Genomic DNA, 72089 nt, shown 5'->3' on the forward strand with positions numbered 1-72089 from the left:
ATGGTTGACCATCTAAGGCAGAGGTGCTCTCTGCACCTTTGAACTACCTTTGAACCATGGTCTGTGTGACTGCACAGATATCTGCAGTTTCCAAGATTAGGAATGCTTGCAATGAGGGCAAAGTCATGTCTACAGCTCTAGCATTTAGCAGGATGGGCTTCAATGTGTGCTGCACTGACAACCTTATGTTGATAGCGATAACTTCACCAATGTTAATAATGTCACTACGGGGCTGGTGAGAACCACTGCCAGAAGCATGAAGACCTATGAAGACAGATGGAGCACATCTCTCACGGAGCATCATGGTCTATTTACCACATCACTCCCAACTCACAGGTACAGGAACCCCTGCAATTTCACAGGAGGAATGTGGACATGTTAAGGGCAATCATTCCCTGATTATATTGCAGCATCTGTCTGTGTGACAACATAATGCTGTGTAAGGCTATGGACATACCTGCCTGGGACACATAACTTGTGTGCACACTCATGTCACACTGCATATAGTCCAGGGACATACATGTCAGGTCAGGTCAGGCACACTAGCATGCACTGTGACAGACCCATGACAGTACCTGATGGTGAGAGACAACAGTGTGTATGCAATATGGTGGAGTCTGTCACCTGACGCAAAAGTAACTATGACCATCCACATACACAACTAGGTCAAAGGCACACCAGTGTGTCTCCACTGGAGTCCCCTATGTGCAACATGTTTGTCATGGGTTGACACCTGTGTGGCTGTGGTAGTTTTGCAGTGTCTGCCACTACTATTCAGGTGAGTGACAATTGCAGGGACTGTTAGGATTGCCAATGAGGGGTTAGCAGGCCCTTAACATGGTACAGCCATCTCAAACACACACACACACACACACACACACACACACACACACACACACACTCTGCTGCATGGGGACATGCATTGAAAAAGACATTCACACAGAGTTGACACTTTTCAGATTAGAACACCAACCTATCTTGTTATGTACAATACAGATTGACATGACTATTGCATGCATCACAGTGCCTTTGTGCTGGAAAATGCATAACTATGCTTCTAGGGTGGATGACATCTGTAGAGGCCCTGAGTAGGTTGGCAATGGGGGAGTTAACAGGGTGGAACAGGCACAGAAAACTGTATAACCATCGCATACACACAGGCAAGACAGACACAGGGGATATGTATACAGAAACACATACACTCACACAGTTGGCAATAGTCAGATTAGAACACCTCCCTATGCATGCACCAAAGAGATTATATGCTAGGGAAATAACTCACAACCAACCTCATACAGCAATTAATTGTGGGAATGCCTTCATGAATGGTGGGATAACCCCCCCAAAATAGGGGTGCTTCTGGCATATTGCTCTTACAAACCCAGAAAAGTGATAGGGTAATAGGTTTTGCATCAGCGTGATGTTTCAGAAGGGTACGATGTCTGCAGCTGACATCTCTGTCATGACTTGTGATATCAACTCTCATAGATTTGCCAATGATTTGATAGAAAACCCCATTGTTATGAGACAGAGATCACATATATGTTGCAAACATCTGGACTTTCTGCATACATCTGTACAGATGGGTGGTATGGCCTGTAGATTTTAAAATGGTGCATCTATGGTGGATGACATCAACAGGCCCTTTAAAGTAATACCATGGGGAGGGGGGTCAGCAGGCCTTAAAATGGTATAACCAACACACTCGACAGCCACAGGTGGATTCACTGTATTGAGATTCAAACCCCTACCTACCTAGTTGCATGTACTATAGTGCTACATACTTATCGCATGCACCATGAAGCTTATATACCTAGAAAGTGCCCAATAGTGGATTTAAGGTGGATGACTTGAATAGGCCCTGTAAAGTAATGCAATGAGGGCATCACCAGGGTGGAACAGGCCTCAAAATAGTAACATGCACACACACACACACACACACACACACACACACACACACACACACACACACACACACACACACACACACACACACACACGTTAGCACTGAGAGTAGAACCCCTACTTATCTACTACAGTGCTACTTTGTTACTGCATGCACCAAGGTGATTATATACCTGCAGACTGTCCAACAGTGCTTCTAAGGAGAATGACATCAGCAAGGCTTGTAAAAGTAGAGCAATGGGAAGTTTACTGGGTTAAAAAGGCCTCATAATGCTTTAACCTAGAAACACACATACTTATGGTGTTGAGATTAGAACCCCTACTTATCTATTTGTATGTATTACAGTTCTATGTACTTATCACATGCACCATGGAGATTATACAGCTGAAGCATGTCTAAAGGTGCTTCTAAGGTGAATGACATCAGCAGGCCTTGTAAAGTTGAGCAATGGGAGGTTTACTGGGTGGAAAGGCTTGAAAATTCTTTAACCTAGAAACACACACACACAGGCAGGTGATAACCCCTACCTCACTACTATTACATAATGGAGCTCACCTTCATAGTGGCACAATTGGTGTGCAAATGTCTGCATCAGGAACATCACGCTATGCCTTTCAGGGTCTCTCTCTCTCTCTCTCTTCCTATCTCTATCTCTCTCTCTGTCTCTCTCTCACACCTCTTGTCTCTGCCAGTCTATAATTGATATATTTGTATATGTTACTTATATGTACATATATATATATATATATATATATATATATATATATATATATATATATGTGTGTGTGTGTGTGTGTGTGTGTGTCTCTATATCATACACAACAGATGCAGCTATATCACATATGTGTCACCTGCAGATAGCTGATGGTAATCATGTCTGATGGGGGTAGGGAGAGAAAGTTAAGGTGTACATAGCAGTCTGTATGCAAAGACATATATGGACAACAAAGTTGTATAGTCAGATGTGGGTTTAGACATGGCCTGACATGGTCTATAATTCTCTAAGTGTAGGAGCATGCCCAATATGAGCTTCAATTGTAAGAATTGGACTCCATTCCAGAGCTAGCTGTACTCAGTTCCAGGATGTTGTGTGCTACAGCCAATTGGCTGCTGAACCTGTGTAAACAGTCCAGCACCTCAGTTGTATACTGGCTGGGGCTCTCCTGGCTGTGTGCTATCCTTATTAACTGAGTCATATCATGGGGTGGGTACAGAGTACATTGGACTGAGCAGAGTTTTCCATAATATGTGTAGTATATTCTATATAGCACTGTGATTTCCTGGTATGTCAGTGGCAGAGCAGTATACAGTAATGTGATGAACCACTGACAGACATTTGTTTACTGACTCCATACACTGCAGGGAACTTATGTTACTGCACAAAATGTTCTGGTGTGAACATTCTCTGTTTGTCTGTCCAGTAGTTCCCCTTCCCTTTATATGTGTCTCTTTGTCCTTCTGTAGTCCAGTCACAGGCTTTGTCCACAGTTGCTGCTGTTATGTATTTGCAGTTATGGTGTGAGTGGGGTAGAAGTCATAACATCACACATAAGGTTATGGATGTCACACCTCTGACTATACCTGTTTAACAGGTTGTCCATAACTGCACCCCTACATCTGCTGTAGTCCTCAGACGGTTTGTGTTGCAATGTTATCATAAGGCTATATGTTGGCCATAGCTGTCAAACCCTTACAGACTGACATCTGCACACACCCATATCTAACAGTCAGACACAGGCCCAGACATGGGGACAGGGTGTTAATATTGCTCTTCCAAATGTAGACAGTTGGTAGAACAGTTTTGTATTAGCTTGCATTTGCTTATGGGTATGACATCTGCTTCTCAACTGTATGTCACTGATGTTTTCACATCAACCTTTATTGTTTTGCACACAGTTTGCAGGCAAATGCAATGTTATGACAAGCAGAACAAATATATGTGGCATACTTGTGAACATTCTGTGACACCCTGTCATTCCAGGGATACAGATGGTGTCCACTGACTTGTTGTCAGTACTGACACAGTAATGTGGCAGCCATTTATAACTTGGCACTACAATGACTTGTCACAACCTGCTGTTCTACTAGGCACTGTGTAGGTTACTCCAAGCTGTGTACTGTCCATATGTGTGGCCCCCTGTCTCTCCATTGTCCAGCTTTCCTGCAGTAAGAAATATTGACTTCTGGACAGTGTGTATAACTCCTACCATAGGTGTAGCTGACATGAAAAATAGCTGGCACAGCTCATCTTGAACCATGGACCTTGTCATTCACAGTACTGTACTTAGATCACTAAGCCACAACAGCCAACAGTACATGCTCTTTAAGTTCTGACAGTATTAGTCACGCACATAGTACATTGACCCCTACATATTGTGGACATGGAACCAGTTAGCAAGTTGATTGAGACAGACATGAGAATGTGTGATCTGCTGCTATTACCCTACAAACATAATGTTACTGCATTTCTATGGGAGCACAGGTGTTGGTGGGAGGGGGCATACCTCTCAATTGTACAAATTTCCACAGACTCTCCAGATGTTTGCTTCATATTTTGGGTCTATTTAGCATAGTATTGTGGTTGTCTATGGAAATATTGACATATCATTAAAGGCCAAAGTTAGTAAGTAATGATAGAAATTTGAGTTTCAGACTTTTTACCCTTCCAAAACTTAATGCAGCTGCATGACCTGTTCTAATATTGCTGTCTAAGTTTGTAAGAGTAATATTTCATAACTGTCCCTATTTGTGGGGCTTTGTCACACATTTCTTTATGGCTTTGTAGAGATGACTTGCTGTGACAGGCTGAGAGGTGGGTATGGGAATCCAACATTAATATCCATGCATGTGACCTATGACCCTGCAGTTTCTTAATCCCCCCACATATACTGCAGTAAGTTTTGGCACCTTGGGGACTACTGCATATTCTGGGGCAGCCAGTATTTGGTGGACATTTCCTATTGTCCCACATAGCTGTCAGTTGTCTGCTGCTATCCCAGTAGCCCACCCCATTCCCTTGCATACACGCAGCAATGCCATAGATATGCTACCACAGTCTACTATTCCATCCATTTGTTGTTAAGAATATGATTTACCTTGTGCCTGCTGCAGTTGTCAGGACAGTGCTTCAGGGCTGACTTTGTGGAATGCATGCAGTACACTGCCTATAAATGGTAAGATACAGGTAGTGTGGTGTCTGTGGCATCCTGTTTACTCTGTGTGCGAGTCAGAATGAGGTGTCAGTCCCTGGGTCCCTAGGTTGTCAGTGTATGTGCTATGTGCTGCCTTTTTGCCAAGGCCAGGGTGTACTGGACATGCCTACGTCTGCCTACAGGGACAGGCTCAGGGGGGGTTCCTCCTCCAAGTCCCCTTGTGCCTTTGGCGACCTTGGCAATGGTAGGGGGCTGTGTGTCCTTCCCTGTGATTTTCTTGCCACAGCTGTTTCTGCAGGAATATATTGTGTAGCATGGCAGATACAATAATAATGTGTGCACATGTGGCTGGAGAGTACTGCAGGGCTCCACCAGATATGTCAAGGCAGCGGAAGAGTGACTTGAGCAGCTCAAACACATACTCTATGATGTTCTTAGTTTGTGCATGTGCCTCATTATGACATTCTTCAGTGGGTGTGTGTGCATTTCTGATGGGTGTCATCATCCATGGTTCCAGTGCACAGTCAGCATCCCCTACTAGATGGCTGTATGGGATGTCCCCCCCTGACAAATGCCTGGTACAGCTGTGCTGCATGCCAGATGTGGGAGTCATGATAACTGCCAGGGCTGCCAGCACACACACTAATGATAATGCCCTGGGCATTGCACATGACCTGGCAGTTGATGGAGAGATACCCCTTGCGGTTGATATAGATTCTACCCTCCTGACTGGGTGGTGCTTTGATATGCACATGAGTGCAGTCTATGGCACCCAGTACTTCTGGGTAGTGTGCTACACTGTGGAAAAGACACATATTGATGGTCCTCTCCTCAGGGGTATTGGGGAAATAAATGTGCTCACTGGCATGTGTTAGCATGACATCCAGGGACTGATGGAGTATCCTGGATGCGGATGCCTGTGAGACCCACATGATGTCCCCATTAGGTCTTTGGAAAGTACTCATAGCTAGTATTCTTAAGGCTATACATACCTTTGTTTTCACTAGGATGGGTTCCCCTCTGTTGGCTCTGGGTCTGAGATGAGGGTGGCAGAGCTCAGTGAGTTGTTGTAGTATGTCCCTGTCCATCCTGTAGCACTCTACTATCTACAGGTCATGTAGCCCCTGAAAGGTTACCCTGGGTCTGAACACTTTTCTCCTCCTCAGTCTAAGCCAGTTGTCAGCAGCATCATCTTCACTGACCTCAGCCTGTAGCACTTAGATATGTAGCAAAGCAGCAGCAGCCCCAATCATTTTGTCAGTTGAAATTCCCAAGTGTGTACTCCAATGGTGCAGAGTATGTTGAAAAAATCAGATTGAAGTGTGTCTGCATACTTTATACTGGTGTATTTCAGATGCAGCCTGTGTAATTGGCTGACTATGATACATTCCACCTGCCAGCTACATTACTGAGTGGGTTGGAATGAGCCAGTGTAAGCAGCACGGGTTTATTAGTCATTTATAGCTGAATGGCTTTTCTAAGCTATTTCTTTGCATGTTTTGCTTTTTTTTTTCAATTTCCTCCACTTCTAAGCCTCATACAGTGCAAACTCATGGCTCCAGTGTAAACTTTGCTCAGCAGATTTGACCCTCCCCCTGTACATGAGCATGCTTAGCTTTTCTTTAACAGCTAAGCACAGCTTAGCAGCCTCACCCTCCCCCCGACTTAGCTGTGCTTAGCTGAGCACAACAGGAGATCCTGAGCACCAATGTGCTTAAACAAATTGTGAAACACCCCCTTTTCATGTCAGCTCTCTTCTGCCTACACTGCATGGTTCTAGCCCTTACACGGTTAGTACCTGCAGACACGGTGGCCCATTCTACTATTCAATAAACTTAGCTCATTTGCATACACCTAATTGCATATACCATAGATACTGCAGTACACCAGAGCCTATGTCCTTAGTAACCACTATAGCCTGCCATTGTATGACTCTGTATGCTGGCCACTATAATGGGAAACGTCAATATAGCTTTAAATATCATATTTTACAATTAACATTTATTTTTGCAAGCTAGCATGTTTGCGTGTCACTAAGAGCCGCTTAAACGCAACATATAAGATAAAAAAAAAGGTTTAATTTTTCATTAATTGCATCAGTTTTAAATGTCAATAGCCATAGTTTTGGCCATTTGAATGCCTAATGCACCTAATACATGCTTCTATTTGAATTGTCATGGCCCCTGTTTTATTTTTACATTCCAGTACACGGTTAGTAACTGCATACATTTTTCCTGCAGACACGGCACTTACATGGATGCCTTTCTGCTTCCTGGATCGCAAAATCACCTCGGTCGCATGGTTTTCACCAGCAGATTAGGTTATTTGCATTCTGCAATCACTTCTGTGTCTGCACAGTGCTGGGAGGCTAATGCACGCCTCCAGCCTTGATTCCTGGATCGCTCGGCAGACATGTTCTGTGCCCGAGCATTAACATTATTCTTACACAGAGAATAGCTCCATGTAGGCTTTACTGAATTACCCCCTGTATGTTTTGGTACTATAATGAGCTGGCAGACTTTAAAAAAAACATTACAGTGTACTCTGTCAGAAATATTGAGTGAGCACATGGGTGTAACTAAGGAAATATTTTTTTAGCTTTAAATCATGTATGAGCACTGTTACCAGTTTCACAGTATTAAATAAAAGTGTACTGCTTGTACTTCAGAGGTTGTTCCTGCCTTTGGCAAAAGTTTCTTTTTTTTCAGTATGCAATGTTCCATGTAATCAGTTATCTCCATGTCTGTGTTTTCAATGCTTCTTCTGTCAATTGGGATGACTTTCTCCACATATTCCTGATTAAAAGTTTTAATAAACTATCCAGTCATCTAGACTGGTTTTATTGGTTGCTTGACAGGTAAGGGTAGCCTATTCTTAAAATAAAGTATTGGATTAGGTATCTGCCATGCCATCTTGTCCTGGTGATGTTTTATTGTAGGTTTAGGCCTCTAGATGAGTGTGTGTTTTACCAATTTGTTCTGTTTAGGTGAAGGAGTTCAAAGAGTGTTGACTTACTTATAGCTTGGAAAGAATAGCACAAATCACCCCTCAGGATTCTGTAAGACACTGATTAGAGTGATAGAGGTTTAGTATATCAGTGTAACTAAGGGAGACATGTGATCTTTTTTGTAGATGAAATCCTGAGATCAGTCAAATTAGTTTAGGTTCTTCATGAGGTACATGCAGAAGGGTGCATTATTTTCAATGATGGGCCAATTAAGGGATGAGTAACATGGGATAATAATTTCTTTAGACCTTGTCAAAATGGCAGTAAGGATGAACTGTGCAAGGTATAAAATCTTTGGTCAAAGGAGAGTCTTTTATCAATATATGAATATGCACAAGTCCATAATGATTATGTCAAATTTAAGCGGAATGTTATCTATAGGGTAAGCAGTAGTGATGCTAGACTTATCAAAGGAAACTATGTTGCATTTCATGTTGTTAAGGGGAAATCCATGATTAATAAACCAAGTATATGTTTTGTCCAGCTCTTGGTAGAGAATTTGAGTATCAGAATGGGTTTGATAACTACCCCCAGTTTACTGTCATCAGTAAACTTGGCTAGCCAAAGTCCCTTGATATCAACTTTTATGTTTCAGGAATATATATCAAAGAGGAGTGGACCCAGAACAATGCCTTGTGGGACACCACAAGTAACATTTTTCCTCTATAGAGCAAATACAACAACCTTAATCATATGGGTTCTGCCAGACAGCCAGTTACCACCAGCAACTTACGTATGGGTTAATGTTGAGTTGAAAGAGTTGTCAATAATCCCAGCATGAAGGACAGTGACAAAGGTCTTGGCAAAGTCTGTATAAGAATTGCAGGCTGTATGTCTTTTATCCATGGCCACAGTAGCCATTTCAAATAACTTAACCAGCCAGAGCTGGCACAATCTGCTTTTTACAAAGCTAAACCTATGTGCATCCAAGGATACTTTCATTGGCTGAAAAGGAGCTAAATCTAGTTAATGAGTGGTAGATACTAAGAAATAAAATTTGTTATTTAGCTGCATTCTTATTTAGCAGCTGTGCTGTGAGACAACTACTGGACTGCACTGAATTTTCCCACCCACTGATCCAATTCATGCTCTGCTTTTAAAACTGGTGGCTTTTCAGCCACTTGCCCTTACTGTAAATTTGACTCTGATGGCTACTCTCAATCTCATGTTATATCATCTGCTTTTCTGTACTGGGCACTGAAATATGTAACCTTGAGTTAGGCTTTGTTTCATGTTATCCCACTCACATAGGGCACACTGCAATATTCCAAGTATTAACCCATTTTTCATTCTTGCTTTTAATGTCTATAACATCTGGGCCTAGATTTTTAATCACTGGAGAGACTAGGAATTGCTTTTCATTAATCAGCTTGGGAATAGTGCTTCTATCTTGCTTCTGGTGAGAGAAGATACATACAGACATTATTTCCTAACCATACTAGAAATTGCCAGTCACTGAAAGGCCTGAAAACGTCTTCTTAAGAGCTACCTTGAAATTAGTGCTACTTCTTATCTTCTGTTTAGAAAAGATGCAGAGGACATTGATTCCTGCTGGTTATTGATTGGGCATTGTGTATGATACTTCACTGCATGATTTAGTTGCAGTTTTGGTGAGAAGTTTCTCAGGGCTGTTGTGCAGCTTGGCTGTCCGTTGCATCCATCAGATGTACATTCTATCAAGGGTATACAAATACTCTTTATTTTGGATAGAAAATCCCACAAGTCTTTAAGTATGTGACTGGTGGAAGTTAGTATGTGTTTCAGGGCATGGTCAATTTAGACTACCAGTGACTAAGTTTTGGAAACATGGGCAGCTACAATCAGCCTGTAAGGAGGGTTGCTAATAGCCTTATGAACCTTTGGTATGCCAAAAACGGCTGGTGTCAATGTTTTAGAAATGCACAACTTGTAAAGGTCAGCAGTAATAACACCTTGCATCAATGAAGCTTCTAAAAAGAAATCAGTTTTATTGTATGCAATATTGATTTCATTGATGGAGACCGGATAGTCCTGCAACACATTGGACATCTGGCAAATGTAATCAGTTTTATCTACTAACACAATAGCCCTCCTTTTTCAGGAGCCATCACTCTCAGGTTGGGTTCTCATTTTAAACTAAATAGTGCATCCCTTTCTTCTTTAGTCAAATTAAAGTGTTGTCATGCATGAGAACCACATAGGGCATACAAATCTTTCTCACAGGACCTTTGGTTTTCATTGGAGTTGCTACTCATTTGTTGGATTCACTTCATTACACTGTGAGCCTTTTGTGTTGGTTATTAGCTCCTTGGCTGCATGTTCACATGCTATTTTTAGCTGGCAATCATAAACTTCCCAGAGGACAACAAGATCCTCCAAGAGGATCTTTCCCAAACTAATAGCTTGTTTATAATCATAGACTAAAACAGAATGCTAAAAATGTATAATAGTATCATTTCTTAAGTAAGAATTCACTTGTAATTATGTTACATTGACAACATACCCCTGAAAATTGATTCACTAGTTAGGGACTTTGATCACCATGTATCCACTATTGCAAGAAAATGTTTTTCCATAATTATTAAGGGTATGGTTTCTAGGTCCATGGATGTGATCATTCCACTGTACTCCACACTCATCAGGCTGATCAGTGGATATAATGCCCCTTCAGCATGCATTTGTACAAACATTAGATACAACTCAAATACCCACAATGCTTTATTACAAGAAAATCAAAGACCTAAATCATAAAAAAAAACTATTCATAGCATCTTAAAGGCTTTTCCATCTTCTTGGTGTTATATGTACTACAGTGGGGGTGATCTCTGCCTCATGTCCAGAGTCTCAGCAGATACTATCCTGCCAGATCTACTGCACATTTGTAAATCCAGTGCAGGCTTTAACATCTTCTCAAGAGATAACTTTTGCAACATAAATACAGCACGTTTTAGGGATAGACATATATCACAGAGAACACCACCTCTTTGGAATATTTTTTTCTCTCAACATAAAGCAAAGTACTTCTTTTACACTATTCAAACTTAATCTGGATGAATAGATGGGTAACTACAAATATATCACTAGTTTAGCACCGTTGTCTGTCATGGATAGGGGCAACATATAAATGTTCTGCTTGGTCCCTGAGTATTTGTATTTTAAAATATAAGGGCTAAAATCTTCATGGGAATGCATGGCTAGGCTTCAAAAGATCTTCACAGATCAATAGCTTACTAAGTACATATGAATCAACATAAGGGCACCTACCTCATTGTTTATTTCTTCAGCTATAACACATTCCAAAGCCTTGCAAATAATATTAGTGAGACTCATAGATCTGTAATTCCCAGGGTCAGTAGAGGGACCACCTTTATTCAGCAGCACCAAAACTGCCCTTCTCCATTCCTCAAGGACATAACCAGTGGAGATATTCATGTTAAAGAGCAGACAGAGACATTTTGCTAAGTGGGACTTCTCAGCAGGCATCCAAGCATATTGTTAGGCCCCATGGAAGTAGTGTTTTAAATTTTAGAAATTCCCAAAAGGAGGGGGGGTGAGGGGAATGGAGGGAAGAGATGGGAGGGAGGGTGGGTGGGTGTAATGCCACTGAGGTCAAATAAGAGGTAATGTCAGTACAGAACTATAGACTACTTTTTATATTCCTGATACAGCTGAAGTTGCAGTCTTAAGTTCATAGTTGGCGTTACATTTCCTAATGGTAAGTTTGAGAGACTTACTTACCAGTTTAAAATCCCTCCTACAATGATGATGAAGTAGACATCTTTTAATGATAGCCAAGAGCTTTTCTTTTTATTATAGATTTGTTGATGAAGTAGTTCTGTCATGCAAATTTAGTTCTAATCTTGCCATTATGATTACATCAGAGTGGTACAGATGTCTCAATGCATCTCTCCAAAAGGGAGTGAAATGCATAGCTGCAAGCAACAGCCTCAGTTACAAAATGTGTTGAGGAGCTGTACCATTTGTAATTGTCAATAAGATCAGTAAATAGTAAATAATACATCTTGGAGTAATCGCTGATCTTATCGAGGCCATGGAACAGGCTTTCATAGAGAAGATCACAGCAAGATGGTCAGATTTTACTGAGAAAGGTATAACAAGTGAGCTGGTGTAAGCTGGTGTAAGTGGTAGAACTGTTTGCAAGGACAAGATTAATACCTCCAGGTAGGGGACAGTTTGGTCAAGTGCAATGGCCAGAAATCTCTTTGCATACTTGTTGTAATAAATGTCTTTCTTTTTTGTGTGGGGAGTTGCAGTCACCCATATAAAAGGCATTTGGTTAGACTGCTAACTTTTCTAACTGGCAATACTTATAAAAGCTTTACTATCATATTTAATATACATATAAATTTATGATAGAATAGTCAGGAGAGAAGGACTATATGATTGGCTTTATCCAGCTACACAGGAGTTATTCTACCAGCCCTACCTAGAGCATCTGCGCCACCCATACCCATATGCAAGGTAAAATTGGGAGAGGCCTAAGAGACAAATCTTCATCTAGCGAGCTGAATAGATCCCAGAAGAGTTAATTTAGAAATGGTGAAACAGAACCAGAGGTAGCCTGGGGCAGGGATACACTGCAGAGGGATTCACAATTAATGCATTGCAATGCTGACAAAACTGGTGAATTACAGGGAATCTGCATTACTGGAGCAGGAGACCTAGAATTTGTATGAAGAGCATTTTGAACGAAGCTTGGAGAACTGAAACTTGGAATGTATTGCTACCAGATGCAAACTATAAGAGTATAAGAGTAACTTTTTTATCAGTAAGATATTTGTGTTATATGAAAAAGAAGTACATATTCTGCCAATGTTCTTTATGTTCAATAAATACTTTTGTTTTGTACTTTAAAGACTGTGTTTTTATTGTTGTATAATTAAAAAGACTGGGCAAATTAACAGAGAGGGGCCATCATTCCCAGAAAAATGTTGCAATATATGTATGTAGGTGTGTGTGTGTGTGTGTGTGTGTGTGTGTGTGTGTGTGTGTGTGTGTGTGTGTGTGTGTGTGTGTGTGTGTATATATATATATATATATATATATATATATATATATATATATATATATGTAATATGGATCTATGTCAGACAATTGAATTTTCAGAAAATCGAAATTCATACAGCCAAGACCATATGATCGAGTTTCTGAAAACTCAGACATCAAGAAAAAAAAAACATGAGCATCTACTTTTTTTTTACATTTATGCAGATGGGCAAGTCCCCTCCACCCCCCACAACCTCTGCAACTTATATATACCAATTCTGAAGTCGCACTACAGTGAAGAAAAGGGTAAAGTTCCCAGTCCTCACTGTTCCTTGATCTCCATTCAATAGCTTTGAGTTTTCAAAAACTCAGTCATATGAATTTTGAGTTTCTGAATGCAGATGGGCAAGTCCCTTCCACCCCCCACAACCTCTGCAACTTATATATACCAATTCTGAAGTCGCACTACAGTGAAGAAAAGGGTAAAGTTCCCAGTCCTCACTGTTCCTTGATCTCCATTCGATAGCTTTGAGTTTTCAAAAACTCAATCATATGAATTTTGAGTTTCTGAAGACTCGATCAATTGAGAAGGGATTCATATATATATATATATATATATATATATATATATATATATATATATATATATATATATATATATATAGCGTTTATATTATATTATCATACGATGTAAATAGCAAATGCTATTTCATCATACCGATAATATCGAAACAACAAAATATCGAACAAACGGAACAGCAAATATTTCCCAGGGAAAAAATTCACTGCTCCGTAAAAAAATAAACTTAAACACAAATTTAAGTGGGTGGCTGTGTCCCCCACACCCCCCTACTTAAATATACCAAGTCCAAGATCGCACCATAGTGGAGGAAATGGCAAAGTCTCAAAGACGGACCACCAAATTTTTTTCCTGGGGAAAAATTCAATGTTCTGTGACTTCGCTATTTTGCCATTTCGACAGCATCAGATCGACTAAATAGCATTCGATTTTAAATATTGCTCGTACAGACATAGAAAGTTGACAGAATGATAGGTTTTGCATTAGCATGAATTTTCTGAAGGATGTGGAGTCTTAAACTCAATAGTTTGTCATTAATTAATGACTTCAATCCTCAGCTATTTGCCAGAAAAGTACAGATTTTAGGAGGAACACACCAAAAATATGAGGCAAACATCTGGACATTCTGCAAAAATCTGTACAGTTGAGAGGTATGAGTCTGCCTTCCAAAACACTTGCTTGGTGCTCTTCTATTACACACTGTGCACTCGGTTAATGACTGTTACTCACTCTTTATGTTTGGCCAGCAGTTTGTGAAATGCACTGAGTATCTTCAATACGCTCAACATCTCTGAAACCAATTGCTAAATGCAATATTTTTCCACAAGTGTTGACGTCTTGTTTGCTCATGTTATAATCTCTGACAACATGCTGGAATACAGCCTATTATTTTTCTGATGTGATGGCTTTTCCTATTCTATAAGGATATAGAAATGGCATCTGGCATAGCATCTTCAATATTTTATTAGTATTTTATAACAAAGCGTACTCTGTGGGGTAATTTGATATACAGTCTTTACTGAGATGTGATTGATTTCAGAAATGAAAAAAGCCAGATTCAGATAAGATAATTATAGTAATTATATTTTATTGCATGACTGAACAGTGATGCATTAAAAAAAAAAAAAAACACTAATCCGCTGTCCTGGTGTAAACAGTCGAATGTGTAGGTTCTTCTGGAATGGGTTACCTTACATTGTGAATGGTGATCAGTAAGTCAGCCAAAGCACTAGATCCAGTTTTATGCTGCCATGTCATGTTGAACTTTGAGCAACTGAAAACATGTAGAGCATTAAATTCAACATTGCAGGGATGTATAACATTGAATCTAACAGGCATATGCATGATTTAATAAATAAAGTTGCCAGATGTTCTGATTTGTGTGACCATTTTCCATGATTCTTCAAAAGGCATCTAGCTTTCTAATGAAAAGGACCAGCTGCGTAATAAAATGTCCTTGCTTCATATGTCATAAACAGTTTGTCTTCTGAACTCCATGTTATACTTGTATACAAATAAATGAATATACTATTAAGCTGTATAAAGTACACTAACAAGTGTCAGTAGAATATTGTATTGAAAGTACTACACAAATTCTATCTGCATTACATAATTGCTTACATTGCCAGCACAGGATTAGATAGAATTGGGACAGTACACTTCAGGGCCGACAGTGTTTAAGTAGCAAGTCTTCATTAGTATTAATGGGAAATGTATAGTCACTGCATTGCACTGTTTGAAGATTGTAATGATACAGTAGACAATTGTAAACGTCTTCATTAATGTGCAGGTGATAACTAGAAGCCATCCTTCTCTATGATGGAAGATCTGTTTGAAGTTCTATTCATTTGCATCTTGCCCTTAGAGATGCAATATAGGACTGATGGACACAGGGTCTTGACTATGTGATCACTCAAGATTCCAAAGAATAAATAAAGCTAGCAAGCACACATCATAGTAAATGTAGCATTTGCCTGACTACAAGACAACAGGTCTTTAGGCAGGGTCTATATCAGAACATCGAAGTTTCAAAACTTTGAATGTTCTAATATCGACTCCTATTCAGCGAAAGCTGAAAATATCGAAGCAACATAAAACCAAATTTTTTTCTAGGGAAAGAATTTGGTTGTCCATTTCTGTTGCTTCGGTATTTTCAGCACTGTGATGGAAAGTTACAGGTCAGGTTCAGGTAAGTGTGCGATTGAGTGTGGGTTAGGTTAATTTGGGTTAGGGTGCGGGATATGTATGTGTGCGATTGTGTGGATGTGAGGGTTAGGGTGGGTTAGGTGAGTTAGGGTTAGGGTACGGGTTAGGTATGTGTGCGATTGTGTGGACGTGAGGGTTAGGGCGGGTTAGGTGAGTTAGGGTTAGGGTGCGGGTCAGGTAAGTTTGCGATTGTGTGGATGTGAGGGTTAGGATGGGGTAGGTGAGTTAGGGTTAGGGCGCGGGTGAGGTGAGTGTGCGATAGTGACAGACCTTAGGGTTAGGTTTGGGTTAAGGTAAGTGGATAGTTAGTGGTGTGTGTATAGTTTAGTGTAGGGTTAGGTGTAAGATTTTAGGTGTATGCGTGTGGATTGCTGTTTGTTTGGTGTGCTTGTGTTGTGTATATGTGTTTTGGAACAGAAATTTTTTTCCATAGGAAAAAATTCGCTGTTCTCTATGTTCGATGTTTTCAGCTTTCGCTGCATAGGGGTCGATATTAGAACATTCAACGTTTTGAAACTTCAATGTTCTAATATAGACCCTTTAGGCAAATTAAAGAATAATAGAGTATCAAGAAACAATACCCCTATATCAGCCTGGCGCCACAAGAAACAATACCCATTTGTCAGCCCATTTTAAAAAGAAACAATACCCTTATGTCATCCCAGCCCCATGATGCAGAGGATGGAGCCCTTACTGAGACCCAGGTAATTGGAGATCAAATAGCAGCTTACCTCTGGATTAGCAAAGACAGGGAAGGTTTGGAATGAAGGGGCATTGCCAGCTTGTCTCTTTCAGGGGTATGGAAGGGAACTGTGATTTCTCCAGTGACAATGAAGGTAAACTACTTCCCATGCTTGAAGCAAGGGAGGGAGCAGAGCTTCTTATTGGCAACATCCCTTGCAGAAGTGAGGAATGACCAATATAATCAACCCATTGAATACTCCCTTCTTGTCAGTATGCTGATTATCCATTGGGAATTTTGAGGCATAAAGCAAAAATCCTCAGATCACTCCTGATGCTTTTTGAATTATGGCCCTACTTGGGTGTCTGTCACCTCAGTGATGGGAACAAATGGGCTTATTGACCCAGACGGGACTGATAATTGACAGACAGCAGAGTCAAACAGTTAAAAAAATAAACATCCGTATGTCATAGGTTGTCTTATGGTAAAATCCAGCATGAAATCGGATGTGAACAAAGAGCAGCAAGGCCATTGTTACATTTAGAAAGCTCAGAAGAATCCTTTTCTGACAATACTTCAGTCTTAAGCAGTTGGTTTTATCTCTTTAACAAATGAGACAATGGACCCTTCAGTAATATATTTATTCCAAGCCACTGTTATCTCTGTTTGATTTACAAAATTTACGATGCGTTTCTTTCATTTATGTTTCAAACTGTCCGCTGATGTTTCATGCAGATTTTCAGAGTTGACAGCACTATGTTTTCAATTTCTAAACTCACTTTTGAAAGAAATCTGAAGAAGGCTGTGGTGATGAATTGTGTTGAACAAAGAGAGACATAGCCAGCAAACGAAACATTATAGGTCCTGTATGACTGCTTCATTCTTTCTGGGGGCTGCTTGACATAGATAGTTCTGCCTGGTATTCTCTCTTTATTATCCTTGCAGGAGACCAATCAGTTGTGCTGAGGGTGAGACCTATCTTATCTTATGAGTGTTTTCAGAGGATATACATAAATGTATAAATGATAGCTTGCCCTTGTAAAGTGATAACTGTTTCTAGATATTCATAAAAAAGTTTGTCTGCAGTTAGTTTTCCTCTGCTACTCCCTGCTGTAGTTTTAGATGAATGCCTATAAGGTTGGTATCAGTGCATCCAAACCTGGTGATTAGAAAAAAGGGTCTCTTCTGCTTTCTATACAGTCAGCTACAACTTATTTTTTTTGTCAGTCCTTTCAACACACCCGGGATATTTAAGGCTCATTACTAAATTATGCAGTGCCTTATTTTAAGTTTCACATGTGATATCCCTGCACAACTACACATAATAATGGGATCACTTTACTCTCATGTCAGAACACAGTGATATAAGCATGTGTCATCTACATACAAAGTAGTAGTGAAGTGGTGTAGCAATGATTTCATTATGAGGTCAGGGGAGATAATAGTGAAAACACCTCACAGTAGCCAGTGCAATGAATAGAGCTTAATTTAGGGTGCATAAGGCAAGTCACAGAAACATTGCCAATAGCAAGAAAGTTGTGGAACATGGAAATATATGGGAATAGATTACTCAGGAATAACAACAGGTCAGTGATCAGAGGATAGCTAGAATGGGGCAAAGGGCATAGCCACCCTGGACACAAAATGTTACGGGGTTCAATTGGTAGATGTCATTTGGTCTTTTACGCATAAGTGGCATTCAGATTTGAATTTCGGTGTTGCATTTTGCAGTCAGGACTGAAGTACATTAGTCATCTACAGGGAGTTGGGGTAGTGGGCACATGAGCATGCTTTGGGGGATCTGAGGGAACAGTGCAGTAAAGAGGATGCTATACGGTTAGAGGAATAGATATAGAAAGGAATACCAGAAGTGATGTCCATGTTAAAGGAGAATGGTCTTGCTGGAAATCATCGTGTAAGTGCGGTGTTCTGATGATACTGAATTCATGCAGATGAACCAAGAGTGGTGGCAATGTGGGGAGGAAAATGCTGATCAGATGTACATGAGATGAACATGAAGGGAGGTTGATAAACATGAAGGGAGGTTGAGCCATTGTTTAACGGGCAAAAGAGGTATGCAAGAAACTTCTAGGGAAGAGATTACCAGGCCAATATGAATTGTGTCTTTTTGGAGTAATTAAGAAGGGGTAGGTTGGACATGACACACTAGAAATCCATATTCTAGCTGTGGGAGAGAAATGGATGGTAGCAAAGACTTGGAAGGTGGATGGTCTGTAAGTTTACACTGAAATGAGAACAATGATCTGGATGCAAAAATTATGGAAGGGACAGGCAATTGTTAAGAAGGAGATATATGGTTTGGTGCCAAAGCCTGGAAGCCAAAGGAAATGATGAAATGCCTGAAATCAGAGTTGTAGATTATGAATGGTACATTGAATACAAGAGGAGGGTAAAGACCCAATATCTAACCCAAAGCAAACTGTGTAAGGGGAGATAGTTTGGGTAAGGAATAATGCTGTAAAACTATGATGGCTATTTTGGTATGTATGACTGAATGAGAGGATAAATGTAAAGAATATTTGTTGTAATGACATTGTAAATGGTGCACATTTGTGGTATAAATACTATGATATTACATTACATGTCACAGAGGGGAAAAAGGTGACTGTTATATGTGAACATGTTTATGGGATATAACTTTGTTGAAAAGGTTTTTTATATATACAATACCCATTCCCCCAACTCCCTGTAGATTATTCTGATCCTTCCTTTTTTTACTTGGTGCTATTTCTTACTTAAAGCTAACATGCCTCATTATTTCCCTGTTTCACACCCTGTACCTTTAAAAAGTTAGGGACCTGAAGGTAATCTGAATGATCGAACAAGCTATGTAAATATGTTATGGCTCGATATCCAAGGTCATGGACATATATTTTTTAAGAAGCAGTAAAAAGGGCATAATAGGACATGGTCAATTTGGCTGTATAGTTCTATTGGGCTTGTAATTAGTACAACAAATAGAGACAATAACTGGTAGAAAGGAGGGGTTGGGTGGTACAGCAGTCTCAGAAATAAATGAGGCATTACAAAACAAAAAAAAGGTCCATACTAAAAAGTGAAAGGGGTGAACACAAGGAACAAAAGCATTTGTTTATAAAGAAAAAATTCTCAATTTCAACAATTGGCTAAGTTGCTGGTGTCATTCAAAGGGGATCCAGTGTCTGTCCACCTGGGATGACATGTTCGACAAGCCACCCTGCTTCGCTAGAGACGGCTTGCACCTGTCACTCTTAGGCTTTCAAATACTGGCCAAGGCTCTTGCCACTCCCATAGTGCCTTTTTTAGGCAAGGCTCAAAAGACAAACCCACCACCATAAATAGCAGAAGTAACAAAAAACTGAGGATAATGCTACTCAATGCCAGAAGTCTAAACCTCAGAATGCACGCACTCCTCAGTATGGAGAAAATCGATATATGTGCAGTAACAGAAACCTGGTTTAAGGCTCCAGAGAGCACCCCAGCACTACCAGGCTACATCTCATACCATACATGTCGGCCACAGAACCCAAACTGAAATACAAAAGGTGGGGGTGTATCCGTATTCATCAAGGATACCCACACCTCCAGGTTAGTGGCACAGCACAATGCTTCAGAGATCATCTACGTGCAACTAACAATGGGCAAAACTGCAATTCAATTTGTAGTTTGCTACAGATCACCCACCTTGTCCCAAGACCCCCATTCCACATTTCTGGAAACACTGGGAAACATAAAGGTCCTACCAAACACCCTAATATTGGGTGATTTCAATTACCCAAACATTAACTGGGAGAACTACTCAAGTACTACCTTCCTTGCCCAACTTTTCCTAGAATTTATAAACTCAAATGCCCTGGTTCAACTGGTCATCACTCCCACCAGAGGTGACAACATATTGGACCTGGTCATGACCAACATGGGCGACTGGTGTTCCACACCAGAGGTCAACACCTCACTGGTTAGATCTGACCATAAACAAATCACTTTTGATATCCATATTCTGACCCCACCCCTGGACAAGAAAACCACCGTGAGAAACTTTTCAAAAGCAAACTTCACGTTACTTAAGACCGAGGTGGAAAGTTTCAAAGCCCCCATGCTGAAGGATAACACTGTCCAAGCTGCAGAATCCTTCACTAATGCATTCTACGGGCAGCTACAAGAATGCATGGATCATGCCATCCCAAGCAAAACCAAGACTCACTCCTCCAATAAAGGAATCCACTCTGCTGGACGCCTGCCATAACTAGTACAGAAAAGAGTAAAATCCCAAGAAGGGAAGACATCCCTGATCAGTATCAGCAAGAAACTGCGATCCCTCATAAAATCATCCAAGGCGAGCTTTGAAAGAAAAATTGCCAAGGACTCCAAAGATAACCACAAGGCATTTTTTAGCTATGTCAAGAATCTAAGTGGCAATGCTCAGATCTGCTCGGAGTTAGCACAGAATGGCACAAAATACACTGAACTGACCGATATCGCCAACATCCTGGCAGACAGATTCAGTGCAAACTTTACCCCCCTCTCACCCCCAAAAGGGCCCATAACCATACCAGAAAAATGTAGAGTCCCTGAAATCACAGACACTCAGGTTAAAACAGCCCTCTCCAAAGCCAAAAACACAGCATCAATGGGACTAAATGGGACTAAATGGTGTCCCAGGCTGTGCCCTACATGAGCTCAAAGATGAACTAACCCCTCACCTGAACACACTGTTCAAACTCAGCCTCTCCACAGGCTACATACCCATAAAGTGGCGCACAGCAATGGTTATTCCGCTCCACAAAGGTAGATTCACAACAGACCCCGGGAACTATCTATAAGCCTGACTAGCTCGGTCTGCAAGGCTATGGAGCACATCATCATGGAACTCATTAACAAAGACATTGGGAACCTCCAAACACTGGACCCTACCCAGTTTGGCTTTGTTAAGGGCAGATCATGCCTACTAAACCTGGTGGACTTCTTTGAGATAGTTACCGAGGCTATAGAAGAGGGAAAGGTGGTACACACAGCCTACATAGACCTCGCTAAGGCCTTCGACACCATTCCCCATTCTGGTATTATAGACAAGCTCACCAGCCTGAACATAAATCCCTATGTCACAAGATGGGTTGCCAACTGGCTCATGGACAGAACCCACATGGTGAGAGTTGTGGGAGCTAGGTCTGACACTAAACCGGTTACAAGTGGCATTCCCCAGGCTCAGTCCTAGGACCTCTCCTGTTCGGCATATTCTTCTCAGAGGTACAGACAAGCATAGGAGGACTATGGCTGACCAAGTTCACAGACGACTGCAAACTAGGGGCTATAATTGCTTCTCTGGCTGACACAGACATCCTCCAAAAGGGTTTCACTGAGACGGATACCTGGTGTCAAAATCATGGCCTCAAGCTAAATGCCAAAAAGTGCATAGTCATCCCCTTTGGAAAAAACAAAGTACCCACAAACTACCACATAGGTGGTAGTCCCCTAAATACAGAAGATGTAATAAGGGATCTGGGGACCCAAGTAGATAGTAATCTCACCTTTGATAATCACATTGCCAAAGTGGTTAGAAAATCCTTCTACGTCGCCCACCTAATCACAAAAGGGTTCACATCCAGATCAAAAGAGGTCATTGTGCCCCTCTACTCATCACTCATCAGACCCATCATAGAGTACAATGCCCTATTTGGGATGTACCTTACAAGACACCTGCAACAGCTGGAAAGACCACAGAAGTACCTCACCAAGAGGATCACTGACCTCAAACAGATGCCCTATGCAGCTCGACTGGAGAAACTCCAGTTGTACTTGGTTGCATACCGCCTGCTCAGAGGTGAACTCTGCCTGACATACAAGGCCATGTCCAACCCAGAACTGATGGACATGCTCCACCTAAAGAAAACCTTATCCCCTCGAGCCACACACTCTAGGGATCTAAACTTCACCACAACAATAAATAGGATGTGCTGGAGGGATAGATTCCTGTTCCAGAGACTTCCAATGCTTTGGAACAAGATCCCAATCTACATTAGGAAGAGTTCCTCACTAACACTCTTCCAAAGAAACCTTGACGAGTGGATGGGAAACAGAAAGTTTACCTCGGAGATCACTTCAGTGGCTCTGCTGGACAGATGCACAGGGAACTAATCTAAGGGGGCCGCAAAAGCCAACACATACTGGCTAGGCTTATAAATGCCTTCAGGCAGATCACCTAGTACCAACCTATGAACCTATGAACCTATTTAGTTATAGCAGAAAGGAAGAAAGGATACATAAGTTTCACTGGCTGAGCAAAGATGATACAGGGGGGAACAAAAGTATTGAATAAATACTTCTCCTAAATATGCAGCCTCAAAGTTAGTAAGGTGAAATTGTCGGAAGGGTGGTATGGTAGAATTTGAACAGTAAGGGACAGACTCCAAGACTGAATGGGAGGACAGAGGGAACCTACTGCCCCATAGAAGGATAATTCAGAGATCATATGACTCTTCCAGGGCACTCAGGAATTTTGTAAGTGAGCTGGTGGATCACCAGATGAAAATCTCCAATAGATCACTGACCTCCATAGATGTTCCCAAGGACTGGAAATGACAAGAGTGGAGTGGTACCCTTGTACATGTAGTCATATAGGAAAAAGCCAGGGAAAAAGAGCTCTGTAAGACTAGAAGCAGTAACATGCAAAGTCAGAAACTTCCTATTCATTTATGCATTTATTATTTTTTTGGGTTGCCAACTGGCTCAAGGACAGAACCCACTTGGTGAGAGTTGTGGGAGCTAGGTCCATCTCTAAACCGGTTACAAGTGGCGTTCCCCAGGAATCAGTCCTAGGACCCCTCCTCGTCGGCATATACTTCTCAGAGGTACAGGCAAGCACAGGAGGACTATGGCTGATCATTGTTTGTCTTTGTTGACCAGAAAAGTCTGACTGCACAAAGCCCATTTTCAGCAGACACATGTGGAGAAAGCTCCAGCAGATACATTTCAGATACTCATGGCAAAACAATATTTTTTTACAAAGATACATTACAGAGATAGATCTTAAGATAGCTGTATAAAAATGGGTAATTATTCTGCAGTGACACAATATAAAGATAAACAGGTATTTCTTCTGTAATAACATTATACATGATATTAAATTCCAAGTACAAAACACTTAGTATGCAAACACTTCATGTGACAAACAGACATTAGATATGACTGACAAGATATGGGTAAGGAGGGTTACAGTATAGTATGATAGCAATAAAAATTAAGGCATTGTACAATCGATATGTCACAGATACCCGGGGTAAGAATACTAGGGTACATACTGACATAGAGCTTGTTTATAAAAGAGTGTCAGAATTTGAAGAAAATGGATAAGTTAAGAAAGACAGTGAAATGTAAAGTGGGGATTAACATAGGAAGGTTATTGAGTTGAATGGGCAGAAAGTTTATTATGTAGAAGAGAGAGAGGTTATAAAGGTATAAGGGTATATGATGACAAAGGAAAATGGAGTTACCCAGGTGAGGCGCATATGCACAATTATGTGTGGTTTAAATGTTGTTTTCATAAACGCTTAACTGTGGAAAGTTTCATCGTCGGGTTTAAATATGCTGGGATGATGTTCCAAAGTTTATATATACAGTATCTCCTAATGACTTAACAGATTTTGTTATAAATACTAAGAGTTCCCAGGCTGAAGGAAGGTCTCTGTCTGGAAAGTAGTACAGCAGGGTATCTTTTAGTGCTGTACATTTTCCAGGTGCATGTGTAAGACTGTGTGCCTTAATAAGTTGTATTTTAATTAGTTGTGCAGCTCAAACCAGTTTAGTTGTTACAGGGTTCTGCAATGATGAGCCCTACATGTGAGGTTGGCAGCAAACTTGTCTACTTTATTGTAACAGGTGGAGAGTTTAGCTTTAAATGTAGTATTTAGGTTTGTAAAAATAGCTGAGGCATATAGTAGTAGTGGAAGAAGGTAAGTAGTTAGATGCTAGTGTTTGTCATGCATAGTGTTGTCAGCCAGACTTTGGTTCCAGAGGAGGAGTCTTTGTTTTGTGTATTTTTTAATGGTTTGCAGATTTGAAGTTGTCAATTAGAACACCCAGAAGTTTTGTTTGGATTACAGTTTCAGTTTTTGTTGCTTGATTAAGGTATTTTTAAAGATTGTGTTGCATTTCACTTCAGTATTGTTTGGGAGTGAAGAGCTTAAAAAATTAAGATTTTAAAGTATGTTTAAGGATTTTTAAGATTTTAAAATTTAAAAGTAGATTTGAATTTAACATAAACCAGTCTTATGACTAGATGATGGGGTAACTGACAGTTGAATGCTGACAGATATAGCCTACCTGAACTTCACAGCCTCTAAATTGGCTCTGTAAAGACAGGTTCTAGCAAATCTGCAGGAAGAGGAGGAAGGACTGAGCATGCCTGAATGAACAGTGATGGATGTTATGAGAGGGCTTATGTTAGTAACAAGGAAAGTGAAAAATTAAGTACCAATGGACATCTTTCTGGGCCAAATACTTTTCAGTGTGTTCATATCATATCAAACATTTTTATTTTTTTATTTTATTTATTTATTTTACATTTATTTACCTGGAAAGTCTGTCTGGACACAGGTCCATTTTCAGTGGAGGCCCAGGGAGAAAAGCTCCAGATAATAATACTACATACACAAATCTGACAGTAAACAGATCCACAAGGTTTATACAATTGTAGTGCACCCCCAGGTGTAGCTGAAGTAGATATGAGTTCCTTCCTACCTGATTTTAGTGACACCCCTTCTTTAGGCCCAACACCCCAAGGTGGCAAGTGATAACAGATTTTATTCTAGGTGACACTTTAGTTTTAAAGGGCAATAACACAACAACAAACAAATTATTTCAACAGTGCACCAGTTAGCAATAAGGCAGAGTGGGATATGCATGTAATGAAACCATACATTTACCCCCTTACCCAGAACTCAACAGAAAAGATCTTGACATTCAAACATGCACACAAAGTCAATATCAATGAGCAGTAAAGCTTTTATAATGCAGCAATACAAACACGGGAAACAAATGCAATGTCACTGAGGGAAAAAAACGTAATAATACAACAGAACAGATATGAAAAAAGATGCAGTGTCATTGAGTAGTTAAGATTCTTGAACACAGCAGTACTAACATGAGAAAAATGCAATGTCACTGAACAATAAAGATTTATAATGCAACAATACAAATATGAGAAAATGCAATGTCATTTAGCAAATACGAGTCTATAAGGCAAAAGTACTAACATGAGCAAAATGCAATGTCACTGAACAATAGAGATTTATAATGCAAAAATACAAGTATGAGAAAATGCAATGTCATTTAGCAATAAGGAGTCTTTAAGGCAACCCTCTAGATGAAGCTAAACAGACCAACTATGAGACACTCTATTGTACCCTGTTCACTGGCCAGTGACTACTTACAGTCCTACTGCCGGCATGATGGGGCCCAAGGCTGGAGCTCATATGGATCCCAGCTATTTGTAATCCACAAAGCATTTAGGGGGATCCACAATCTTATAAAAGTATAAAAATGACAGCCAAAAGCCTCTCACCACTCCAGTCGAGAATATCCCAGTGACCAGGCACCGCAGTTCCCCCGAAGACAAAAATGGAAAATCACCCCCCAGAACTCTGGTAGTCATCTCTGGCATCTCTGTACTAGGCCCAAGGGAACTCTTTTTCTTGCTAAATCATATGCAGGTGTGGAATTACTGGTTTCAGACTTCTCTCCTGAATCCACAAAATACCATCATCCAGGATTTCAGCAAGAGACAGACACAAACTGCTACCTCACTTCTCTGTCCCAAAACAATAGAAGAAGAAACATCCAGTCATGCTGCAAGGCCTGTTTCCCTTCAGGTAATATTTCAGTCTTCCCTCCTTCAGCTAGTGTTCCAGTCTTCTCTCTTTCACTTTCAAAATTGTCATTTATATTCCTGAAAAGGAGCTCCAACTTGTGGTATAATAGAAAACTCCAGTCTATTACTTCTACAATGAAATACAGTGGGAGATACTCTCCCCCCCCACTTGAAAATCTTGGGTACCCCAAGTCAAAGGTAGATTAGGAGCAAAATATTTACAAGCACTAATGCACCATCAGCTGAATAATATTTTTACATTCAAAAGGTACATTTCACCAAGGGTAATCAACCTTATGCTTAACTTGGGATAGGATGTCACCACTGAAGTAGGAGGCATAGGGCTCATGGGCATAGACTCTCTGATGAGACATGGCCACAGGTTCCTGTGTACTATGTCCCAAACTGCCATATGTAAGTCTCTTAGGGGGCTGAATCAGTCTCTGCAGTTTTGGTTTGGTAGAGACAACTAAGGAGCTTTGCTCGGAAGGTTTGTCACTCACATCACATTCAGTGTCTAGTTCTTCAGTAGGTATATTGTTTACTTCTAAAATCTCCTCTTGTATAACTTCACTTTCTTTTTCCATAATGGTATGACTGTCCTCAGCACTATTTTCTGAAGTTTGCATAGCAGGGCCTCCATCAGTATCAGGTTCTGCAAGAGGTACAGAAACACCACTTAGTCTATTGTCAGGTCTGGGCTGTTCAAAATGACAAGGAATGAATTCTGGTGCATTTACATTGAGATTACAGCCCATGTGATCTCACACATCCTCATAAAAAAGCCCACTGAAACCCCAGCCATTGTCACTGTCCTCCTCTCCTTCAGCAGGAGGAAGCATGGGCTCTTGAACATTGGAGAGGATATTTCCTCTCCACCTTAGTCTTCTGGATTACCTTGAGTTAGGCTTCTGCTGAGCCATTCTAGGCTCTGGATTCATGAGTCTCACTGATTTTGTCAAAGGCATTAAGTTGTTGCAGTGCCAGGTTTTGATAGGTCCTTCTTTCCTTTCAGGGCAAACTTGATAGACAGGGATATTAGGTAGCTGATAACCCCCAGCGGTCAGCTAGTTTATGCTTTTCTTGTAGACCCAAATTCCTCAAAAGGACTCTGTCCCCTAGTTGCAAATCATGCATCTTCACTTTCTTGTCATAGTGAGCCTGGTTTCACTGATATCTTTGTCCTGTTAATTTTTCAGCTAGCTCATAGGCCTGTCTGAGGTTCTTCTTGAGTCTCTACATAACTGTCATGAGATCGCACTGGTGTATCATCAGCTGTGACTCCAAAGGCAACATCAACAGGAAGACGAGCTTCTCTTCCAAACATTAGGAAGTAAGGCGAGAACCCTGTAGCATAATTTTTAGTACTGTTGTAGGCATGCACCACTGTGGCTACATGTCTACTCCACTGACTCTTTTTCTCAGCAGATAGTGTCCCCAACATATCTAGTAAAGTTCTGTTGAAATGCTCCAGCTGCGGATCCCATTGAGGATGATAAGGAGTGGTGCGACTTTTTTGAACTCCCAAAAGAGTGAGTAGTTCATGGACAAGCTTGCTCTCAAAATCACGTCCTTGGTCAGAGTGTATCCTTTTTGGCAGGCCATAGTGTACAAAGAACGTCTCAACTAGTAGTTTTGCCACTGTAATAGCTTTCTGATTGCAAGTGGGAAATGCTTGAGCTTATCGGGTATAGTGGTCTGTTACCACCAGCGCATTACTGATCCCATCTTCATTCGGTTCAATGCATAAAAAATCTATACAGACCAATTCCATGGGTCCACTGCTCTCCATTTGACCCAGTGAGGCAGCTCTGGTTGACAGAGTATTTCTCTGAATGCAACGAAGACATGTACAACAATAATCCTCAACATCTTGCTTCATGCATGGCCAGTAGAACCTGTCTCATACCAGACCCATAGTTCTGTCATAACCAAGATGACCATGTTCATCATGCAATGACTGGAGTACTACTTCTCTATACTTCTGAGGAAGAAACAATTGCCATTTTTCACTGCCGAGTGCACTAGGAGATCTCCTATGCACTAGTCCATTTTGTATCTGGAGTCTGTCTCATTCTTTGGCCAAAAGTCTGGTCAGAGGATGAATATCTGTGCGAAGCATATCAATTTGTTTCTTCTCTAAAGCAGCTACCTCCAACTGACCCAAGGGGTCTTCTCTTTGATCTCAACTGAGGTCACTATTACTCAAAGCTGGTAGTGATGAAGCCCATAAAGTGACCAGATTACAGTAAGCCTGGGGTATGCTTGCTGCAGACAGACCCAACTTCTGGGCCCAACATTCAGTGTGTTAATAGCAGGTTGCAATCTGACACATAGCTCTCACCCCTGGCACTGGAATTTCCATCCATTCATCGTTGGGGTGTAACTCTCCATGAGGTCTTCTGCACAGACCATCAGCATCTTCATTTTCATGTCCTGAGTGATATTTCAAACTGAAATTATAGTTGCATAGAGCTGCCATACATCTGTGGCCAGCAGCATCTAGCTTTCCAGTGGTCCGGATGTATGTCAGAGGATTGTTGTCAGTCTGCACTTCAAATTCAGCCCCATAGAGATAGTCATGCAGGTTGCCCACTACCGCCCACTTTAAGGCAAGGGATTCCAACTTGTGCACAGGATAGTTTCTTTCTGTGGGGGATAAACTTCAACTGATAAAAGCCACAGCTCTCAGCTTATTATCATACTCCTGGTAAAGAACTCTCCCTAAGCCATGCCTGCTAGCATTCACATGTAAAGAGTATGGCTTTGCTGAGTCAGCATATGCAAGCACAGGGGAATTTGTGAGGCAATACTTAAGCTGTTCAAAGGACTCTTCACACTCAGGAGACAAGCGACTCTCGATGAGTTATTTAGAGCCTCTCGGTCCCTTGGGCTTCTTCACAAGGATATCTGTTTCATCTGCTTTCTCATCTTTTCGGAGCAAATGGTTGAGGGGTCTTGCTATCTTTGAAAATCCTTCCACAAACCTTCTATAGTAACTACAGAACCCCAGGAAAGATTGCAGTGCTGTGATAGTTGTGGGTCTGGGCCAAGGTGCCACAGCTTCAACTTTGCTGGGATCTGTGGATATCCCATTTGCAGACACTACATGTCCCACATAGGTCACTGAAGGTTGGAAAAACTTGCATTTGTCCAATGACAACTTCAGGCCTTCCTTCTCAAGCCTGTCCAATACTTTCATCAGTCTTTTTTCGTGCTCCTCTAGGGTCCTCCCAAAAACAATGATGTCATCCAGGTAGACCAAGACTTCCAGGAGATGCATGTCTCCAACTGTTCTTTCCATGATTCTCTGGAAAGTTGCCAGTACATTTGATAAACCATGAGGTACGCAATCAAACTCAAAACATCCCAAAGGAGTGGTGAAGACAGTCTTCTCTTTATCTTCTGGGTGCATAGGGATTTGATAGTATCCACTCCCTAAGTCTAGCACACTGAACCACTTAGTGCCCACCAGGCAATTTAGAGCATCTTCAATCCGGGGAGTTGTGTACTGGTCTGGAATGGTTCGCTGATTCAGAGTACGATAGTCAACACACATGTGAATTGACCCATTCTTTTTCCTGACAATGATAATGGAAGAGGCATATGGACTTCTTGACTCTCGAATTATCCCTGTGGCTGTGAGCTCTTCCAAATGTTTTCTTAAGTCCTCCAGGTCTCCTGGAGCTACTCTTCTGGAATGTTCCCTGAAAGGCCGGTCCTCTTTCACTCTTATTTGGTGTTCTGCACTCTTTGCTCAACCCACATCCAGTTCACTGGTAGAAAAACAATTTTTCTTTCTCATTAGTAGCTCTCTAGCTATGGTTACCCACTCAGGGGACAAAAGGCCACCTCCTATATCAATATCTTTGAACTAGCCCATTACTTTAAAGTCTGAGATTAATACAGGATTAGAAATGACACAAGACACCAAGGCTCAAACTTAACAATTTATTAAACAAAAACTTACTAAATAAACAGTAAAACTAATACTAAATAAACAGAAAAACTAACAGATCATGTACTTACAAGTATATGCATAAACAAAATCATCTTTGCCACTGATAAGAAGACTTCTATCTTATCCAGTGCAGCTATTTGTTCAGTCAAGGCAAGGCCAATACTGGCAAAATGTCTCTAAGCTCAGTTCAGGCTGGTGCTGTGATCAAATCCGGATGATGATGATTTCCATTTTAGCCTTTGAGCTTTTATAGTCTTGAACAAACAATAGGGTCAACTAATGACATATTGATCACAAGCTCATCATGAGATGATGGAATATTGTAGAAAATATGACATTACAAGCTCATCATGAGTTGATGGAATATTTTAGAAAATTACAGATCATTTCGTAAGCTGTAAACAAGTCTCATAATGTCTGGTCTTGTGCCTTACTTCCCTTTTTTAAAGAACAGTTGGCTAACAAACTTGTGATATAGTTCCTCTTTGAAATCCCCACATTCTGGTAAACATCTTTTAAGCTGATAAACAACTTACAGGTTAACAAAAGTTCAGTAATACCAGTAATCAGTGAGCAAGGCCTGCTCTTAAGCACATTGTATTGTTACAATATTAGCAGCATATAGTGAGGTAGTGGCATATCAAAATCTAGCAATAATCAATCTAGCAATAATTAAACATACACAGTGATAGCTGGCTCGAGGCATAGCAAAAACTGGTAGACTGTGTGGATCCATCACAATCTTCCAGCTTCAGCTCGATGGACCTGCTCTCATTCCTTGTTAACACAGAAGCAGGTAAGGGAGTGCCAGCATAAACATTTCCCAAATGCACTTGTGAATGCAGGACAATGGCAGTACTTCCTTTATTCTTCAACCCCACAGGCAAAGTGTCATACGGATGCTTTAACCTGTCCGCAGGCCAAACTTCTGGAACTAGTTCCAGCTCCAGTGACAAGTCACTTTCTGGATCCATTTCCATCATGAGATGAGAGGAAACTATTTGTCCACACATCCTCACTTTGGCTCTTAAGCAGGTGACCTGACCAGGATGAATTATATGCTCTTTCCCAGACAGGGTCCACACATGACCAATTTCATCTTTCTTACTGTCCTTCTCCCTTTGAAGGGCACAAAAAGCTGGTCTCAGGAGAGGATGTAATGTTGGGTGTTCCTGGGTCAACTGAGGCATCAGCATTCTTCTGACGAGGTCAATATTTGTCCCCATTAAAATAGATGCTGAATCCTTTCCTTTTGGCCTGGGGCACACAACAGCAAGAGTTTCAAAAATTTCTGTTGACCCAAAAACTGAAGTGGAAAATTCAGACTTGAGTGAGACATAACCTTCATAAGGGAACTTCATGTGACTTAGCCCCCAGATCTCCAGATCTTCTAACTTTTCAAGTGGCAAATGCTTTAAGTATTTTAGGTAGAAGTCTCTGTCCAGAATGGTGATTTGTGCACCAGTATCCAACAGTGCTTTACTATACTCCCCTTCTATTTTTACTGACACGATGGGGGATGGTCCCAGTAGGCCATCCGGTAGTTTCTGTTTACGGAATTTGTTCAGTTGTACGGCAGTCAGTATGCGGTTGAGGTACAGATGGTTGACCTTACCATTTTAACGGATACGACTCTTTCTTAGTAATGCTTTGCAGTCTCAGATGCTGAGATTTTTCCTGAGATGGCTTTCCAATTTGGTTGTTCACCTCAGATGAGCTAGAAGTGTGCATAGTAGGTAGTTCTCTCCCCTATTACAAGGGTTAGTGTGGAAAAGATATCCAGGATGCTGTCTCTTGATGTTAGATTTTATGGAGCTCTTTGTAACTGGGCACTTAGCTGGCTCCTTTATTGGGGCCCTTTGAAGTTTTCCTGCATTGCACTAGCCAATAATAGTTTGTTCACTTTTTTCAAGTTCTCTGCATTTGGACACTGTCGCTTTATATGCCCTGTATCCGCACAGCAAAAACAAAATCCAGTAGGAACTCTGAACATCGGCTGATTCATTTCCTCCCTGAGTCCTTTCATGGAGGTTCTAGCCGATGTATTCCTCCCTTCAGCTAAAGTTACTATTTTTTACAAGTCTGCAACTGTTTTGGTGACCTGAGCTATTGCGTCGGTTAGGGAAGATACTTGAACCTGCAACTGTAACACCTCTACATTGTGGACACCCTGGGCCATGACTCTGTTTGAGTAGTAAGCACAGCTATAGGCTCCTGCTTGTGTTCACTCACTGCTTTAATTGCTGTTGAACCTTGAGATTTTGCTTCCAACAGAGCTTTATCTTCCCTCACTTCTTTAACCAACTGAGAATAAGTTAGAGTCGCCTCCCTATTTCTCATCCTCAGTTTTCACATAATGGGGTCCATAGTTTGAGCTCCTTGTAAAATTTGTCCACTCTGTACTAGGTCAGCTACTTTATGATCCACCCACTTCTTTAGGATGATCTGGTGGTGCATTTTATCTAATCTCTTAATGTAATCAGTTTCTCACCAACCTCTTGGTATGTATGTTCAGACTGATACATTAGGTCCACAGCCCTCTCGGTCCTTCCAAAAATATCCTGCAGTACTCCTAAATAGTCCTTGGCTGTGCAATTTTGCTTAGCCATCCTTAGGTTGCGTATGGTATCCACAGCTAATCCCTTTAGACTTTCAGTTATCCACTGCTTCTTCTGAGATTCTTGGATAACCCACTCCTCGAGGGCTATTGAAGCCTAATCCAGACAAGATTAAAAATCTTCCTCTCCCTGAAGTGTGGGTTGTTTGCCAGAAAAGAGACAGAGTTTGTGATAGCTAAACTTAGTGAATGGCTGTATAGGCTTTAAGCATTTTTCTACAAGACTTGAAAAAGCATTCACAATTTCAGGCCCTATAGAATTTATGGTCAGTGAAGCTGCAGCTTCTGGTGTAAGGTTCTGACCTACTTGGATAGCTTCTTCTGGGTTCATCTTGCTGCTGGAGCAGCTTTCCACATGTACAGGGGAATAGGGAGGAGTTCAAGGCAGTACAGGCAATCCTGGACAAGCCCCCAAATGTAGCGCATCCGCATGTGTAACTGAAGTAGATATGTGTTACTTCCTACCTGACTCTGGTGACACCCCTTCTTTAGGCCCAACACCGCATCACTAATATCCTATCCTGCCTTACATAAGAGGTACATTTTGGGTTATTTCTGCTTATCATCTGAGCTTTGCTCTGGCTAAGATCTACCTGAAATCAACTGGACGTATAAGTGAATTTAAGTACACTTTTATCTGTTCTTTTTCATATAGTTCTGCATTTAATTTATTTATTTGTTTTCTCACTAAATATTAACTCAACTGAAAGTTGTGGCTGTGTCTCTACAGAGTACATGTTAGAATTACTGTGTAGCCATTGCTAGCAGTGGGGGGTAGTTTCACCTAATCAATGATATCCTGTCTTACCTCATATAAGTGGTACATTTTGGGTTATTTCTGCTTATTATCTGAGCTTTGCTCTGGCCAATATCTACCTGAAATCAACTGGACTTTTAAGTGAATTTAAGTGCACTTTTATCTGTTCTTTTTCATACAGTTCTGCATTTAATTTATTTATTTTTGCTTCTCACTGAATATTAACTCAACTGAAAGTTGTGGGTGTGTCTCTACAGAGTACTTGTTAGAATTTCTGTCTAGCCATTGATAGCAGTGTGGCAAAGTTTCACCTCATCACTGACATCCTGTTCTGCCTTATAGAAGTGGTACATTTTGGGGTATTTCTGCTTATTATCTGAGCTTTGCTCAAGCTGAGATCTACCTGAAATCAACTGGACGTATAAATGAATTTAAGTACACTTTTATCTGTTCATTTTCATATAGATCTGCATTTAATTTACTTATGTTTCTCAATGAGTATTAACTCAACTGAAAGTTGCGGCTGTGTCTTTACAGAGTACTTGTTAGAATTTATGTTTGGCCATTGAAAGCAGTGGGGGTACTTTTACCTCATCACTGATATCCTGTCCTGCATTATATAAGTGGTTCATTTTGGGATATTTCTGCTTATTATATGAGCTTTGCTCCAGCTGAGATCTACCTGAAATCAACTGGACGTATAAATGAATTTAAGTACACTTTTATCTGTTCTTTTTCATATAGTTCTGCATTTAATTTATTTATTTGTGTTTCTCACTGAATATTAACTCAATTGAAAGTTGTGCCTGTGGCTTAAAAGAATACTTGTTAGAATTTCTATATAGCCATTTAAAGCAGTGGGGGGTAGTTTCACCTCATCAATGATATCCTGTTCTGCCTTATATAAGTGGTACATTATGGGTTATTTCTGGTTATTATCTGAGCTTTGCACCGGCTACGATCTTCCTGAAATCAACTAGAGGTATAAGTGAATTTAAGTACACTTTGATCTGTTCTTTTTCATTTAGGTCTGCATTTAATTTATTTATTTGTGTTTCTCACTGAATAATAACTCAACTGAAAGTTGTGTTAGTGGCTCTAAAGAGTACCTGTCAGAATTTCTGTGTAGCCATTGATAGCAGTGGGGGATAGTTTCACCTCATCACTGATATCCTGTCCTGCCTTATATAATTGATACATTTTTGGGTAATTTCTGCTTATTATCTGAGCTTTGCTCTGGCTAAGATTTACCTAAAATCAACTGGTCGTATAACTGAATTTGAGTACACTTTTATCTGTGCTTTTTCATTTAGTTCTGCATTTAATTTATTTATTTGTGTTTCTCACTGAATATTAACTCAACTGAATGTTGTGGCTGTGTATCTAAAGATTACTTGTTAGAATTTCTGTGTAGCAATTGATAGCAATTGGGAGGCAGTTTCACCTCATCACTGATATCCTTTCCTGCCATATATAAGGGGTACATTTTGGGTTATTTCTGCTTATTATCTGAGCTTTGCTCTGGCTAAGATTTATCTAAAATCAACTAGACGTATAACTGAATTTAAGTACGCTTTTATCTGTTCATTTTCATATAGATCTGCATTTAATTTATTTATGTTTCTCAGTGAATATTAACTCAACTGAAAGTTGTGTCTGTGTCTCTACAGAGTACTTGTTAAAATTTCTGTGTAGCCATTGATAGCAGTTGGGGTTGTTTCACCTCATCACTGATACCCTGTCCTGCCTTATATAAGTTGTACATTTTGGGTTATTTCTGCTGATTATCTAAGCTTAACTCTGGCTATGATCTACCTGAAATCAACTGGACGTATAAGTTAATTTAAGTGCACTTTTCTCTGTTCATTTTCATATAGATCTGCATTTAATTTATTTAGGTTTCTAACTGAATATTAACTCAGCTAAAAGTTGTGGCTGTGTCTCTACAGAGTGCTTGTTAGAATTTCTGTGTAGCCATTGATAGAAGTGGGGGTAGTTTCACCTCATCACTGATATCCTGGCCTGCTTTATATAAGTGGTACATTTTGGGTTATTTCTGCTTATTATCTAAGCTTTGCTCTGGCAAAGATCTACCTGAAATACTCTGGACATATAAGTGAATTTAAGTAAACTTTTATCTGTTATTTTCATAATGTTCTGCATTTAACTTATTTATTTGTGCTACTCAATGAATATTCACTAAACTGAAAGTTGTGGCTGTGTCTCTACAGATTACTTGTTATAATTTCTGTACAGTCATTGATAGCCGTGGGTCTAGTTTCACCTCATCACGGATATCCTGTCCTGCCATATATAAGTGGTACATTGCTGGTTAATTATGCTTATTATCTGAGCTTTGCTCAAGCTTAGATCTACTTGAAATCAATTGGACATATACGTGAATTTAAGTACACTTTAATCTGTTATTTTCATATAGTTCTGCATTTAATTTATTTATTTGTGTTTCTCACTGACTATTAACGAAACTTAAAGTTGTGGCTGTGTCTCTAAAGAGTACTTGTTAGAATTTTTGTATAGCCATTGATAGCAGTGGGGGCAGTTTCACGTCATCACTGATATCCTTTCCTGCCTCATATAAGTGGTACATTTTGGGTTATTTCTGCTTATTATCTGAGCTTTGTTCCAGCTAAGATTTACTTGAAATCAATTGGACGTATAATAGAATTTAAGTACACTTTTATCTGTTGTTTTTCATATAGTTCTGCGTTTAATTTATTTTTCATATAGTTCTGCATTTAATTTATTTATTTGTGCTTCTCTCTGAATATTAACTCAACTGAACATTGTGGCTGTGTCTCTACAGAGTACTTGTTAGAATTTCTGTGTAGCCATTGATAGCAGTGGGGGGTAGTTTAAACTCATCGCTGATATCCTGTCCTGCCTTATATAAGTGGTACATTTTGGGTTATTTAAGCTTATTATCTGAGCTTTGCTTTGGCAAAGACCTCCCTGAAATGCTCTTTAGATATAAGTGAATTTAAGTACACTTTAATCTGTTATTTTCATATAGTTCTGCATTTAATTTATTTACTTGTGTTCCTCACTGAATATTAACTCAACTGAAAGTTGTGGGTGTGTCTCTACAGAGTACTTGTTAGAATTTCTGTCTAGCCATTGATAGCAGTGTGGCAAAGTTTCACCTCATCACTGACATCCTGTTCTGCCTTATAGAAGTAGTACATTTTGGGGTATTACTGCTTATTATCTGAGCTTTGCTCTGGCTGAGATCTACCTGAAATCAACTGGACATATAAGTGAATTTAAGTACACTTTTATCTGTTCATTTTCATATAGATCTGCATTTAATTTATTTATGTTTCTCAATGAATATTAACTCAAATGAAAGTTGTGGCTGTGTCTCTACAGAGTACTTGTTAGAATTTCTGTTTAGCCATTGAAAGCAGTGGGGGTAGTTTTACCTCATCACTGATATCTTGTCCTGCTTTATATAAGTAGTTCATAGATCTGCCTGAAATTAGCTGGACGTATAAGTGAATTAAGTACACTTTTATCTGTTCTTTTTCATATAGTTCTGCATTTAATTTATTTATTTGTGTTTCTCACTGAATATTAACTCAAATGAAAGTTGTGGCTGTGTGCCTACAGAGTACTTTTTAGAATTTCTGTGTAGACATTGATAGCAGTGGGGGGCAGTTTCACCTCATCACTGATATCCTTTCCTGCCATATGTAAGGAGTACATTTTGGGGTATTTCTGCTTATTATCTGAGATTTGATACAACTAAGATTTACCTGAAATCAACTGGATGTATAAGTGAATTTAAGTGCACTTTTATCTGTTCATTTTCATATAGATCTGCATTTAATTTATTTATGTTTCTCAATGAATATTAATTTAACTGAAAGTTGTGTCTTTGTCTCTACAGAGTACTTGTTAGAATTTCTGTTTACCATTGATGGGAGTGGGGGGTAGATTCTCCTCATCACTGATATCTTATCCTGCCTTATATAAGAGGTACATTTTGGGATATTTCTGCTTATTATCTGAGCTTTGCTCCGGCTAAGATCTACCTGAAATCAACTGCATGTATAAATGAATTTATGTACACTTTCATGAGTTCTTTTTCATATAGTTCTGTATTTAATTTATTTATTTGTGTTTCCCACTGAATATTAACTCAACTGAAACTTGTGCCTGTGGCTTAACAGAGTACTTGTTAGAATTTCTGCATAGCCATTGATAGCAGTGGGGGTAGTTTGACCTCATCACTGATATCCTGTCCTGCTGTATATAAGTGGTACATTTTTGGTTATTTCTGCTTATTATCTGAGCTTTGTTCCGGCTAAGATTTACCTAAAATCAACTGGATGTATTAGTGAATTTAACTATACTTTTATCTGCTCTTTTTCATATAGTTCTGCATTTAATTTATTTATTTCTGTTTCTCACTGAATATTAACTCAGCTGAAAGTTGTGGCTGTGTCTCAAGTGAGTACTTGTTAGAATTTCTCTATAGCCATTGATAGCAGAGGGGGGTAGTTTCCCATCATCACTGATATCCTGTCCTGCTTTATATAAGTGGTACATTTTGAGTTATTTATGCTTTTTATCTGAGCTTAGCTCCGGCAAAGATCTACCTGAAATACTTTGGACATATAAATGAATTTAAGTACACTTTTATATGTTCATTTCCATATAGATCTGCATTTAATTTATTTATATTTCTCACTGAATATTAACTCAATTGAAAGGTGCGGCTTTGTCTCTACAGAGTACTTGTTAGAATTTCTGTTTAGCCATTGAAAGCAGTGGGGGTAGTTTCACCTCATCACTGATATCCTGTCCTGCCTTATATAAGTGGTACATTTTGGGTTATTTCTGCTTATTATCTTAGATTTGCTTCGGCTATGATCTACCTGAAATCAATTGGACTTATAAGTGAATTTAAGTACACCTTTATCTGTTCTTTTTCATATAGTTCTGCATTTCATGTTTTTATTTATGTTTCTCACTGACTATTAACTAAACTTAAAGTTGTGGCTGTGTCTCTACAGAGTACTTATTAGAATTTCTGTGTAGCCATTGATAGCAGTGGGGGGTAGTTTAAACTCATCGCTGATATCCTGTCCTGCCTTATATAAGTGGTACATTTTGGGTTATTTAAGCTTATTATCTGAGCTTTGCTTTGGCAAAGACCTCCCTGAAATACTCTTTACATATAAGTGAATTTAAGTACACTTTAATCTGTTATTTTCATATAGTTCTGCATTTAATTTATTTATTTGTGTTTCTCAATGAATATTAACTCAACTGAACGTTGTGGTTGTGTCTCTACAGAGTGCTTGTTATAATTTCTGTACAGCCATTGATAGCAGTGGGTCTAGTTTCACCTCATCACTGATATCCTGTCCTGCCTTATATAAGTGGTACATTTTTGGTTATTTCTGATTATTATCCGAACTTTGGTCTGGCTAAGATCTACCTGAAATAAACAGGATGAATAAGTGAATTTAAGTACACGTTAATCTGTTATTTTCATATAGTTATGCATTTAATTTATTTATTTGTGTTTCTCACTGACTATTAACTAAACTTAAAGTTGTGGCTGTGTCTCTACAGAGTACTTATTAGAATTTCTGTGTAGCCAGTGATAGCAGTGGGGGTAGTTTCATGTCATCACTGATATCCTTTCCTGCCTCATATAATTGGTACATTTTGGGTTTTTACTGCTTATTATCTGAGCTTTGCTCCGGCTAAGATATTCCTGAAATCAATTGGACTTACGTGAATATAAGTACACTTTTATCTGTTCTTTTTCAAATAGTTCTGTATTTAATTTATTTGTGTTTCTCACTGAATATTAACACAACTGAAATCTGTGGCTGTGTCTCTACAGAGTACTTGTTAGAATTTCTGTGCAGCCATTGATAGCAGTGGGGGGTAGTTTAAACTCATCGCTGATATCCTGTCCTGCCTTATATAAGTGGTACATTTTGGGTTATTTAAGCTTATTATCTGAGCTTTGCTTTGGCAAAGACCTCCCTGAAATGCTCTTTAGATATAAGTGAATTTAAGTACACTTTAATCTGTTATTTTCATATAGTTCTGCATTTAATTTATTTATTTGTGTTTCTCACTGAATATTAACTCAACTGAAAGTTGTGGTTGTGTCTCTACAGAGTACTTGTTATAATTTCTGTACAGCCATTGATAGCAGTGGGTCTAGTTTCACCTCATCACTGATATCCTGTCCTGCCTTATATAAGTGGTACATTTTTGGTTATTTCTGATTATTATCTGAACTTTGGTCTGGCTAAGATCTACCTGAAATAAACAGGACGAATAAGTGAATTTAAGTACACTTTTATCTGTTCATTTTCATATAAATCTGCATTTAATTTATTTATGCTTCTCACTGAATATTAACTCATTTGAAAGTTGTGGCTGTGTCTCTACAGAGTACTTGTTAGAATTTCTGTTTTGCCATTGAAAGCAGGGGGGTAGTTTCACCTCATCATTGATATCCTGTCCTGCATTATATAAGTGGTTCCTTTTGGGTTAATTCTACTTATTATATGAGCTTTGCTCAAGCTTAGATCTACTTTAAATAAACTGGATGTATAAGTGAATTAAGTACACTTTTATCTGGTCTTTATGATATAGTTCTGCAATTAATTTATTTGTGTTTCTCTCTGAATATTAACTGAACTGAAAGTTGTGGCTGTGTCTCTACAGAGTACTTGGTAGAATTTCTGTTTACCATTGATAGCAGTGGAGGGTAGTTTCTCCTCATCACTGATATCCTATCCTGCCTTGTATAAGTGGTACATTTAGGGATATTTCTGCTTATTATCTGAGCTTTGCTCATGCTAAGATCTACCTGAAATCAACTGGATGTATCAATGAATTTAAGTACACTTTTATCTGTTATTTTTTATATAGTTCTGCTTTTAATTTATTTATTTGTGTTTCTCACTGAATATTAACTCAACTGAAAGTTATGGCTGTGTCTCTGCAGAGTACTTGTTAGAATTTCTTTGTAGCCATTGATAGCAGTGGGGGGTAGTTTCACCTCATCACTGATATCCTGTCCTACCTCATATAAGTGGTTCATTTTGGGTTATTTCTGCTTATTATCTGAGCTTTGTTCCGGCTAATATCTACCTGAAATGAACTGGACATATAAGTGCATTTAAGTACACTTTTATCTGTTCTTTTTCATATAGTTCTGCATTTAATTTATTTTTCTTTCCCACTGAATGTTAACTCAACTGAAAGTTGTGGCTTTGTCTCTACAGACTACTTGTTAGAATTTCTGTTTAGCCATTGATAGCAGTGGGTCTAGTTTCACCTCATCACTGATATCCTGTCCTGCCTTATATAAGTGGTACATTTTTGGTTATTTCTGCTTATTATCTGAGCTTTGCTCTGGCTAAGATCTACCTGAAATAAACAGGACGTATAAGTGAATTTATGGACACTTTTATCTCTTCTTTTTCATATACGTCTGCATTTAATTTATTTACTTGTGTTCCTCACTGAATATTAACTCAACTGAAAGTTGTGGGTGTGTCTCTACAGAGTACTTGTTAGAATTTCCATCTAGCCATTGATAGCAGTGTAGCAAAGTTTCATCTCATCACTGACATCCTGTTCTGCCTTATAGAAGTAGTACATTTTGGGGTATTACTGCTTATTATCTGAGCTTTGCTCTGGCTGAGATCTACCTGAAATCAACTGGACATATAAGTGAATTTAAGTACACTTTTATCTGTTCATTTTCATATAGATCTGCATTTAATTTATTTATGTTTCTCACTGAATATTAACTCAATTGAAAGTTGCGGCTGTGTCTCTACAGAGTACTTGTTAGAATTTCTGTTTAGCCATTGAAAGCAGTGGGGGTAGTTTTACCTCATCACTGATATCTTGTCCTGCTTTATATAAGTAGTTCATAGATCTGCCTGAAATTAGCTGGACGTATAAGTGAATTAAGTACACTTTTATCTGTTCTTTTTCATATAGTTCTGCATTTAATTTATTTATTTGTGTTTCTCACTGAATATTAACTCAACTGAAAGTTGTGGCTGTGTCTCTACAGAGTACTTGTTAGAATTTCTGTTTAGCCATTGATAGCAGTGGGGGTAGTTTCACCTCATCACTGATATCCTGTCCTGCCTTATATAAGTGGTACATTTTGGGTTATTTTTGCTTATTATCTGAGATTTGCTCCGGCTATGATCTACCTGAAATCAATTGGACTTATAAGTGAATTTAAGTACACTTTTATCTGTTCTTTTTCATATAGTTCTGCATTTAATTTACTTATTTGTGTTTCTCACTGAATATTAACTAAACTGAAAGTTGTGGCTGTGTCTCTACAGAGTACTTGTTAGAATTTCTGTGTAGCCATTGATAGCAGTGGGGGTAGTTTCACCTCATCACTGATATCCTTTCCTGCCATATGTAAGGAGTACATTTTGGGGTATTTCTGCTTATTATCTGAGCTTTGCTCCGGCTAAGATATTCCTGAAATCAATTGGACTTACGTGAATATAAGTACACTTTTATCTGTTCTTTTTCAAATAGTTCTGTATTTAATTTATTTGTGTTTCTCACTGAATATTAACACCACTGAAATCTGTGGCTGTGTGTCTACTCAGTACTTGTTAGAATTTCTGTGTAGCCATTGATAGCAGTGGGGGGTAGTTTAAACTCATCGCTGATATCCTGTCCTGCCTTATATAAGTGGTACATTTTGGGTTATTTAAGCTTATTATCTGAGCTTTGCTTTGGCAAAGACCTCCCTGAAATGCTCTTTAGATATAAGTGAATTTAAGTACACTTTAATCTGTTATTTTCATATAGTTCTGCATTTAATTTATTTATTTGTGTTTCTCAATGAATATTAACTCAACTGAACGTTGTGGTTGTGTCTCTACAGAGTGCTTGTTATAATTTCTGTACAGCCATTGATAGCAGTGGGTCTAGTTTCACCTCATCACTGATATCCTGTCCTGCCTTATATAAGTGGTACATTTTTGGTTATTTCTGATTATTATCCGAACTTTGGTCTTGCTAAGATCTACCTGAAATAAACAGGATGAATAAGTGAATTTAAGTACACTTTAATCTGTTATTTTCATATAGTTATGCATTTAATTTATTTATTTGTGTTTCTCACTGACTATTAACTAAACTTAAAGTTGTGGCTGTGTCTCTACAGAGTACTTATTAGAATTTCTGTGTAGCCAGTGATAGCAGTGGGGGTAGTTTCATGTCATCACTGATATCCTTTCCTGCCTCATATAATTGGTACATTTTGGGTTTTTTCTGCTTATTATCTGAGCTTTGCTCCGGCTAAGATATTCCTGAAATCAATTGGACTTACGTGAATATAAGTACACTTTTATCTGTTCTTTTTCAAATAGTTCTGTATTTAATTTATTTGTGTTTCTCACTGAATATTAACACAACTGAAATCTGTGGCTGTGTCTCTACAGAGTACTTGTTAGAATTTCTGTGCAGCCATTGATAGCAGTGGGGGGTAGTTTAAACTCATCGCTGATATCCTGTCCTGCCTTATATAAGTGGTACATTTTGGGTTATTTAAGCTTATTATCTGAGCTTTGCTTTGGCAAAGACCTCCCTGAAATGCTCTTTAGATATAAGTGAATTTAAGTACACTTTAATCTGTTATTTTCATATAGTTCTGCATTTAATTTATTTACTTGTGTTCCTCACTGAATATTAACTCAACTGAAAGTTGTGGGTGTGTCTCTACAGAGTACTTGTTAGAATTTCTGTATAGCCATTGATAGCAGTTGGGGGTTGTTTCACCTCATCACTGATATCCTGTTCTGTATTATATAAGTGGTACATTTTGGGGTATTACTGCTTATTATCTGAGCTTTGCTCTGGCTGAGATCTACCTGAAATCAACTGGACATATAAGTGAATTTAAGTACACTTTTATCTGTTCATTTTCATATAGATCTGCATTTAATTTATTTATGTTTCTCAATGAATATTAACTCAAATGAAAGTTGTGGCTGTGTCTCTACAGAGTACTTGTTAGAATTTCTGTTTAGCCATTGAAAGCAGTGGGGGTAGTTTCACCTCATCACTGATATCCTGTCCTGCCTTATATAAGTGGTACATTTTGGGGTATTACTGCTTATTATCTGAGCTTTGCTCTGGCTGAGATCTACCTGAAATCAACTGGACATATAAGTGAATTAAGTACACTTTTATCTGCTCTTTTTCATATAGTTCTGCATTTAATTTATTTATTTGTGTTTCTCACTGAATATTAACTCAACTGAAAGTTGTGGCTGTGTCTCTACAGAGTACTTGTTAGAATTTCTGTGTAGCCATTGATAGCAGTGGGGGCAGTTTCACCTCATCACTGATATCCTTTCCTGCCATATATAAGGGGTACATTTTGGGGTATTTCTGCTTATTATCTGAGATTTGATACAACTAAGATTTACCTGAAATCAACTGGATGTATAAGTGAATTTAAGTACACTTTTATCTGTTCATTTTCATATAGATCTGCATTTAATTTATTTATGTTTCTCAGTGAATATTAATTTAACTGAAAGTTGTGTCTTTGTCTCTACAGAGTACTTGTTAGAATTTCTGTTTACCATTGATGGCAGTGGGGGGGGGTCGTTTCTCCTCATCACTGATATCTTATCCTGCCTTATATAAGAGGTACATTTTGGGATATTTCTGCTTATTATCTGAGCTTTGCTCCGGCTAAGATCTACCTGAAATCATCTGGATGTATAAATGAATTTAAGTACACTTTTATCTTTTCTTTTTCATATAGTTCTGCATTTAATTTATTTATTTGTGTTTCTCACTGAATATTAACTCAACTGAAAGTTGTGGCTGTGTCTCTACAGAGTACTTGTTAGAATTTCTGCATAGCCATTGATAGCAGTGGGGTGTAGTTTCACCTCATCACTGATATTCTGTCCTGCCTTATATAAGTGGTACATTTTTGGTTATTTCTGCTTATTATCTGAGCTTTGTTCCGGCTAAGATTTAGCTAAAATCAAATGGACTTATAAGTGAATTTAAGTACACTTTTTTCTGCTATTTTTCATATATTTCTGCATTTAATTTATTTATTTGTGTTTCTCACTGAATACTAACTCAACTGAAAGTTCTGGCTGTGTCTCTATAGAGTACTTGTTAGAATTTCTGTGTAGCCATTAATAGCAATGAGGGGTACTCTCACCTCATCACTGATATTCTGTCCTGCCTTATATAAGTGAAACATTCTGGGTTATTTCTGCTTATTATCTGAGGTTTGCTCTGGAAAATATCTAACTGAAATCAACTGGACATATAAATGAATTTAATTAAACTTTTGTCTGCTCTATTTCATATAGATCTGCATTTAATTTATTTATGTTTCTCACTGAATATTAACTCAATTGAAAGTTGTGGCTGTGTCTCTACAGAGTACTTGTTAGAATTTCTGTTTAGCCATTGAAAGCAGTGGGGGTAGTTTCACCTCATCACTGATATCCTGTCCTGCCTTATATAAGTGGTATATTTTGGGTTGTTTCTGCTTATTATCTGAGCTTTGCTCTGGCTAAGATCTACCTGAAATCAATTGGACGAATAAGTGAATTTAAGTACACTTGTATCTGTTCTTTTTCATAGAGTTTTGCATTTAATTTATTTAGTTGTGTTTTTCACTGAATATTAACTCAACTGAAATTTGTGGTTGTGTCTCTTCAGAGTACTTGTTAGAATTTCTGTGTAGCCATTGATATCAGTGGGGGTAGTTTCACATCATCACTGATATCCTGTCGTGCCTCACATAAGTGGTACATTTTGGGTTATTTCTGCTTATTATCTGAGCTTTGCTCCATTAGGAATATGAGAAATGCAATGTCATTTAGCAAATACTAGTCTATAAGGCCAAAAGTACTAACATGAGACAAAATGCAATGTCACTGAACAATAGAGATTTATAATGCAAAAGAAATACAGAGTATGAGAAAATGTCATTTAGCAATAAGGAGTCTTTTAAGAGCAACCCTCTAGATGCAGAAGCTAAACAGACCAACTATGAGACACTCTATTGTACCCTGTTCACTGGCCAGTGACTACTTACAGTCCTACTGCCGGCATGATGGGGCCCAAGGCTGGAGCTCATATGATCCCAGCTATTTGCCAATCCACAAAAACATTTAGGGGGATCCACAATCTTATAAAAGTATAAAATGACAGCCAAAAAGCCTCTCACACACCCTCCAGTCGAGAATATCCCAGTGACCAGGGCACCGCAGTTCCCTCAAGACAAAAATGGAAAATCACCCCCAGAACTCTTGGTAGTCATCTCTGGCATCTCTGTACTAGGCCCAAGGGAACTTTTTTCTTGCATAAATCATATGCAGGTGTGGAATTACTGGTTTTCAGGGGCACTTCTCCTGAATCCACAAAATACCATCATCCAGGATTTCAGCAAGAGACAGACCCACAAACTGCTACCTCACTTCTCTGTGTCCCAAAACAATAGAAGAAGAAACATCCAGTGCATGCTGCAAGGCCTGTTTCCCCTTCAGGTAATATTTCAGTCTTCCCTCTCCTTCAGCTAGTGTTCCAGTCTTCTCTCTTTCACTTTTCAAAATTGTCATTTATATTCCTGAAAAGGAGCTCCAACTTGTGGTATAATAGAAAACTCCAGTCTATTACTTCTACTATTAATGAAATACAGTGGAGAATACTCTCCCCCACTTGAAAATCTTGGGTACCCCAAGTCAAAGGTAGATTAGGAGCAAAATATTTACAAGCACTAATGCACCATCAGCTGAATAATATTTTTACATTCAAAATTTGCAATATTTCACCAAGGGTAATCAACCTTATGTTTAACTTGGGATATGGATGTCACCACTGAAGTAGAGGCATAGGGCTCATGGGCATAGAGACTCTCTGATGAGACATGGCCACAGGTTCCTGTGTACTATGTCCCAAACTGCCATATGTAAGAGTCTCTTAGGGGCTGAATCAGTCTCTGCAGTTTGGTTTGGTAGAGACAACTTCAGGAGCTTTGCTCCAGGAAGGTTTGTCACTCACATCACATTCAGTGTCTAGTCTTCTTCAGTAGGTATATTATTGTTTACTTCTAAATCTCCTCTTGTATAACTTCAGCTTTCTTTTTCCATAATGGTATGACTGTCCTCCAGCACTATTTTCTAGAAGTTTGTGCAGCAGTGGCCTCCATCAGTATCAGGTTCTGCAAGAGGTACAGAAACACCACTTAGTCTTATTGTCAGGTCTGGGCTGTCTAAATGACAAGGAATGAATTCTGGTGCATTTACATTGAGATTACAGTCTCATGTGATCTCACACATCCTCATAAAAAAGCCCACTGAAACCCCAGCCATTGTCACTGTCCTCCTCTCCTTCAGCAGGAGGAAGCATGGGCTCTTGAACATTGGAGAGGATATTTCCTCTCCACCTTAGTCTTCTGGATTACCTTGAGTTAGGCTTCTGCTGAGCCATTCTAGGCTCTGGATTCATGAGTCTCACTGATTTTGCCAAAGGCATTAAGTTGTTGCAGTGCCAGGTTTTGATAGGTCCTTCTTTCCCTTCAGGGCAAACTTGATAGACAGGGATATTAGGTAGCTGATAACTGGCCAGCGGTCAGCTAGTTTATGCTTTTCTTGTAGACCCAAATTCCTCAAAAGGACTCTGTCCCCTAGTTGCAAATCATGCATCTTCACTTTCTTGTCATAGTGAGCCTGGTTTCACTGATATCTTTGTCCTGTTAATTTTTCAGCTAGCCTACAGGCCTGTCTGAGGTTCTTCTTGAGTCTCTACCACGCATAACTGTCATGAGATCGCACTGGTGTATCATCAGCTGTGACTCCAAAGGCAACATCAACAGGAAGATTAGCTCTCTTCCAAACATTAGGAAGTAAGGCGAGAACCCTGTAGCATACTTTTTAGCAGAGTACTGTTGTAGGCATGCACCACTGTGGCTACATGTCTACTCCACTGACTCTTTTTCTCAGCAGATAGTGTCCCCAACATATCTAGTAAAGTTCTGTTGAAATGCTCCAGCTGGGATCCCATTGAGGATGATAAGGTAGTGCGACTTTTTGAACTCCCAAAGAGTGAGTAGTTCATGGACAAGCTTGCTCTCAAAAATCACGTCCTGGTCAGAGTGTATCCTTTTGGCGAGCCATAGTACAAAGAACGTCTCAACTAGTAGTTTTGCCACTGTAATAGCTTTGATTGCAAGTGAGGAAATGCTTGAGCTTATCGGGTATAGTGGTCTGTTACCACCAGCACATTACTGATCCCATCTTCATTCGGTTCAATGCATAAAATCTATACAGACCAATTCCATGGGTCCACTGCTCCATTTGACCCAGTGAGGCAGCTCTGGTTGACAGAGTATTTCTGAATGCAACGAAGACATGTACAACAATAATCCTCAACATCTTGCTTCATGCATGGCCAGTAGAACCTGTCTCATACCAGACCCATAGTTCTGTCATAACCAAGATGACCATGTTCATTTGCAATGACTGGAGTACTACTTCTCTATACTTCTGAGGAAGAAACAATTGCCATTTTTCACTGCCGAGTGCACTAGGGGATCTCCTATGCACTTTTTTTTAGTCCATTTTGTATCTGGAGTCTGTCTCATTCTTTACCAAAAGTCTGGTCAGAGGATGAATATCTGTGCGAAGCATATCAATTTGTTTCTTCTCTAAAGCAGCTACCTCCAACTGACCCAAGGGGTCTTCTCTTTAGATCTCAACTGAGGTCACTATTACTCAAAGTTTTTCTGGTAGTGATGAAGCCCACAAAGTGACCAGATTACAGTAAGCCTGGGGTATGCTTGCTGCAGACAGACCCAACTTCTGGGCCCAACATTCAGTGTGTTAATAGCAGGTTGCAATCTGACACATAGCTCTCACCCTGGCACAGAATTTCCATCCATTCATCGTTGGTGTAACTCTCCATGAGGTCTTCTGCACAGACCATCGCATCTTCATTTTCATGTCCTGGTGATATTTCAAACTGAAATTATAGTTGCATAGAGCTGCCATACATCTGTGGCCAGCAGCATATAGCTTTCCAGTGTCCGGATGTATGTCAGAGGATTGTTGTCAGTCTGCACTTCAAATTCAGCCCCATAGAGATAGTCATGCAGGTTGCCCACTACCGCCCACTTTAAGGCAAGGGATTCCAACTTGTGCACAGGATAGTTTCTTTCTGTGGGGATAAACTTCAACTGATAAAAGCCACAGCTCTCAGCTTATTATCATACTCCTGGTAAAGAACTCCCCTAGAAGCCATGCCTGCTAGCATTCACATGTAAAGAGATGGCTTTGCTGAGTCAGCATAATGCAAGCACAGGAATTTGTGAGGCAATACTTAAGCTGTTCAAAGGACTCTTCACACTCAGGAGACAAGCGACTCGATGAGTTATTTAGAGCCTCTCGGTCCTTGGGCTTCTTCACAAGGATATCCTGTTTCATCTGCTTTCTCATCTTTCGGAGCAAATGGTTGAGGGTCTTGCTATCTTTGAAAATCCTTCCACAAACCTTCTATAGTAACTACAGAACCCAGGAAAGATTGCAGTGCTGTAGCCCGATAGTTGTGGGTCTGGGCCAAGGTGCCACAGCTTCCAACTTTGCCTTGCTGGGATCTGTGGATATCCCATTTGCAGACACTACATGTCCCACATAGGTCACTGAAGGTTGGAAAAACCTGCATTTGTCCAATGACAACTTCAGGCCTTCCTTCTCAAGCCTGTCCAATACTTTCATCAGTCTTTTTCGTGCTCCTCTAGGGTCCTCCCAAAAACAATGATGTCATCCAGGTAGACCAAGACTTCCAGGAGATGCATGTCTCCAACTGTTCTTTCCATGATTCTCTGGAAAGTTGCCAGTACATTTGATAAACCATGAGGCACATAATCAAACTCAAAACATCCCAAAGGAGTGGTGAAGACAGTCTTCTCTTTATCTTCTGGGTGCATAGGGATTTGATAGTATCCACTCCCTAAGTCTAGCACACTGAACCACTTAGTGCCCACCAGGCAATTTAGAGCATCTTCAATCCGGGGAGTTGTGTACTGGTCTGGAATGGTTCGGCTGATTCAGAGTACAATAGTCAACACACATGTGAATTGACCCATTCTTTTCCTGACAATGATAATGGAAGAGGCATATGGACTTCTTGACTCTCGAATTATCCCTGTGGCTGTGAGCTCTTCCAAATGTTTTCTTAAGTCCTCAGGTCTCCTGGGCTACTCTTCTGGAATGTTCCCTGAAAGGCCGGTCCTCTTTCACTCTTATTTGGTGTTCTGCACTCTTTGCTCAACCCACATCCAGTTCACTGGTAGAAAAACAATTTTTCTTTCTCATTAGTAGCTCTCTAGCTATGGTTACCCACTCAGGGGACAAAAGGCCACCTCCTATATCAATATCTTTTGAACTAGCCCATTACTTTAAAAGTCTGAGATTAATACAGGATTAGAAATGACACAAGACACCAAGGCTCAAAGAAAGCTTAACAATTTATTAAACAAAAACTTACTAAATAAACAGTAAAAACTAATACTAAATAAACAGAAAAACTAACAGATCATGTACTTACAAGTATATGCATAAACAAAATCATCTTTGCCACTGATAAGAAGACTTCTATCTTATCCAGTGCAGCTATTTGTTCAGTCAAGGCAAGGCCAATACTGGCAAAATGTCTCTAAGCTCAGTTCAGGCTGGTGCTGTGATCAAATCCGGATGATGATGATTTCCATTTTAGCCTTTGAGGCTTTTATAGTCTTGAACAAACAATAGGGTCAACTAATGACATATTGATCACAAGCTCATCATGAGATGATGGAATATTGTAGAAATATGACATTACAAGCTCATCATGAGTTGATGGAATATTTTAGAAAATTACAGATCATTTCGCGTTGTAAACAAGTCTCATAATGTCTGGTCTTGTGCCTTACTTCCCTTTTTAGAACAGTTGGCTAACAAACTTGTGATATAGTTCCTCTTTGAAATCCCCACATTCTGGTAAACATCTTTTAAGCTGATAAACAACTTACAGGTTAACAAAGTTCAGTAATACCAGTAATCAGTGAGCAAGGCCTGCTCTTAAGCACATTGTATTGTTACAATATTAGCAGCATATAGTGAGGTAGTGGCATATCAAAATCTAGCAATAATCAATCTAGCAATAATTAAACATACACAGTGATAGCTGGTTCGAGGCATAGTAAAAACTGGTAGACTGTGTGGATCCATCACAATCTTCCAGCTTCAGCCTCGATGGACCTGCTCTCATTTCATTCCTTGTTAACACAGAAGCAGGTAAGGGAGTGCCAGCATAAACATTTCCCAAATGCACTTGTGAATGCAGGACAATGGCAGTACTTCCTTTATTCTTCAACCCCACAGGCAAAGTGTCATACGGATGTTTTAACCTGTCCAGGCCAAACTTCTGGAACTAGTTCCAGCTCCAGTGACAAAGTCACTTTCTGGATCCATTTCCATCATGAGATGAGGAACTATTTGTCCACACATCCTCACTTTGGCTCTTAAGCAGGTGACCTGACCAGGATGAATTATATGCTCTTTCCCAGACAGGGTCCACATGACCACTTTCATCTTTCTTGCTGTCCTTCTCCCTAGGGCACAAAAAGCTGGTCTCAGGAGAGGATGTAATGTTGGGTGTTCCTGGGTCAACTGAGGCATCAGCATTCTTCTGACGAGGTCAATATTTGTCCCCATTAAAATAGATGCTGAATCCTTTCCTTTTGGCCTGGGGCACACAACAGCAAGAGTTTCAAAAATTTCTGTTGACCCAAAAACTGAAGTGGAAAATTCAGACTTGAGTGAGACATAACCATCATAAGGGAACTTCATGTCATTTAGCCCCCAGATCTCCAGATCTTCTAACTTTTCAAGTGGCAAATGCTTTAAGTATTTTAGGTAGAAGTCTCTGTCCAGAATGGTGATTTGTGCACCAGTATCCAACAGTGCTACTATACTCCCCTTCTATTTTACTGACACGATGGGGGATGGTCCCAGTAGGCCATCCGGTAGTTTCTGTTTACGGAATTTGTTCAGTTGTACGGCAGTCAGTATGCGGTTGAGGTACAGATGGTTGACCTTACCATTTTAACGGATACGACTCTTTCTTAGTAATGCTTTGCAGTCTCAGATGCTGAGATTTTCCTGAGATGGCTTTCCAATTTGGTTGTTCACCTCAGATGAGCTAGAAGTGTGCATAGTAGGTAGTTCTCTCCCATTACAAGGGTTAGTGTGGAAAAGATATCCAGGATGCTGTCCTTGATGTTAGATTTTATGGCTCTTTGTAACTGGACTTAGCTGGCTCCTTTATTGGGGCCCTTTGAAGTTTTCCTGCATTGACTAGCTAATAATAGTTTGTTCACTTTTCAAGTTCTCTGCATTTGGACACTGTCGCTTTATATGCCCTGTATCCTATTGGCAAAAACAAAATCCAGTAGAACTCTGAACGTATCGGTTGATTCATTTCTCCTGAGTCCTTTGATGGAGGTTCTAGCCGATGTATTCCTCCTTCAGCTAAAGTTACTATTTTTTACAAGTCTGCAACTGTTTTGGTGACCTGAGCTATTACGCCGGTTAGGGAAGATACTTGCACCTGCAACTGTAACACCTCTCCACATTGTGGACACCCTGGGCCATGACTCTGTTTGAGTAGTAAGCACAGCTATAGGCTCCTGCTTGTGTTCACTCACTGCTTTAATTGCTGTTGAACCTTGAGATTTTGCTTCCAACAGAGCTTTATCTTCCCTCACTTCTTTAACCAACTGAGAATAAGTTAGAGTCGCCTCCCTATTTCTCATCCTCAGTTTTCACATAATGGGGTCCATAGTTTGAGCTCCTTGTAAAATGTGTCCACTCCGTACTAGGTCAGCTACTTTATGATCCACCCACTTCTTTAGGATGATCTGGTGGTGCATTTTATCTAATCTCTTAATGTAATCTGCTTCTCACCAACCTCTTGGTATGTATGTTCTTTGTAGACTGATACATTAGGTCCACAGCCCTCTCGGTCCTTCCAAAACATCCTGCAGTACTCCTAAATAGTCCTTGGCTGTGCAATTTGCTTAGCCATCCTTAGGTTTAACGATTATGGTATCCACAGCTAATCCCTTTAGACTTTCAGTTATCCACTGCTTCTTCTGAGATTCTTGGATAACCCACTCCTCGAGGGCTATTGAAGCCTAATCCAGACAAGATTAAAAATCTTCCTCTCCCTGAAGTGTGGGTTGTTTGCCAGAAAAGAGACAGAATTTGTGATAGCCAAACTTAGTGAATGGCTGTATAGGCTTTAAGCATTTTTCTACAAGACTTGAAAAAGCATTCACAATTTCAGGCCCTATAGAATTTATGGTCAGTGAAGCTGCAGCTTCTGGTGTAAGGTTCTGACCTACTTGGATAGCTTAGTCTGGGTTCATCTTGCTGCTGGAGCAGCTTTCCACATGTACAGGGGAATAGGGAGGAGTTCAAGGCAGTACAGGCAATCCTGGACAAGCCCCCAAATGTAGCGTGCATCCATGTGTAACTGAAGTAGATATGTGTTACTTCCTACCTGACTCTGGTGACACCCTCTTAGGCCCAACACCTCATCACTGATATCCTGTCCTGCCTTATATAAGTGGTACATTTTGGGATATTTCTGCTTATTATCTGAGCTTTGCTCTGGCTAAGATCTACCTGAAATCAACTGGATGTATAAGTGAATTTAAGTACACTTTTATCTGTTCTTTTTCATATAGTTCTGCATTTAATTTATTTATTTGTGTTTCTCACTGAATATTAACTCAACTGAAAGTTGTGGCTGTGTCTCTACAGAGTACTTGTTAGAATTTCTGTGTAGCCATTGATAGCAGTGGGGGTAGTTTCACCTCATCACTGATATCCTGTCCTGCCTTATATAAGTGGTACATTTTGGGTTATTTCTGCTTATTATCTGAGCTTTGCTCTGGCTAAGATCTACCTGAAATCAACTGGATGTATAAGTGAATTTAAGTACACTTTTATCTGTTCTTTTCATATAGTTCTGCATTTAATTTATTTATTTGTGTTTCTCACTGAATATTAACTCAACTGAAAGTTGTGGCTGTGTCTCTACAGAGTACTTGTTAGAATTTCTGTGTAGCCATTGATAGCAGTGGGGGTAGTTTCACCTCATCACTGATATCCTGTCCTGCCTTATATAAGTGGTACATTTTGGGTTATTTCTGCTTATTATCTGAGCTTTGCTCCAGCTAAGATCTACCTGAAATCAACTGGATGTATAAGTGAATTTAAGTACACTTTTATCTGTTCTTTTTCATATAGTTCTGCATTTAATTTATTTATTTGTGTTTCTCACTGAATATTAACTCAACTGAAAGTTGTGGCTGTGTCTCTACAGAGTACTTGTTAGAATTTCTGTGTAGCCATTGATAGCAGTGGGGGTAGTTTCACCTCATCACTGATATCCTGTCCTGCCTTATATAAGTGGTACATTTTGGGTTATTTCTGCTTATTATCTGAGCTTTGCTCCAGCTAAGATCTACCTGAAATCAACTGGATGTATAAGTGAATTTAAGTACACTTTTATCTGTTCTTTTCATATAGTTCTGCATTTAATTTATTTATTTGTGTTTCTCACTGAATATTAACTCAACTGAAAGTTGTGGCTGTGTCTCTACAGAGTACTTGTTAGAATTTCTGTGTAGCCATTGATAGCAGTGGGGGGTAGTTTCACCTCATCACTGATATCCTGTCCTGCCTTATATAAGTGGTACATTTTGGGTTATTTCTGCTTATTATCTGAGCTTTGCTCCAGCTAAGATCTACCTGAAATCAACTGGATGTATAAGTGAATTTAAGTACACTTTTATCTGTTCTTTTTCATATAGTTCTGCATTTAATTTATTTATTTGTGTTTCTCACTGAATATTAACTCAACTGAAAGTTGTGGCTGTGTCTCTACAGAGTACTTGTTAGAATTTCTGTGTAGCCATTGATAGCAGTGGGGGTAGTTTCACCTCATCACTGATATCCTGTCCTGCCTTATATAAGTGGTACATTTTGGGTTATTTCTGCTTATTATCTGAGCTTTGCTCTGGCTAAGATCTACCTGAAATCAACTGGATGTATAAGTGAATTTAAGTACACTTTTATCTGTTCTTTTTCATATAGTTCTGCATTTAATTTATTTATTTGTGTTTCTCACTGAATATTAACTCAACTGAAAGTTGTGGCTGTGTCTCTACAGAGTACTTGTTAGAATTTCTGTGTAGCCATTGATAGCAGTGGGGGTAGTTTCACCTCATCACTGATATCCTGTCCTGCCTTATATAAGTGGTACATTTTGGGTTATTTCTGCTTATTATCTGAGCTTTGCTCCAGCTAAGATCTACCTGAAATCAACTGGATGTATAAGTGAATTTAAGTACACTTTTATCTGCTTTTTCATATAGTTCTGCATTTAATTTATTTATTTGTGTTTCTCACTGAATATTAACTCAACTGAAAGTTGTGGCTGTGTCTCTACAGAGTACTTGTTAGAATTTCTGTGTAGCCATTGATAGCAGTGGGGGTAGTTTCACCTCATCACTGATATCCTGTCCTGCCTTATATAAGTGGTACATTTTGGGTTATTTCTGCTTATTATCTGAGCTTTGCTCTGGCTAAGATCTACCTGAAATCAACTGGATGTATAAGTGAATTTAAGGGCACTTTTATCTGTTCTTTTTCATATAGTTCTGCATTTAATTTATTTATTTGTGTTTCTCAATGAATAGTAACTCAACTGATAGTTGTGGCTGTTTCTCTACACAGTACTTGTTAGAATTTTTGTGTAGCCATTGATAGCAGTCGAGCGGTAGTTTCACCTCATCACTTATATCCTGTCCTGCCTTATATAAGTGGTACATTTTGGGTTATTTCTGCTTTTTATTTGAGCTTTGCTCTGGTGAAGATCTACCTGAAATCAACTGGATGTATAAGTGAATTTAAGTACATTTTATCTGTTCTTTTTCATATAGTTCTGCATTTAATTTATTTATTTGTGTTTCTCACTGAATATTAACTCAACTGAAAGTTGTGGCTGTGTCTCTACAGAGTACTTGTTAGAATTTCTGTGTAGCCATTGATAGCAGTGGGGGTAGTTTCACCTCATCACTGATATCCTGTCCTGCCTTATATAAGTGGTACATTTTGGGTTATTTCTGCTTATTATCTGAGCTTTGCTCCAGCTAAGATCTACCTGAAATCAACTGGATGTATAAGTGAATTTAAGTACACTTTTATCTGTTCTTTTCCATATAGTTCTGCATTTAATTTATTTATTTGTGTTTCTCACTGAATATTAACTCAACTGAAAGTTGTGGCTGTGTCTCTACAGAGTACTTGTTAGAATTTCTGTGTAGCCATTGATAGCAGTGGGGGTAGTTTCACCTCATCACTGATACCCTGTCCTGCCTTATATAAGTGGTACATTTTGGGTTATTTCTGCTTATTATCTGAGCTTTGCTCTGGCTAAGATCTACCTGAAATCAACTGGATGTATAAGTGAATTTAAGTACACTTTTATCTGTTCTTTTTCATATAGTTCTGCATTTAATTTATTTATTTGTGTTTCTCACTGAATATTAACTCAACTGAAAGTTGTGGCTGTGTCTCTACAGAGTACTTGTTAGAATTTCTGTGTAGCCATTGATAGCAGTTGGGGTAGTTTCACCTCATCACTGATATCCTGTCCTGCCTTATATAAGTGGTACATTTTGGGTTATTTCTGCTTATTATCTGAGCTTTGCTCCAGCTAAGATCTACCTGAAATCAACTGGATGTATAAGTGAATTTAAGTACACTTTTATCTGTTCTTTTCATATAGTTCTGCATTTAATTTATTTATTTGTGTTTCTCACTGAATATTAACTCAACTGAAAGTTGTGGCTGTGTCTCTACAGAGTACTTGTTAGAATTTCTGTGTAGCCATTGATAGCAGTGGGGGTAGTTTCACCTCATCACTGATATCCTGTCCTGCCTTATATAAGTGGTACATTTTGGGTTATTTCTGCTTATTATCTGAGCTTTGCTCTGGCTAAGATCTACCTGAAATCAACTGGATGTATAAGTGAATTTAAGTACACTTTTATCTGTTCTTTTTCATATAGTTCTGCATTTAATTTATTTATTTGTGTTTCTCACTGAATATTAACTCAACTGAAAGTTGTGGCTGTGTCTCTACAGAGTACTTGTTAGAATTTCTGTGTAGCCATTGATAGCAGTGGGGGTAGTTTCACCTCATCACTGATATCCTGTCCTGCCTTATATAAGTGGTACATTTTGGGTTATTTCTGCTTATTATCTGAGCTTTGCTCTGGCTAAGATCTACCTGAAATCAACTGGATGTATAAGTGAATTTAAGTACACTTTTATCTGTTCTTTTTCATATAGTTCTGCATTTAATTTATTTATTTGTGTTTCTCACTGAATATTAACTCAACTGAAAGTTGTGGCTGTGTCTCTACAGAGTACTTGTTAGAATTTCTGTGTAGCCATTGATAGCAGTGGGGGTAGTTTCACCTCATCACTGATATCCTGTCCTGCCTTATATAAGTGGTACATTTTGGGTTATTTCTGCTTATTATCTGAGCTTTGCTCTGGCTAAGATCTACCTGAAATCAACTGGATGTATAAGTGAATTTAAGTACACTTTTATCTGTTCTTTTTCATATAGTTCTGCATTTAATTTATTTATTTGTGTTTCTCACTGAATATTAACTCAACTGAAAGTTGTGGCTGTGTCTCTACAGAGTACTTGTTAGAATTTCTGTGTAGCCATTGATAGCAGTGGGGGTAGTTTCACCTCATCACTGATATCCTGTCCTGCCTTATATAAGTGGTACATTTTGGGTTATTTCTGCTTATTATCTGAGCTTTGCTCTGGCTAAGATCTACCTGAAATCAACTGGATGTATAAGTGAATTTAAGTACACTTTTATCTGTTCTTTTTCATATAGTTCTGCATTTAATTTATTTATTTGTGTTTCTCACTGAATATTAACTCAACTGAAAGTTGTGGCTATGTCTCTACAGAGCACTTGTTAGGATTTCTGTGTAGCCATTGATAGCAGTGGGGGTAGTTTCACCTCATCACTGATATCCTATCCTGCCTTATATAAGTGGTACATTTTGGGTTATTTCTACTTATTATCTGAGCTTTGCTCCAGCTAAGATCTACCTGAAATCAACTGGATGTATAAGTGAATTTAAGTACACTTTTATCTGCTATTTTTCATATAGTTCTTCATTTAATTTATTTATTTTGTTTCTCACTGAATATTAACTCAACTGAAAGTTGTGACTGTGTCTCTACAGAGCACTTGTTAGAATTTCTGTGTAGCCATTGATAGCAGTTGGGGATAGTTTCACCTCATCACTGATATCCTGTCCTGCCTTATATAAGTGGTACATTTTGGGTTATTTCTGCTTATTATCTGAGCTTTGCTCTGCTAAGATCTACCTGAAATCAACTGGACATATAAGTGAATTTAAGTACACTTTTATCTGTTTTTTTCATATAGTTCTGCATTTAATTTATTTATTTGTGTTTCTCACTGAATATTAACTCAACTGAAAGTTGTGGCTGTGTCTCTACAGAGTACTTGTTAGAATTTCTGTGTAGCCATTGATAGCAGTGGGGGTAGTTTCACCTCATCACTGATATCCTGTCCTGCCTTATATAAGTGGTACATTTTGGGTTATTTCTGCTTATTATCTGAGCTTTGCTCTGGCTAAGATCTACCTGAAATCAACTGGATGTATAAGTGAATTTAAGTACACTTTTATCTGTTCTTTCATATAGTTCTGCATTTAATTTATTTATTTGTGTTTCTCACTGAATATTAACTCAACTGAAAGCTGTGGCTGTGTCTCTACAGAGTACTTGTTAGAATTTCTGTGCAGCGATAGATAGCAGTGGGGGTACTTTCACCTCACCTGTCCTGCCCTATATAAGTGGTACATTTTGGGTTATTTCTGCTTATTATCTGAGCTTTGCTCGGCCAAGATCTACCTGAAATCAACTGGATGTATAAGTGAATTTAAGTACACTTTTATCTGTTCTTTTTCATATAGTTCTGCATTTAATTTATTTATTTGTGTTTCTCACTGAATATTAACTCAACTGAAAGTTGTGGCTGTGTCTCTACAGAGTACTTGTTAGAATTTCTGTGTAGCCATTGATAGCAGTGGGGGTAGTTTCACCTCATCACTGATATCCTGTCCTGCCTTATATAAGTGGTACATTTTGGGTTATTTCTGCTTATTATCTGAGCTTTGCTCTGGCTAAGATCTACCTGAAATCAACTGGATGTATAAGTGAATTTAAGTACACTTTTATCTGTTCTTTTTCATATAGTTCTGCATTTAATTTATTTATTTGTGTTTCTCACTGAATATTAACTCAACTGAAAGTTGTGGCTGTGTCTCTACAGAGTACTTGTTAGAATTTCTGTGTAGCCATTGATAGCAGTGGGGGTAGTTTCACCTCATCACTGATATCCTGTCCTGCCTTATATAAGTGGTACATTTTGGGTTATTTCTGCTTATTATCTGAGCTTTGCTCTGGCTAAGATCTACCTGAAATCAACTGGATGTATAAGTGAATTTAAGTACACTTTTATCTGTTCTTTTTCATATAGTTCTGCATTTAATTTATTTATTTGTGTTTCTCACTGAATATTAACTCAACTGAAAGTTGTGGCTGTGTCTCTACAGAGTACTTGTTAGAATTTCTGTGTAGCCATTGATAGCAGTGGGGGTAGTTTCACCTCATCACTGATATCCTGTCCTGCCTTATATAAGTGGTACATTTTGGGTTATTTCTGCTTATTATCTGAGCTTTGCTCTGGCTAAGATCTACCTGAAATCAACTGGATGTATAAGTGAATTTAAGTACACTTTTATCTGCTCTTTTTATATAGTTCTGCATTTAATTTATTTATTTGTGTTTCTCACTGAATATTCACTAAACTGAAAGTTGTGGCTGTGTCTCTACAGAAAACTTGTTAGAGTTTCTATCTAGCCATTGATCGAAGTGGGGGTAGTTTCACCTCATCACTGATAACCTGTCCTGCCTTATATAAGTGGTACATTTTGGGTTATTTCTGCTTATTATCTGAGCTTTGCTCTGGCTAAGATCTACCTGAAATCAACTGGATGTATAAGTGAATTTAAGTACACTTTTATATGTTCTTTTTCATATAGTTCTGCATTTAATTTATTTATTTGTGTTTCTCACTGAAAATTAACTCAACTGAAAGTTGTGGCTTTGTCTCTACAGAGTACTTGTTAGAATTTCTGTGTAGCCATTGATAGCAGTGGGGGTAGTTTCACCTCATCACTGATATCCTGTCCTGCCTTATATAAGTGGTACATTTTGGGTTATTTCTGCTTATTATCTGAGCTTTGCTCTGGCTAAGATCTACCTGAAATCAACTGGATGTATAAGTGAATTTAAGTACACTTTTATCTGTTCTTTTCATATAGTTCTGCATTTAATTTATTTATTTGTGTTTCTCACTGAATATTAACTCAACTGAAAGTTGTGGCTGTGTCTCTACAGAGTACTTGTTAGAATTTCTGTGTAGCCATTGATAGCAGTGGGGGGTAGTTTCACCTCATCACTGATATCCTGTCCTGCCTTATATAAGTGGTACATTTTGGGTTATTTCTGCTTATTATCTGAGCTTTGCTCTGGCTAAGATCTACCTGAAATCAACTGGATGTATAAGTGAATTTAAGTACACTTTTATCTGTTCTTTTCATATAGTTCTGCATTTAATTTATTTATTTGTGTTTCTCACTGAATATTAACTCAACTGAAAGTTGTGGCTGTGTCTCTACAGAGTACTTGTTAGAATTTCTGTGTAGCCATTGATAGCAGTGGGGGGTAGTTTCACCTCATCACTGATATCCTGTCCTGCCTTATATAAGTGGTACATTTTGGGTTATTTCTGCTTATTATCTGAGCTTTGCTCTGGCTAAGATCTACCTGAAATCAACTGGATGTATAAGTGAATTTAAGTACACTTTTATCTGTTCTTTTCATATAGTTCTGCATTTAATTTATTTATTTGTGTTTCTCACTGAATATTAACTCAACTGAAAGTTGTGGCTGTGTCTCTACAGAGTACTTGTTAGAATTTCTGTGTAGCCATTGATAGCAGTGGGGGTAGTTTCACCTCATCACTGATATCCTGTCCTGCCTTATATAAGTGGTACATTTTGGGTTATTTCTGCTTATTATCTGAGCTTTGCTCTGGCTAAGATCTACCTGAAATCAACTGGATGTATAAGTGAATGTAAGTTCACTTTTATCTGTACTTTCATATAGTTCTGCATTTAATTTATTTATTTGTGTTTCTCACTGAATATTAACTCAACTGAAAGTTGTGGCTGTGTCTCTACAGAGTACTTGTTAGAATTTCTGTGTAGCCATTGATAGCAGTGGGGGTAGTTTCACCTCATCACTGATATCCTGTCCTGCCTTATATAAGTGGTACATTTTGGGTTATTTCTGCTTATTATCTGAGCTTTGCTCTGGCTAAGATCTACCTGAAATCAACTGGATGTATAAGTGAATTTAAGTACACTTTTATCTGTTCTTTTTCATATAGTTCTGCATTTAATTTATTTATTTGTGTTTCTCACTGAATATTAACTCAACTGAAAGTTGTGGCTGTGTCTCTACAGAGTACTTGTTAGACTTTCTGTGTAGCCATTGATAGTAGTGGGGGTAGTTTCACCTCATCACTGATATCCTGTCCTGCCTTATATAAGTGGTACATTTTGGGTTATTTTTGCTTATTATCTGAGCTTTGATCTGGCTAAGATCTACCTGAAATCAACTGGATGTATAAGTGATTTTAAGTACACTTTTATATGTTCTTTTCAAATAGTTCTGCATTTGATTTATTTATTTGTGTTTCTCACTGAATATTAACTCCACTGAAAGTTGTGGCTGTGTCTCTACAGAGTACTTGTTAGAATTTCTGTGTAGCCATTGATAGCAGTGGGGGTAGTTTCACCTCATCACTGATATTCTGTCCTGCCTTATATAAGTGGTACATTTTGGGTTATTTCTGCTTATTATCTGAGCTTTGCTCTGGCTAAGATCTACCTGAAATCAACTGGATGTATAAGTGAATTTAAGTACACTTTTATCTGTTCTTTTTCATATAGTTCTGCATTTAATTTATTTATTTGTGTTTCTCACTGAATATTAACTCAACTGAAAGTTGTGGCTGTGTCTCTACAGAGTACTTGTTAGAATTTCTGTGTAGCCATTGATAGCAGTGGGGGTAGTTTCACCTCATCACTGATATCCTGTCCTGCCTTATATAAGTGGTACATTTTGGGTTATTTCTGCTTATTATCTGAGCTTTGCTCTGGCTAAGATCTACCTGAAATCAACTGGATGTATAAGTGAATTTAAGTACACTTTTATCTGCTCTTTTTCATATAGTTCTGCATTTAATTTATTTATTTGTGTTTCTCACTGAATATTAACTCAACTGAAAGTTGTGGCTGTGTCTCTACAGAGTACTTGTTAGAATTTCTGTGTAGCCATTGATAGCAGTGGGGGTAGTTTCACCTCATCACTGATATCCTGTCCTGCCTTATATAAGTGGTACATTTTGGGTTATTTCTGCTTATTATCTGAGCTTTGCTCCAGCTAAGATCTACCTGAAATCAACTGGACATATAAGTGAATTTAAGTACACTTTTATCTGTTCTTTTTCATATAGTTCTGCATTTAATTTATTTATTTGTGTTTCTCACTGAATATTAACTCAACTGAAAGTTGTGGCTGTGTCTCTACAGAGTACTTGTTAGAATTTCTGTGTAGCCATTGATAGCAGTGGGGGTAGTTTCACCTCATCACTGATATCCTGTCCTGCCTTATATAAGTGGTACATTTTGGGTTATTTCTGCTTATTATCTGAGCTTTGCTCTGGCTAAGATCTACCTGAAATCAACTGGATGTATAAGTGAATTTAAGTACACTTTTATCTGTTCTTTTTCATATAGTTCTGCATTTAATTTATTTATTTGTGTTTCTCACTGAATATTAACTCAACTGAAAGTTGTGGCTGTGTCTCTACAGAGTACTTGTTAGAATTTCTGTGTAGCCATTGATAGCAGTGGGGGTAGTTTCACCTCATCACTGATATCCTGTCCTGCCTTATATAAGTGGTACATTTTGGGTTATTTCTGCTTATTATCTGAGCTTTGCTCTGGCTAAGATCTACCTGAAATCAACTGGATGTATAAGTGAATTTAAGTACACTTTTATCTGTTCTTTTTCATATAGTTCTGCATTTAATTTATTTATTTGTGTTTCTCACTGAATATTAACTCAACTGAAAGTTGTGGCTGTGTCTCTACAGAGTACTTGTTAGAATTTCTGTGTAGCCATTGATAGCAGTGGGGGTAGTTTCACCTCATCACTGATATCCTGTCCTGCCTTATATAAGTGGTACATTTTGGGTTATTTCTGCTTATTATCTGAGCTTTGCTCTGGCTAAGATCTACCTGAAATCAACTGGATGTATAAGTGAATTTAAGTACACTTTTATCTGTTCTTTTTCATATAGTTCTGCATTTAATTTATTTATTTGTGTTTCTCACTGAATATTAACTCAACTGAAAGTTGTGGCTGTGTCTCTACAGAGTACTTGTTAGAATTTCTGTGTAGCCATTGATAGCAGTGGGGGGTAGTTTCACCTCATCACTGATATCCTGTCCTGCCTTATATAAGTGGTACATTTTGGGTTATTTCTGCTTATTATCTGAGCTTTGCTCTGGCTAAGATCTACCTGAAATCAACTGGATGTATAAGTGAATTTAAGTACACTTTTATCTGCTTTTTTCATATAGTTCTGCATTTAATTTATTTATTTGTGTTTCTCACTGAATATTAACTCAACTGAAAGTTGTGGCTGTGTCTCTACAGAGTACTTGTTAGAATTTCTGTGTAGCCATTGATAGCAGTGGGGGTAGTTTCACCTCATCACTGATATCCTGTCCTGCCTTATATAAGTGGTACATTCTAGGTTATTTTTTCTTATTATCTGAGCTTTGATCTGGCTAAGATCTACCTGAAATCAACTGGATGTATAAGTGATTTTAAGTACACTTTTATATGTTCTTTTCAAATAGTTCTGCATTTGATTTATTTATTTGTGTTTCTCACTGAATATTAACTCCACTGAAAGTTGTGGCTGTGTCTCTACAGAGTACTTGTTAGAATTTCTGTGTAGCCATTGATAGCAGTGGGGGGTAGTTTCACCTCATCACTGATATCCTGTCCTGCCTTATATAAGTGGTACATTTTGGGTTATTTCTGCTTATTATCTGAGCTTTGCTCTGGCTAAGATCTACCTGAAATCAACTGGACATATAAGTGAATTTAAGTACACTTTTATCTGTTCTTTTTCATATAGTTCTGCATTTAATTTATTTATTTGTGTTTCTCACTGAATATTAACTCAACTGAAAGTTGTGGCTGTGTCTCTACAGAGTACTTGTTAGAATTTCTGTGTAGCCATTGATAGAAGTGGGGGTAGTTTCACCTCATCACTGATATCCTGTCCTGCCTTATATAAGTGGTACATTTTGGGTTATTTCTGCTTATTATCTGAGCTTTGCTCTGGCTAAGATCTACCTGAAATCAACTGGATGTATAAGTGAATTTAAGTACACTTTTATCTGTTCTTTTCATATAGTTCTGCATTTAATTTATTTATTTGTGTTTCTCACTGAATATTAACTCAACTGAAAGTTGTGGCTGTGTCTCTACAGAGTACTTGTTAGAATTTCTGTGTAGCCATTGATAGCAGTGGGGGTAGTTTCACCTCATCACTGATATCCTGTCCTGCCTTATATAAGTGGTACATTTTGGGTTATTTCTGCTTATTATCTGAGCTTTGCTCCAGCTAAGATCTACCTGAAATCAACTGGATGTATAAGTGAATTTAAGTACACTTTTATCTGCTCTTTTCATATAGTTCTGCATTTAATTTATTTATTTGTGTTTCTCACTGAATATTAACTCAACTGAAAGTTGTGGCTGTGTCTCTACAGAGTACTTGTTAGAATTTCTGTGTAGCCATTGATAGCAGTGGGGGTAGTTTCACCTCATCACTGATATCCTGTCCTGCCTTATATAAGTGGTACATTTTGGGTTATTTCTGCTTATTATCTGAGCTTTGCTCCAGCTAAGATCTACCTGAAATCAACTGGATGTATAAGTGAATTTAAGTACACTTTTATCTGCTTCTTTTCATATAGTTCTGCATTTAATTTATTTATTTGTGTTTCTCACTGAATATTAACTCAACTGAAAGTTGTGGCTGTGTCTCTACAGAGTACTTGTTAGAATTTCTGTGTAGCCATTGATAGCAGTGGGGGTAGTTTCACCTCATCACTGATATCCTGTCCTGCCTTATATAAGTGGTACATTTTGGGTTATTTCTGCTTATTATCTGAGCTTTGCTCTGGCTAAGATCTACCTGAAATCAACTGGACATATAAGTGAATTTAAGTTGACTTTTATCTGCTTCTTTTCATATAGTTCTGCATTTAATTTATTTATTTGTGTTTCTCACTGAATATTAACTCAACTGAAAGTTGTGGCTGTGTCTCTACAGAGTACTTGTTAGAATTTCTGTGTAGCCATTGATAGCAGTGGGGGTAGTTTCACCTCATCACTGATATCCTGTCCTGCCTTATATAAGTGGTACATTTTGGGTTATTTCTGCTTATTATCTGAGCTTTGCTCTGGCTAAGATCTACCTGAAATCAACTGGATGTATAAGTGAATTTAAGTACACTTTTATCTGCTCTTTTTCATATAGTTCTGCATTTAATTTATTTATTTGTGTTTCTCACTGAATATTAACTCAACTGAAAGTTGTGGCTGTGTCTCTACAGAGTACTTGTTAGAATTTCTGTGTAGCCATTGATAGCAGTGGGGGTAGTTTCACCTCATCACTGATATCCTGTCCTGCCTTATATAAGTGGTACATTTTGGGTTATTTCTGCTTATTATCTGAGCTTTGCTCCAGCTAAGATCTACCTGAAATCAACTGGATGTATAAGTGAATTTAAGTACACTTTTATCTGTTCTTTTTCATATAGTTCTGCATTTAATTTATTTATTTGTGTTTCTCACTGAATATTAACTCAACTGAAAGTTGTGGCTGTGTCTCTACAGAGTACTTGTTAGAATTTCTGTGTAGCCATTGATAGCAGTGGGGGTAGTTTCACCTCATCACTGATATCCTGTCCTGCCTTATATAAGTGGTACATTTTGGGTTATTTCTGCTTATTATCTGAGCTTTGCTCTGGCTAAGATCTACCTGAAATCAACTGGATGTATAAGTGAATTTAAGTACACTTTTATCTGCTCTTTTTCATATAGTTCTGCATTTAATTTATTTATTTGTGTTTCTCACTGAATATTAACTCAACTGAAAGTTGTGGCTGTGTCTCTACAGAGTACTTGTTAGAATTTCTGTGTAGCCATTGATAGCAGTGGGGGGTAGTTTCACCTCATCACTGATATCCTGTCCTGCCTTATATAAGTGGTACATTTTGGGTTATTTCTGCTTATTATCTGAGCTTTGCTCCAGCTAAGATCTACCTGAAATCAACTGGATGTATAAGTGAATTTAAGTACACTTTTATCTGCTCTTTTTCATATAGTTCTGCATTTAATTTATTTATTTGTGTTTCTCACTGAATATTAACTCAACTGAAAGTTGTGGCTGTGTCTCTACAGAGTACTTGTTAGAATTTCTGTGTAGCCATTGATAGCAGTGGGGGTAGTTTCACCTCATCACTGATATCCTGTCCTGCCTTATATAAGTGGTACATTTTGGGTTATTTCTGCTTATTATCTGAGCTTTGCTCTGGCTAAGATCTACCTGAAATCAACTGGATGTATAAGTGAATTTAAGTACACTTTTATCTGTTCTTTTTCATATAGTTCTGCATTTAATTTATTTATTTGTGTTTCTCACTGAATATTAACTCAACTGAAAGTTGTGGCTGTGTCTCTACAGAGTACTTGTTAGAATTTCTGTGTAGCCATTGATAGCAGTGGGGTAGTTTCACCTCATCACTGATATCCTGTCCTGCCTTATATAAGTGGTACATTTTGGGTTATTTCTGCTTATTATCTGAGCTTTGCTCTGGCTAAGATCTACCTGAAATCAACTGGATGTATAAGTGAATTTAAGTACACTTTTATCTGTTCTTTTCATATAGTTCTGCATTTAATTTATTTATTTGTGTTTCTCACTGAATATTAACTCAACTGAAAGTTGTGGCTGTGTCTCTACAGAGTACTTGTTAGAATTTCTGTGTAGCCATTGATAGCAGTGGGGGTAGTTTCACCTCATCACTGATATTCTGTCCTGCCTTATATAAGTGGTACATTTTGGGTTATTTCTGCTTATTATCTGAGCTTTGCTCTGGCTAAGATCTACCTGAAATCAACTGGATGTATAAGTGAATTTAAGTACACTTTTATCTGCTCTTTTTATATAGTTCTGCATTTAATTTATTTATTTGTGTTTCTCACTGAATATTAACTCAACTGAAAGTTGTGGCTGTGTCTCTACAGAGTACTTGTTAGAATTTCTGTGTAGCCATTGATAGCAGTGGGGGTAGTTTCACCTCATCACTGATATCCTGTCCTGCCTTATATAAGTGGTACATTTTGGGTTATTTCTGCTTATTATCTGAGCTTTGCTCCAGCTAAGATCTACCTGAAATCAACTGGATGTATAAGTGAATTTAAGTACACTTTTATCTGTTCTTTTTCATATAGTTCTGCATTTAATTTATTTATTTGTGTTTCTCACTGAATATTAACTCAACTGAAAGTTGTGGCTGTGTCTCTACAGAGTACTTGTTAGAATTTCTGTGTAGCCATTGATAGCAGTGGGGGTAGTTTCACCTCATCACTGATATCCTGTCCTGCCTTATATAAGTGGTACATTTTGGGTTATTTCTGCTTATTATCTGAGCTTTGCTCCAGCTAAGATCTACCTGAAATCAACTGGATGTATAAGTGAATTTAAGTACACTTTTATCTGCTGTTTTCATATAGTTCTGCATTTAATTTATTTATTTGTGTTTCTCACTGAATATTAACTCAACTGAAAGTTGTGGCTGTGTCTCTACAGAGTACTTGTTAGAATTTCTGTGTAGCCATTGATAGCAGTGGGGGTAGTTTCACCTCATCACTGATATCCTGTCCTGCCTTATATAAGTGGTACATTTTGGGTTATTTCTGCTTATTATCTGAGCTTTGCTCTGGCTAAGATCTACCTGAAATCAACTGGATGTATAAGTGAATTTAAGTACACTTTTATCTGCTCTTTTTCATATAGTTCTGCATTTAATTTATTTATTTGTGTTTCTCACTGAATATTAACTCAACTGAAAGTTGTGGCTGTGTCTCTACAGAGTACTTGTTAGAATTTCTGTGTAGCCATTGATAGCAGTGGGGGGTAGTTTCACCTCATCACTGATATCCTGTCCTGCCTTATATAAGTGGTACATTTTGGGTTATTTCTGCTTATTATCTGAGCTTTGCTCTGGCTAAGATCTACCTGAAATCAACTGGATGTATAAGTGAATTTAAGTACACTTTTATCTGTTCTTTTTCATATAGTTCTGCATTTAATTTATTTATTTGTGTTTCTCACTGAATATTAACTCAACTGAAAGTTGTGGCTGTGTCTCTACAGAGTACTTGTTAGAATTTCTGTGTAGCCATTGATAGCAGTGGGGGTAGTTTCACCTCATCACTGATATCCTGTCCTGCCTTATATAAGTGGTACATTTTGGTTATTTCTGCTTATTATCTGAGCTTTGCTCTGGCTAAGATCTACCTGAAATCAACTGGATGTATAAGTGAATTTAAGTACACTTTTATCTGTTCTTTTTCATATAGTTCTGCATTTAATTTATTTATTTGTGTTTCTCACTGAATATTAACTCAACTGAAAGTTGTGGCTGTGTCTCTACAGAGTACTTGTTAGAATTTCTGTGTAGCCATTGATAGCAGTGGGGGTAGTTTCACCTCATCACTGATATCCTGTCCTGCCTTATATAAGTGGTACATTTTGGGTTATTTCTGCTTATTATCTGAGCTTTGCTGTGGCTAAGATCTACCTGAAATCAACTGGATGTATAAGTGAATTTAAGTACACTTTTATCTGTTCTTTTTCATATAGTTCTGCATTTAATTTATTTATTTGTTTTTCTCACTGAATATTAACTCAACTGAAAGTTGTGGCTGTGTCTCTACAGAGTACCTTTTAGATGTTCTGTGTAGCCATTGATAGCAGTGGGGGTAGTTTCACCTCATCACTGATATCCTGTCCTGCCTTATATAAGTGGTGCATTTTGGGTTATTTTTGCTTAATATCTGAGCTTTGCTATGGCTAAGATATACCTGAAATCAAATGGACATATACGTGAATTTAAGTACACTTTTATCTGTTCTTTTTCATATAGTTCTGCATTTATTTATTTATTTGTGTTTCTCACTGAATATTAACTCAACTGAAAGTTGTGGCTGTGTCTCTACAGAGTACTTGTTAGAATTTCTGTGTAGCCATTGATAGAAGTGGGGGTAGTTTCACCTCATCACTGATATCCTGTCCTGCCTTATATAAGTGGTACATTTTGGGTTATTTCTGCTTATTATCTGAGCTTTGCTCTGGCTAAGATCTACCTGAAATCAACTGGATGTATAAGTGAATTTAAGTACACTTTTATCTGTTCTTTTCATATAGTTCTGCATTTAATTTATTTATTTGTGTTTCTCACTGAATATTAACTCAACTGAAAGTTGTGGCTGTGTCTCTACAGAGTACTTGTTAGAATTTCTGTGTAGCCATTGATAGCAGTGGGGGTAGTTTCACCTCATCACTGATATCCTGTCCTGCCTTATATAAGTGGTACATTTTGGGTTATTTCTGCTTATTATCTGAGCTTTGCTCTGGCTAAGATCTACCTGAAATCAACTGGATGTATAAGTGAATTTAAGTACACTTTTATCTGTTCTTTTTCATATAGTTCTGCATTTAATTTATTTATTTGTGTTTCTCACTGAATATTAACTCAACTGAAAGTTGTGGCTGTGTCTCTACAGAGTACTTGTTAGAATTTCTGTGTAGCCATTGATAGCAGTGGGGGTAGTTTCACCTCATCACTGATATCCTGTCCTGCCTTATATAAGTGGTACATTTTGGGTTATTTCTGCTTATTATCTGAGCTTTGCTCCAGCTAAGATCTACCTGAAATCAACTGGATGTATAAGTGAATTTAAGTACACTTTTATCTGCTCTTTTCATATAGTTCTGCATTTAATTTATTTATTTGTGTTTCTCACTGAATATTAACTCAACTGAAAGTTGTGGCTGTGTCTCTACAGAGTACTTGTTAGAATTTCTGTGTAGCCATTGATAGCAGTGGGGGTAGTTTCACCTCATCACTGATATCCTGTCCTGCCTTATATAAGTGGTACATTTTGGGTTATTTCTGCTTATTATCTGAGCTTTGCTCTGGCTAAGATCTACCTGAAATCAACTGGATGTATAAGTGAATTTAAGTACACTTTTATCTGCTCTTTTTCATATAGTTCTGCATTTAATTTATTTATTTGTGTTTCTCACTGAATATTAACTCAACTGAAAGTTGTGGCTGTGTCTCTACAGAGTACTTGTTAGAATTTCTGTGTAGCCATTGATAGCAGTGGGGGTAGTTTCACCTCATCACTGATATCCTGTCCTGCCTTATATAAGTGGTACATTTTGGGTTATTTCTGCTTATTATCTGAGCTTTGCTCCAGCTAAGATCTACCTGAAATCAACTGGATGTATAAGTGAATTTAAGTACACTTTTATCTGCTCTTTTCATATAGTTCTGCATTTAATTTATTTATTTGTGTTTCTCACTGAATATTAACTCAACTGAAAGTTGTGGCTGTGTCTCTACAGAGTACTTGTTAGAATTTCTGTGTAGCCATTGATAGCAGTGGGGGTAGTTTCACCTCATCACTGATATCCTGTCCTGCCTTATATAAGTGGTACATTTTGGGTTATTTCTGCTTATTATCTGAGCTTTGCTCCAGCTAAGATCTACCTGAAATCAACTGGATGTATAAGTGAATTTAAGTACACTTTTATCTGCTCTTTTTCATATAGTTCTGCATTTAATTTATTTATTTGTGTTTCTCACTGAATATTAACTCAACTGAAAGTTGTGGCTGTGTCTCTACAGAGTACTTGTTAGAATTTCTGTGTAGCCATTGATAGCAGTGGGGGTAGTTTCACCTCATCACTGATATCCTGTCCTGCCTTATATAAGTGGTACATTTTGGGTTATTTCTGCTTATTATCTGAGCTTTGCTCTGGCTAAGATCTACCTGAAATCAACTGGATGTATAAGTGAATTTAAGTACACTTTTATCTGTTCTTTTTCATATAGTTCTGCATTTAATTTATTTATTTGTGTTTCTCACTGAATATTAACTCAACTGAAAGTTGTGGCTGTGTCTCTACAGAGTACTTGTTAGAATTTCTGTGTAGCCATTGATAGCAGTGGGGGTAGTTTCACCTCATCACTGATATCCTGTCCTGCCTTATATAAGTGGTACATTTTGGGTTATTTCTGCTTATTATCTGAGCTTTGCTCCAGCTAAGATCTACCTGAAATCAACTGGATGTATAAGTGAATTTAAGTACACTTTTATCTGCTCTTTTTCATATAGTTCTGCATTTAATTTATTTATTTGTGTTTCTCACTGAATATTAACTCAACTGAAAGTTGTGGCTGTGTCTCTACAGAGTACTTGTTAGAATTTCTGTGTAGCCATTGATAGCAGTGGGGGTAGTTTCACCTCATCACTGATATCCTGTCCTGCCTTATATAAGTGGTACATTTTGGGTTATTTCTGCTTATTATCTGAGCTTTGCTCAGCTAAGATCTACCTGAAATCAACTGGATGTATAAGTGAATTTAAGTACACTTTTATCTGCTCTTTTTCATATAGTTCTGCATTTAATTTATTTATTTGTGTTTCTCACTGAATATTAACTCAACTGAAAGTTGTGGCTGTGTCTCTACAGAGTACTTGTTAGAATTTCTGTGTAGCCATTGATAGCAGTGGGGGTAGTTTCACCTCATCACTGATATCCTGTCCTGCCTTATATAAGTGGTACATTTTGGGTTATTTCTGCTTATTATCT

Source organism: Protopterus annectens, chromosome 14.part0 (genome assembly GCF_019279795.1).
Source record: "Protopterus annectens isolate FY-2018-M chromosome 14.part0, PAN1.0, whole genome shotgun sequence".
NCBI lineage: Eukaryota > Metazoa > Chordata > Ceratodontiformes > Protopteridae > Protopterus > Protopterus annectens.